The sequence below is a fragment of the Tursiops truncatus genome, chromosome 11 (assembly GCF_011762595.2).
Source record: "Tursiops truncatus isolate mTurTru1 chromosome 11, mTurTru1.mat.Y, whole genome shotgun sequence".
NCBI classification, from domain to species: domain Eukaryota; kingdom Metazoa; phylum Chordata; class Mammalia; order Artiodactyla; family Delphinidae; genus Tursiops; species Tursiops truncatus.
The window spans coordinates 63,741,924-63,802,871 of NC_047044.1; the positions used below are offsets into that span (position 1 = coordinate 63,741,924).

At 37.8% G+C, this 60,948-nt stretch overlaps 3 protein-coding genes across 3 annotated transcripts; all 3 read left to right on the forward strand.

The window, feature by feature from the left end:
- Window positions 1–11,887: 11,887 nt before the first annotated feature.
- On the forward strand, window positions 11,888–13,267 carry LOC101334667 (olfactory receptor 8S1-like). The gene has a single exon (XM_004324872.3). It carries the CDS (start codon window positions 11,916–11,918, stop codon window positions 12,924–12,926), a length of 1,011 nt encoding a protein of 336 aa, XP_004324920.3. The 5' UTR covers window positions 11,888–11,915; the 3' UTR covers window positions 12,927–13,267.
- Window positions 13,268–23,659: 10,392 nt separating this feature from the next.
- LOC117314322 (olfactory receptor 8S1-like) lies at window positions 23,660–24,544 on the forward strand (the record flags this gene model as incomplete). The annotated part of the gene is given in 1 exon segment (XM_033867303.1): window positions 23,660–24,544. A coding segment is annotated over 1 exon segment (885 nt), but the record flags the coding sequence as incomplete, so codon positions are not given.
- A 1,068-nt stretch (window positions 24,545–25,612) lies between these two features.
- LOC101339414 (olfactory receptor 8S1-like) lies at window positions 25,613–40,146 on the forward strand. Its single transcript, XM_019934075.3, is given in 3 exon segments — window positions 25,613–25,674; window positions 39,200–39,274; window positions 39,276–40,146. Coding segments are annotated over 3 exon segments (1,008 nt in total).
- The last annotated feature ends 20,802 nt before the right edge of the window (window positions 40,147–60,948 follow it).

The window sequence follows — 60,948 nt, forward strand, 5'->3', positions numbered from 1 at the left end:
ATTATAGACTGTTTTAAAGTCCAATTTGTCTGATATAAGTATTGCTACCCCAGTTTTCTTGTTGTTTCCATTTGCATGAAATATCTTTTTCCATCCCCTCACTTTCAGTCTGTGTCTTTAGCTATAAAGTGAGTCTCTTGTAAGAAGTATATAGATGGATCTTTTTTTTTTTATCCAATTAGCCACCCTGTGTCTTTCAGTTGGAGTATTTTAGCCACCCTGTGTCTTTCAATTGGAGTATTTAGTCCATTCACGTTTAAAGTGATTATTAATTGATATGTACTTCTTACAATTTGTTACTTGTTTTCTGTTTGTTTTTGTAGTTCTCCTCTGTTCCTATTTTCTTCTTTTAATTTTTTCTCTTATGCTTTGATGATTTTCTTTAGTATATTCTTATACTCCTTTCTCTCTGTTTTTTGTGTAACTGTTGTAGGTTTTTGATTTGTGGTTACCATGGGGTTCATATATGTTGACCTATAACTATATGTGCTTGTTTTAAACTGATTGTCATTTAAGTTCAAACACATTCTAACAGCTCTACATGTTTTACTCTCCCTATCACATTTTGTGTTTTTGATGTCATATTTTATATCTTCATATCTACCCCTCAACTATGTATTGTAGCTATAGCTGATTTTACAATTTTTGTCTTTGAACCCTTGTACTAGCTTATTTAAGTGGTTGATCCACAGCCTTTACTATATAGTTGCCTTTACCTGTGGAATTTTTCCCTTCCTATAATTTCTTATTTCTTATTGTAACCTTTTATTTTTCACTTAAAGAAGACCCTTTAACACTTCTTGTAAGGGTCCATTTAGAATCGATGAACTCTTTTAGTTTTTTCATGTCTAAGAAGCTCTGTATCTGTCCTTCAGTTTTCAATGTTAACCTTGTGGCGGAGTATGCTAGGTTCCAGGTTTTTACCTTTCAACACTTTAAATATATCATGCCACTCCCTTCTGTTCTTCAAAGTTTCTGGAAAAAATCAGCTGATAGCCTTATGAGGGTTCCCTTGTACGTGATTCTTTCTTTTTCTCCTCCTGCCTTTAGAATTCTCTCTTTATCTTTTAACTTTTGCCATTTTAATTATGATATGTCTTGGTGTGGGTCTGTTTGGGTTCATCTTGTTTGAGACCCTCTGTAATTCCCGTACCTGGATATTTGTTTCCTTCTTCAGGTTCAGTAAGTGTTCAGTCGTAATTTCATCAAATACATTTTCTACCTTTTTATCTCTTCTCCTTTGGGACCCCTATAACTTGAATGTTAGTATACTTGATGTTGTCCCAGAGGTCCCTTCAACTATTCTCATTTAAACAAATTTTTCTTTTTGCTCTTCTGATCCAGTGATTTTCATTATTCCGTCTTTCAGATTGCTATGTGTTCTTCTGCATCACCTAATCTGCTAATTCCCGCTAGTGTATTTTTTATTTCAGGTATTGAGTTCTTCAGCTCTAACTGGGTCTTTTTTTTTAATATTTTCCAGTTCTTTATTAAAATTCTCACTGTGTTCACCTGTTCTTTTACCCAGTTCAGTTAGCATTCTTTTTACTATTGCTCTGAACTGTTTATCAGGTAAATTATCTGTTTCATTAGGTTTTTTTCTGGAGTTTTTTCTTGTTCATTTGAAACATATTCCTCTTTTTTCTCATTTTGTCTAACTTTCTCTGTCTCTATGAAGTTAGGTGAAACGGTTACTTATCCTGGTCTTGAGGGTGTGTCCTTGTGTTAGACCGTCCTTATACAGTCTGCATGTGCCCGGTAGCTTTGGTGGGAGTGCTGGATCTGAAATCAGCACATTTCATATCTTCCCGTGGGTGGCTGACAGCCACCTGCTTAGTGGAAGGTAGGGCTCGAGTTGGAGGGACCAGAGCCAGGTGCAATATAGGGCTTCTCCTGTGCTCAGTGACTGTCACCGCCCTATCAGGGGTAAAGGCAGGGCCCAAGGGGCTGGAGCAGACACTCTGAGGTACTTGGGTTTCTCCTGGGTGTAATGGCAGTCTCTACCTATGTTTGGGGCATGGCCAGTGCCTGAGAGCTTGGGACTGAGTTACTTCTGTGCTGGTTTCACTACCTACCCCCTTGCCCCAGTGTGCACACATTAGTTAGAGGCTGGATAGGAGCTGGAGGGGGTGATGCCACAACACTGAGCTGGGCCTGCCCTCTCCCAAGTATGCACAGGGACATGTGTTCCTGTGATGGTGGTCTCCAACATGGAGCTAGCTTCACTCCTTCCATATTGTGTGCAAGGATGCACGAGCTGGTGATGGTTGCCTCTGTCCTGGTCAGACGCAGGGCCATGGTCTGGGCTGGCTCTGTTCCCTCCCAGTGTGCACAGTCTTGTTGGCAATAGCAGGCTCCCCTTGAGTGGGGAGTAGTGCTGGAGCAAGAGTGGCTGGAGTAGTAGCCCAGTGTGGGCTGGGGTGCATGCTGGGTGGTCTTGGCAAGCTGGCCAGAGCCCCAGGCAGTTTTCAATTTGCTGCCTCCATGCTGTGACCAGAAATAAACACTCTTAAAGAGTGTGTGCACTCTTTAAGAGCGGAGTCTTGGTTTCTTACAGCCCTCTGGTAAACCCCATTGGTTTTCAAACCAGCTAAGGGGGCTTGTCTTCCTGGTCAGACCCCAGGGCTGGGGTGTCTGATATGGGCTCAAACTCCTCTCTTCCCAGGGAGGATCTCCTAGCCTGTGATATCCCCCTTCTCTTTTTGTCCCCCATGGTGGTTGTGGTTCCTGATCAGATCACTTCTCTTTTCTTCTTACTAGACTCCATGTGGAAATTTCTTTACAGCCCTTGTTTTAGAAGAGCTGTTTTGCTAGTTCCCAAGTTGATTTTAGTGAGAGTTGCTCTATATGGAGTTGTAGTTTTGGTTTGTTCATGAGGGGAGGTGAGCCCAGTCCTTATATGCCACCATCTTGATCCCCTCCCAACTCCACATTTTCATGTTACTCAAGTCTTTTCTTCAACCTCTGCCCCTATACCTGGGAGTCCTGAAAGAAAAACCTGGTTAATTCTATGTTTGTGTGCCTGTCCCAAATTTCTATTCTTCTCATGTCTCTCTGAGATCTGTAACAACTCTCTTTTTATCCCAGGCCATGGCTTCTGTGACATTTATTGTCAAACCTGTGACTTGAAAAATAAACTTCCAATAATCAGAACTTGTCATTTTGGAATTTTACCACAAGGAGGCAGTGGTGTCCTAGCCATTAGGTCTGAACCAGCTGGCATATTTACTGTTATGCCGCCCCAGATTTATAACCTTGAGTTTTGCGTATTTCATTTATATATATAAAAAAGTAAATCTCTGTCACAATGGTTACTCAAACACTATTCTAAAAATATGATATTTGGAATCAATGTTAAAAAGCAGTAATTTAAATGATTAAAAAGGCAGTATTTTTCTCTTAACTTATTCTAGCATCATATGTTATCTCAATAGTGCCGAAAGGCACTCGATAAAATTCAGCACTTGTTCATTATAAAGGTCTTTGCAAACTGGGAATAGTAGGGATCTTTCTTAATGTGATAGAGTAATTACAAAGCCTACAGTAAACTTTTGCTTGAACAATACATTTTAGAAATTTGTCTTCAATTAAGATAAGACAAAAAAAAAAAAAAGGTAAGACAAGGATGGCCACTATCACTTATACAATTTAATATTGTATTGAAATTCCCAATATAAGGAAATGAAAGAAATTAAAATTTAAGAATTGGAAAGAAAAAAAAGGTTAGTTATTTGAAGATGATGTGCTTTTCTACATAGAAAATACTATAGAATCTACAGATAAACCCAAACATATCCAGATTCATCACATGTGCTCTAATCTTCTGAAAAATAAATAGAATGTGGTATACCTATACATTAGAACACTATCTAGCAATTAAATGAATGAACTATCTCTACATATCAACCTGGATAAATTTCTAAAACATGCTGACAAAATAAAAACTAATTTCAAAATGTTTCATGTAGTGGGAGACATTTATGTAGAGTTTAAAAAACGGACACGTGTAATAAAAAAATATAAAAGCATGCATGAAGAAGTGTATTAGTTTCCTATTGCTGTTGTGAAAAATTACCAAAAATTTAGCAAGTTAAAGCAATGCCTATTTATTATCTCAAGGTTCTGTAGCTCAGAAGTCCAAGTACAGCATGCTCAACTGGGTCCTCTGCTTAGAGTCTCAGCAGGTGGAAATCAAGGTGTCAGCAGGGCTACATTCTGGAGCCCTGGAGATTCCAGTGATGAATCCACTCCCAGGCTCAGACTGATGGCTGAATTCAGTTTCTTGACATTGTAGGACTAATAAGGTCGCTGTTTCTTTGCTGGCTCTCAGCTGGGGGCTCGGCTCTTCTTCTAGAGGCTGGTTGCATTACTTCTCATGCTTTCTGTGTATTCCTCCCCAAGAGATGATGAGCCAGGTCTTCTCATGCTTCCACTCCTCTTTGACTTCCATTTCTACCTCAGCTTTCTCATGCCAGTGAGAGAAAGTTCTCTGCTTTTAAGGGCTCGTATTATTAGATTGGGCTCACCTGGATAATCCAAGATAATCTCCTTATTTTAAAGTCTGTACAAAGTCCCTTTTGCCATGTAAGGTAACACATTTACAGGTTCCAGAGATTAGAGAATGAACATCTTTGGGGGGCCGTCCTGTCTACCACAGGAGGCTACTTTCTGACTTTAGGATGGTGGTTATCTATGGGTAGGGAGGAAGGGATTGGGAAATGGTATACAAAGAAGACTTCAGATCTATAGTGTCCTATTTTTGAAAAATAATCTGAAGTAAATATGGTAAAAGTTAAGATTTGTTAAGTATGCATGGTGTGTACTGGATGTTATGTATGTTTCTCTAGTCATTATGTATATTTGAAAGGTTACCTAATAAAAACACTTTTTAAAATAAATGAAAACAAAAAACATTAAAATATTGAAAATGGTGTTTTATGCATCTCGGTGTTTTAGAACAAATTCATTCTTGTGTCGGAGATCATAAATAAACCATAGAGAAGCTTTAGAAGAGTGGTTGGTGCAGAAATGGTTGCCAGGTAATACCGTTATTACTTCAGTACATTTGGGTGTGAGAAAATGCAAGAATTAAGTCAGATGCTGTAAGGGTATGTGGGACTAGGAAAGTAGTTTTAGAAAATAATATGTGCTATGAAAACATACACAAATAGAGAAGATAGTTTGAATGTGCTAACTGCTAAATGTAAAAGACAAATGGAGAGGAAAAATTGAATACCAACTAGAAAAATAGCAAGTTTGAGGGAGCTTGGTCCCAGAGGAAGCAGAATGGAAAAATATCTAAAGCATAGGTGGAGGCATTTGTCTTGGATTGAGAAGGACATCTCCTCTACTGTATTAGCTCAGTACATATTTTTCATAGCAAAATGCCATAGTCTGAGTGGTGGAGATTGAGAGAGAGCAAGCTCTCCTGTGTCTTTTCTTGTAAGGACACTAATCCCATGATGAGGGTCCCACCCTAATGACCTCATCTAAACCTAAGTATCTCCTGAAGGCCACATCTCCAAATATCATCACATTGGGGCTTAGGACTGCACCATGTGAATTTTGTGGGACACCATTCAGACCATAGCATCTATCAAATTGAAGGAGGGAGTAAAAATAGTTCTATACAGAAGTATGTAGTCATAGATAGGAAGATAGGTAAACATGTTCTTACATACTGGATACCAAAAAATGCATTCAATGAAGTATCCAAGCTCTTAATCTATAACAAAAAAGGAAAGACAAATAGAAAGGTAAGGGTATCAGTGAGAATTCTAGCATATTACAGTAAAGCCGTTCAGAATTAGGAAGGAAAGAAACATGCCATTTGGGAGGGGACACCATGACTTGCCTATTTTATTATTTTGCTTTTTTACTTACTAACGTCTCTCATTTTATTTAGATACCCAATAGTAGGGGGTACTTTGTTATTGTCTAAACCATTCATGAAATTCCACTCTCCTTTCCCAGATAATCAGCTTCCCAGTCTTCCTTGCAGCTAAGGGTATTCATGTGACACAGTATTAGCCAATGAGTCTGAGGGGCACCCTCTAGAGGAATAATCTTTGCACTCCTCTCTGACTTGAGGACAGGGGAGGGAGAAGGGTAAGCTGGGACGAAGTGAGAGAGTGGCATGGACATATGTGCACTACCCAACATAAAACAGATAGTTAGTGGGAAGCAGCCACATAGCACAGGGAGATCAGCTTGGTGCTTTGTGGCCACCTAGAAGGGTGGGATAGGGAGGGTGGGAGGGAGACGCAAGAGGGAGGAGATATGGGGATATATGTATATGTATAGCTGATTCACTTTGTTATAAAGCAGAAACTAACACACTATTGTACAGGAATTATACTCCAATAAAGATGTTAAAAAAAAAAACTTACACCGTTAAAAAAAAAAAAAGAATGTGATGCTAGGAGCTACAGAACCTGTAGTGAGACTATGAGAGAAAGGGAAAAATATCATAGTCACATTGAAGCAATAACTTTACTTATCATGGAAATGCTGAATAAAACCCCAAATCTCATTACCGCCCCCCCATTCCCAGATTTCTCAAGTAAAAATAAACATTCTTATGGAATGGACTATGGCTATTTAAGTTTTCTCTTATTTTCATCCAAATGCATCCTAACTGATATGCAATGCTAGGATAGAGGAAGAAACCAATCTTGGGAAAAAAATAAACTAAGAAGCTTCAAATTCTTTGCATATACTTCTTTTGATAGAAATATGTAATAAGAACATCCATTGCTTTTAAAAAGGTAGGGGAGCAAAGAAAGAATGATAAAAATTGAGACTAGAGAAAAAGCAGACAGAAGAGTAAAGTATTATAAAATATGTAAATTAGCAATAGCAAATAATAATAATAGAATAGGAATGGACTAAAATGATCAGGGACTTCCACTTCGGGTAACTACTAACTAGATCACTTGGACCAACACACGTTTAAAAAATTTTTAAAAAGCTGAACAGCATGTTTTTAAGATCTGCTCTAAAGATATTTGAAAGCTAAGGAGGCAGTGAGTAATTATGGAGCTGTCATCCCAAAGAAGAAGAAAACCCAGAGAAGCAAGCTTTGCATTCAGGGGTCTCTTTTTCCTGTAAGGGCATCTTGAAGAGGTGGTTGAAAATGTGAAAAGTTATTTTGACAGTTTCCTAAAGTTAGTGGGGAAAATGGAATTCAGGGACCACAAGGGTGGGTTGGAACCTTAAAGGGCGATACCCTGAAGTAAAGGTGGATTGGAAGCAGAGAAGCTTTGTGTGGGTTGGAGCCCAGCTTTATTTCAGTCCCCAAATTACATGAGGGTCATCCAGTATTGCTGATGCCCATGGTTGTCTGACAGAAGCAAGTAAAAATTTTCTCTGGAGGAAGAGAATATAATTCAGAGCCTTAAGTTATCTCCATAATTTTTCATAATAATATCCTATTCTCAATAGAAAAAATTTAACAAGAATATGGGGACACAGAAACTAGAGACAGTGGAAGCAGATCCAGATGCTTAACTTTAAAATAAATATTTATAGAGATTAAAGAAAAGATTGAGAATTTTGGCATAATATTTCTGGAAACTATAAATAATCTTAGTGAAAATCTTGAGAAAGAAAAACTCAATGGCTGAATAAGATCTTAATGGATAAGTTTAAAGGAACTTAGTGTTGAGGAGTATACTAATAACTTATAGGATAGGCAAGAAGAAAATATATACAGTAAGGCACAGAAAGAATAAAGAAAAGAGTATGAGATACAAAATGCATAGATACAGAAGGATAGCATACATTTACATGGAGTTCTAAAGAAGAGGAAGAATTAGGCAATACCTAAGAAAATAGGGCAATATGTAAGACAACGAACGAAAATATTCCAAACTGAAAAATTATATCAACTATAAATGCTAGGAATTCTATAAATATACCCCAAGTATGATAAATTAAAAGAAAGTCACACTTTGTCCCATCATAATAAAATTACTGAAAATCAAAACAGAAAATATTAAGAGTGGCAAGAGGGAAAGGAAAGACAAATTAGCTCCAAAGAAGTACAATTAGACCAACAACTGACTTCTCAAGAGAAACATTAGACTAACAAGAAGACAGAAGACAATGAGGTAATATCTTAAAAGTACTGGATTAAAAAAAAAAAACAGCCCTCCCCCATTAGGATTCTGTGCCCAGTAAAACATTCTTTAAGAATGAAGGTGAAATAAATACATCACCTAGAAGACTTGCACTAAAGGGAAAATTAAAAGGAGTTCTTCAAGGAGAAGGAAAATGCCCACAGATGGAAGTTCTGTTTCCTTCTGGCTTATCTTCTGAGTCACCTCTTCAGCTTTGTCTAATTTGTGTTAAACTTATCCATTGAAATCTATTTTCAGGTATTGAACTTTCAATTCTAGGTATAGAAAAAAATTGAGCAAAAAAAAAAAGTCAAACATGTAGGTAAATTTAAATGACCATTGATCATATAGTAGTGATAATGTCATGTATAATAATTATGTCTTTAATGTGTATCATGATAAAACACTTGACAACATTAGCAAAACTATCTAAAGGTAAGCTATGAGTCACTTAGCTTCAATGGTAATTCCCAGAGGGATCATCCAGTAACTGTTTTTAGCTAATAAGTCCAAAGTATACTTCAGGCTGAGCTTTCCAGCAATCAGGAAGGACCTAGATGCCACCTGAGCTTTCAGGTTACACCTTGCCTTCCCATTGGCCACCTTAACACACAGGGCCTTCTGGTAGACCTGAGCCTCCTTTGTTAGGATGCTGCTCGTAGCAGTGTATCAACGGTAATAGAGATATGTAAAGAAATGATTGTGCAGTTATGCTAGGGGAAGTATGAAAGAGGTTGCTTTATTCCTTGTTAGGAATTTGAAGTTCTCAGTTTTCCTTTTCTTTGTCATTTTATGGAGTCATAAAGGATAAGACCAAAATGCTACCAAAGTTCAGAAGAGTTTTCTGAAGTCTTTATTTGCAGGGGCTTTTAAGGACTGAGCTTATACATTTGTCTTTATGCACAAAATGTCTAATAGAAAAATCAATGTCAGTTTACACGATGGAACAATTGTGGTGCATTTTCTATCTTGTGAATTTCTCCTGCACTCAGAGGCATGCCCACCAGCTTAGAAAACCAGGATGTATTCTGCACCAGGAACAGAGAAACTTGGTAATGTTTTCCTTCTGTTTTCTGATGTTGTTTTCCTGTTCTTTTGCTCCCCGTTTCCCCTCAGTTCCCGCCACTTCTTACCCTTCCCTCATCAGGCCCCTCCTTTCTCCTGCAGTTCTATCATCTTACCTTTGTTCCCCTGGGCTGAGGTAGTGCCCCCCTCAAGTCTCTCTGACATGGTATTCATTTCTGTTACCTAGACTGTTGGTCTGTTCCTCAAAATTACTTCTTGTCCTCCTTTGGGAAAATTAAACACTTGGGTTAGAGGTGAAGGAAAGAGAATCTAATGATTCTTCAGCACCTCTCTTCAGTTAGTAAATTAAGTCCTCACAACATTCCAAGCTAATTATTTTTAGCTTTCATTTCACATATGGGACAATTAAGACAGGAGTTTCCCTATGTCTTACTATACTCCTTGTTTCTAATGGTGAAAGCCCACATTATACCAGAAACCTGGAAGCTTGGGGAAGCTAATACCTGAGAACTGTCTATAAGAGGGGGGAGGAGATCAGGAAAATGATAGACTTTGGGCAACTCATGACTCAAAAATAACCCTCTCCAAGCCCTCCAAACATATAGGGTCCAGAAACTAATTGTACCTTTAATTATAGGTATTCCCTATAATTATATAATCATAGGTATGTGGAAGTTGAGGGCACGAGACACTGCATTGGGGCAAACCTCTCCTGTTGGCAGAATTTTTCTCCTGTGCCCTTCCCACAACTGGTTTCATGCAAGCTCAGGATGTCTAAATCCGTTACTGGTTCCTAATCAGATCTGTTCTCTACTAGTAGTAAAGCTCTAGACTATTCTCTTTCTGAGTTTTCTCCATTCACTTACTCATTCACTCATTTGTGCATTTATTTTAATTGTTAAGTAACATTTTGGAGCAACTCCTTGGGCCAGTCACAATGCTAGGTACTTTTGTATGTCCCATTCTAAAATGGACTCCTCTCAGGCCGTCTTTCTTTGGAAGTGATCTAGTCGGCTAACTCCACCTAATTATGATAACAACTGAAAACTTATAGTGGTAGCATTCTCAGAGCTGTTTCCATTCTCAATTTGGAATCTGAAGCATCGACTCTGAATGAATGAAGTATCAAGGACAGTGAAATTGCAGCACTAGGCAAAAAAAAATAAGTGATTTTATTTATTTCTTTGACTGCTTCAAGTAACTCTAACACAGTACACCTCTACCTGTGAGGAAGTATGGTTCCTGATAGTGTACAGTTTCTAGGTTTGTCCTTCATGAAAATGCCCTGTGCAAGATTTTCACTCTTTGGCTTTTATTTATAGGAGAATAAGTTTCCCCAAAGTTTAAGGAATTTCTAGTGCTAGTTAGTAGGGCTCCATTTAGAGATGAGTAAAATGGAGGGGACCTTTCTTTTTGTTGCCCTCCAAAATTACAATGGGTGCTTCTCTGTATTTCATGACTTGATTTTCCCGTGTCTTCTGCCAATGATGTGATATTCTCAGGATGAATCCAGGTTGCTGTAGCTAGAGCTACAGTGGTGAGTAAAAGAAAAAAAAGTAATAATAATAGAAAATTATTATAATCCCCACATGAGAGGAAGAATTGAGGCTTTTAGAAATAATATACACAACTTACCCTTTTATTTTCCTCCTTTAGAAATCAAGGAAGAGGTCTATATCCAACAGGAATTTTCAAACTCCATCTTAACTCTGAATTCTCACACCGAGGTTCAAATTTAGTCATCTTCTGGATCACTGGATTTGAAAAAGGTTTTGTTTAATTCTGTGCTAGATATTGCTCAACTAGGTGAGAAATACAGGTAATGTGAACTTGATTTCTAAGACAGCTCTAATTCTGGGTGTCGTTTGGATATACATGGGAGCGAAATCCTATTGGGTGGTGGGTCTCGCAGTGTGAGCACAAAAGATAGAGCAGGTCAGGAAGGGTCGAGATGGTGGAGTCAGTAGTGTTGAAGCGTTATCCTGAATCTTCGGATGTAATTTGGATTGTCAGTTTAGAGTAGAGAAAAAGAAGGCCAAACTTTAGAAAGTTAGTGGGTAGTCTATACTTAAATGGCATGAAGGCACAGACAAGAGCTGAATCTGAATAGATCACCCAAGCTGGGCATGGAGATGATGAGCAGAGTATGTTCTCATATGGGTCAGCGGTTTCTTGTGATCAATTATATAACATCTAGGATATCTCTTCTACTTTCTCTCTAATTAATTCCCTTTCTCCTCACTCTGCAAATCTCCAGCCACTACCCCTCTTCACTTTCCGTTAATGACCCTATTTAAATATTTAGTGAAAAAATAGAAGCCATTAGCTGCGAAATGCTTCCTTCCTAACATCAGATCTATGGACTTCATGCATGTTTGATGAAGTAAACCCTCTCCTGCCTTTGGCCATGCTCTGCTTCTGCTCTGAGACCCAACTGCTCTCAGAGACACCATTTCTGCAATTTTCTCTTAAATTTCCTCCTGCAATTTCTCCCTCTCTACTAGTTTATTATCAACAGTTTGTAAATATCCTCCAGTCACTTTAATAATAAAACAACAAAAAATAAACTCTAAGACATCAAAGAAAGAACAGTAAAGGTGGAGAGGGAGTTGATCTAGTGTTGGGATCCCACAGAAAAGATTATTGCAGGTTTCGGTAAATCTAGAGACTTAGGGAAGTTTATCATTTCAGAACGTACATTTTTTTAAACAACTTTATTGGAGTATAATTGCTGAACGTACATTTTTGAGTAGGCCTGAAACTTCGTGAATGGAGCGGGTTAAAACACTTGGGTATTTGTTAGGCATCAGAAGAGACTTCACCTGGTTTTTTTCTTGCATTCCAAAGAAAGTACTGAAGGCAATGAGAAACCACAGTGTTGTCTCTGAGTTCATCGTCCTCGGGCTGTCTGCTGACCCCCAGATCCAGGCTCTGCTCTTTGTGCTGTTCTTTGTTATTTATATCCTGACCCTTATGGGGAACCTGATGCTGCTGCTGGTGATAAGGGTGGATTCCCAGCTCCACAACCCCATGTACTTTTTCCTGGGACAATTGTCCTTCCTGGATCTCTGCCACTCTTCTGTCACTGTGCCCAAGCTGTTGGAGAACCTCCTGTCTGAGCAGAAAACCATCTCATTCCAGGGCTGCATGGCTCAGGTCTTCTTTGTGTTTGCCACTGGAGGCACTGAATCCTGCCTACTTGCTGTCATGGCCTATGACCGCTATGTTGCCATCAGTTCTCCTCTGCTGTATGGCCAGATGATGAACAGAAAGCTGTGTATGGGGCTGGTGTGGGGCTCATTGGGCTTGGGTTTTACGGATGCTCTCATCAATATCCTTGTAGCTCTCAATTTAGACTTCTGTGAGGCTCAAAATATTCACCACTTCAGCTGTGAGCTGCCCTCTCTCTACCCTTTGTCTTGTTCCGATGTGTCTGCAAGCTTTACTGCCTTGCTCTGCTCCAGCCTCCTGCATTTCTTTGGAAATTTCCTCTTGATATTTTTCTCCTATATTTGCATTTTCTTCACCATCCTGAGCATCAGCTCAACTGCAGGCAGAAGCAAGGCCTTCTCCACCTGTTCCTTCCACCTCACGGCAGTGAGCTTCTTTTATGGCTCAGGTTTACTCCGCTATCTCATGCCAAATTCAGGATCCACTCAAGAGTTCATCTGCTCCTTGCAGTATAGTGTGATCACCCCCATGCTGAATCCTCTCTTCTACAGCCTGAAGAACAAGGAGGTGAAGGCAGCTGTGAGAAAAATGTTGAGACAATGTTCCTAGTGTTTCAAATCATAGATTAAAAAATCAGAATGATGAGGAAATTGGGTAGAATTGCCATAAATAGTGCCTGCATATTAAGGAGAATTCTCTGATATAAGGATCTGCACGATGCCATACCTCTTTTCTTGAAAATACTTAAGAAAAGTTGAAGTTAGTTTCTGGAATGATACCAGTTCAGTCCTAATCAGAGGAAGGTGGATAGATAAACATTTTGTCTAGCAATTTTTCTTGCAAACATATTTAATTTATTACACACAATATGGTAGACATTGTCTGCTTAGGCTATCTTTACCATTCTTCCAGTAACTAAACTCCGTGTGTTCAATGTGGTCCCAGAGAGACTGTCAATCACAGTGTCCCCAAATCCTCCCCCCTCCCCTTCTCATTATTCACTCATTCTTCCTGGCACAGTGGCTGATACAGGAGTGAGCACATGGTCAATGCTGGACCATTCACTCTCTTAGGATATTTGAAATTGTTTATTTGACCTACACGTGTCCAATAGAGACTACAAATAAAACATTTGTTTATCATGCTTCAAACCATTTACATAGTGACCCACCATCTCCAGCTGTGAGGGGCCCCCATGACAAGAGAAGATTCCCTGGCTTGTACACACTGCTGGACAAATAGCTCTGCCACTGAGCTCTAGTGGTGCTGCAGAAAAGGCAGAATGTGAGCAAATCAACAACAGAGCAAGTACTGTACAGGGCCTTTGATAAACACCAGGAAGAAACCAAAGGGCTTTTCAACAAAGGCCCTTTAGATCATGAAACACAATTAGAGCACTAGTGAGAAGGAGACTTAGGTGAGGTATATGGATTAAAATGATCATGGTCAAAAGTTAATTATTATTTCTTTCTGAACTTACCTTTTAGTTTTTACTTACTTACCAACTGTCAACTGTCCTCCTCCCCTTCACTTTGCACTCCGCAGGAACAGAGAATATAAACTCAAAGAGAGCAACGACATTTTCTGGCATCTTCACTACTTTTTCAAGAATGTTAAAATAGTTTCAAACATGCTTGTTGCACAATGAATGTATTTTGAATGTATGAATCATGAGCAAGACGCAGAGAATATATGTAGGATGAATTCTCACCAGAGGGCCACCAAAGCAGTTTGAAATAATTCTGTGAGTAGAATAGCCTATTATGTGAGTGCCAGTCTTTTCCTTCCTGGTGAGCCTAGTTCTGGTCCATGGATTCACAAAGAGTGTGGCCATGGCTGGGCAAGGTGGTGGTTACGCAAAGGTTCAACAACATTTTCATTCACCAAGGCCGATCTGCTGTTGCCACTGGTGAAAATTATTTTGCTAAAGGTCACACACAAATTTTGTTAGATATATTATCAGATACCTTCCACTGTTTGTTTCTGTTGTGAATTAACAATCCAATTCCATTTACTACTTGGTTATTTCTAGGAATGCTGTGGTATTTTGTATACAGATCTTGTATCTTGTTGAACTTGTATCTTGTCGAACTATCTTCCTAGTTCTAATGGCTTGTTTATATATACTGTTGGATTTTTTAAATTACATTTTAATTATTTTATCTTACATAAAGGAAAACAATTTTTTTTCTTTTTCTATGCAGTTTTTGTATATCTCATTTTTACGCACGATGCATAATTAGTGCAGTGGCCAGGGCCTCTACTACAAGCATCTTTCTATTGGGATCAGTAAGAATGCTTCTGATATTTCAGCATTAAGGATGATTGTTCCGTTTCTGATCAATACCTTTAACTTATTATAAGAGTTCTCTTCTAACAATATTTCCCTAAGAATTGGTGTGAAATTTTGTCAAGTGCTTTTACTATTTCTATTGAGGATCCGGACTTTTTCTCTTTTGTTTACTAATGTGTAGTGTCCATCACATAATACGCATGCAATAAATACATGTCGAATAAAAAATAAATTTATTGAAATAGTCATATGGCTTTTATTGTTTAGATTTTTAATAATAAATTATATAAACAGGTGTTCTGGTGTTGAAGAATTGTTACATTCCTGAAATCACCCTACTTAGGTAGAGGGGTAAAAACTGAATTAACTTTTGCCAATATTCAACTTAGGAATTTCCTGTTGATGTTCATAAGTGAGATAGTATAATTTTTTTCTTGCTTTTGTCTGGCATATTCTTTTTTTTTTTAACATCTTTATTAGAGTATAATTGCTTTACAATGGTGTGTCAGTTTCTGCTTTATAACAAAGTGAATCAGTTATACATATACATATGTCCCCATATCTCTTCCCTCTTGCGTCTCCCTCCCTCCCACCCTCCCTCTCCCACCCCTCTAGGTGGTCACAAAGCACTGAGCTGATCTCCTTGTGCTATGTGGCTGCTTCCCACTAGCTATCTATTTTACCTTTGGTAGTGTGTATATGTCCATGCCACTCTCTCACTTTGGCCCAGCTTACCCTTCCCCCTCCCCGTATCCTCAAGTCCATTCTCTGGTAGGTCTGCATCTTTATTCCCATCTTGGCATATTCTTTTTAACAGCTTTATTGAGATGTTTCACACATCACAAAGTTCATCTATTCAAAGTGTACAATTCAGTGGTTTCTAGCATATTCACGGAGTTGTGCAACCATTACTATGGTAACCCAATTTCAAAACATTTTCATCACCCTCAAAGAAAGAAATCCCATGCCCATGGCAGTCACTCTCCATTCCTAACCCCTAACCCTGGCCCTAGGCAATCACTAATCTACGGTTTGCCTATATAGATTTGCGTATTCTGGACATCTGATCTTGGCATCAATAGTATGTTTTCTTTCATCTTTTTTAAAAATTTTTTTATAGTTTATTTATTTATTTTTGCTGTGTTGGGTCTTCGTTTCTGTGCGAGGGCTTTCTCTAGTTGTGGCAAGCGGGGCCCACTCTTCATCGCGGTGTGTGGACCTCTCACTATTGCGGCCTCTCTTGTTGCCGAGCACAGGCTCCAGATGCACAGCCTCAGTAGTTGTGGCTCACGGGCCTAGTTGCTCTGCGGCATGTGAGATCCTCCCAGACCAGGGTTCGAATCCATGTCCCCTGAATTGGCAGGTGGATTCTTAACCACTGTGCCACCAGGGAAGCCCTTTTTTTTTTTTTTTTTTTTGCAGTACGCAGGCCTCTCACTGTTGTGGCCTCTCCCGTTGTGGAGCACAGGCTCTGGACGCGCAGGCTCAGTGGCCATGGCTCACGGGCCCAGCCGCTCCGCGGCATGTGGCATCTTCCCGGACCGGGGCACGAACCCGTGTCCCCTGCATCGGCAGGCGGACTCTCAACCACTGCGCCACCAGGGAAGCCCTGGTCCTGGGATTTTTTTAGGTGAGACTTTTGAGTACTGATATAATCTTTTTGCTTGTTACAGGTCTGTTCAGTTTTTCTCTTTCTTTTTGAGTAAGTTTTGGTATTTTGTGTGCTTTCAGGCAATTCTCTATTTTATGCAAACTAGTTTGTTGGTAAACAGTTTTTCATAGTGTTGTCTTACAATTTTTTTAATTTCCGTAATATGTTAGAAATGTCTCCACTTTAATATCTGATTTTGTTGAGTTTTTTTCTCTTGCTCATTGCAGCTCAAGGTTTGTCAATTTTGTGTCATTTATTGCTCTTCCTGGAGAGCTGGAACTGGAAACTCCGTAAGGTAATCTCAGTTTCTGTGTGACGTATACAGCTCGTTCTCATGTGGAGAACTGTTCAAAATCTTGTCAATTGATTGCACAATGGAAATCATTATGATTTGTATATAAATCCTAGGTAATTTTTTTTTAAGATGTTGGGGGTAGGAGTTTATTAATTAATTAATTTATTTTTGCTGTGTTGGGTCTTCATTTCTGTGCAAGGGCTTTCTCTAGTTGTGGCAAGCGGGGCCCACTCTTCATCGCGGTGCGCGGGCCTCTCACTATCGAGGCCTCTCTTGTTTCAGAGCACAGGCTCCAGACGCGCAGGCTCAGTAGTTGTGGCACACGGGCCTAGTTGCTCCGTGGCATGTGGGATCCTCCCAGACCAGGGCTCGAACCCGTGTCCCCTGCATTAGCAGGCAGACTCTCAACCACTGCGCCACCAGGGAAGCCCAATCCTAGGTAATTTTTACTGCAGTCTAACTTATGTAATAATACTATGGATTTCCAGGTTTGTTTAGTAAAGCTTTGCAAAATAAAACCTAACAAAGCACTTCCCTTATCCCAACACAGAGCATATGAGGTATCTAACTGAGCAAGGAGCAGCACATAAACCAAAATCAGGACACATTTTAAAAAAATAGGTGATGGTTGTCTTTGGCACCTCTCACTTTATACTTTCCCCCTAATGCCAAGTGCCCCTCATAAAGTAAGGGACTTCAAGCTAATACAGACCATTTAAAAACCTGTGTCTTGGTTACATAGATTGGCTTGTCTTCCAAAAGCAGTGTCATTCATTCAATCATGTTTTTCACTATTACATTCTGAGCAACACATGGATTATATATTATGCTTGGTACCCTTTGTCTAATTCTGAAATGAACTCTTCTCAGGGAAGTTTTCTTTAGGCAGGAGCCAACTAATTTTCTCCACGTAATGGCTGTTAATATCTAGAAACAAAAGTATTATGTTATGTTCCCAAAGCTGTTTATTTTAAAATTTGAAATAGATTTTGAAGAAATAAATCAATAATGGTGATATTTCTGCCACAGTAGAAATGGAAATTTTAAAATAATTTTAAAAGCACTTTATTGAGGTGTGACTGACAAAGAAAAAGCTATACATATTTAATTTATATGACTTGATGAATTTGAAGATGAGTGGACATCTGTGAAACCATCAAAGCAATCAATGCATAAACATATCCAGCACCACCAAAACTTTCCTCCACCCTCTTTATTATTATTGCGATTGTTTGTTTGTGATAATAACACTTAAGGGCTAACCTCTTAACCAGTTTTTAAGCATACAATACAGCATTATTAACTGTAGTCCCTGTGCTGTACAGGAGATCTCAAGAACTTACTAATGTTGTATAATTAACTTCATACTCTTTGACTAATACCTCCCTCTTACCCCTTCCTCCCAGACTCTGACAACCCCATTCTACTCTCTGCTTTTATGAGTTTGGCTATTTTAGATTCCTCATATAAGTGGTATCATGTAGTATTTTTCCTTCTTTGCCTGGCTGATTTCACTAAGTATATAGTCCTCCAGGTTTGTCCATGTTGTTGCAAATGGCAGGATTTCCTTTTTTTAAGGCTGAATAATATTTTATGTATTTACGGCATTTTCTTTATCCATTAATCTGTTGATTGACACTTAGATTGTTACCATGTCTTGGCTACTGTGAATAATGTTGCAATGCGGAAGTACAGATATCTGTACAGATACCTCTTCAAGATCTAGATTTCAGTTCCTTTGGAAATATACCCAAATGATTGCTGGATTATGTGGTAGCTGTATTTTTAATATTTTGAGGAACTTCCATACTACTTTCCTAAGTGACTACCAATTTACATTCCTACCAACAGCATGCCAGGTTTCCCCTTTTCTCCACATCTTCACCAACAAGTACTTATTTTTTTTTTTGATAATAGCCATCCTAACTGGTATGAGGTGATATCTCTTTGTGATTTAGATTTGTATTTCACTGATGAGTAGTGATGTTGAACACCTTTTCATGTACCTATTGGCCATTTGTATGTCTTCTTTAGAAAAATGTCAATTCAGATCCTTTGTTCATTTTTTAATCAGATGATGATGATGATAATGATTTGCTAATGAGTTGTAAGAGTTCCCTATATATGTTGGATATCAACCCTTTAACAGATCTATGGTTTGCAAATATTTTCTCCCATTCCTTAGGTTGCCTTTTCATTTTGTTGATTGTTTCCTTTGCTTTGCAGAGCGTTTTGGTTTGATATAGTCTCACTTAGTTTATTTTTGTTGTTATTTCCTGTGCCTTTGATGTCATATTCAAGAAAACATTGACAAGACCAATAATAAGAAGCTTTCCCCAGTGTTTTCTCCTTCTAGTATTATAGTTTCAGGTCTTACATTTAAACTTTTAACGCATTTTGAGTTAATTTTTGTGTACGGTGTAAGGTAAGGATCCAATTTCATTGTTTTTCATGTGGATATATAGTTTTACCAATACCACTTATTGAAGAGACTGTCCTTTCTTCATTGCATACTCTTGGCACTCTTGTTGGAGATTGACTTTGCATGCATGAGTTTATTTCTGGGCTCTCCATTCTGTCCTATTTGTGTGTACGTTTGTTTTTTCTGCCAGTACCTAACTGTTTTTATTATTCTAACTTTGTAATAAATTTTGAAACGGGGGAGTGTGATGCATCCAGCTTTCTTCTTGCTCAAAATTGCTTCAGCTATTTAGGGTATTTCTGTGGTTTCATATGGATTTTAGAATTGTTTGTTCTGTTTCTGTGAAAAATGCCATTGGTATTTTGAAAGGGATTGTGTTGACTCTGTAGATCACTTTGGTTAGCATGGACATTTAAAAAATATTATTTCTTCCAATCCGTGAAGACAGAATATCTTTCCATTTATGTGTGTCTTCTTAAGTTTCCTTCATCAAAGTCAGAGTTTTTACTATAAAGATCTTTAATCTACTTGGTTAAATTTATTCCTAGGTATTTTATTCCTTTTGGTGCTATTGTAAATGGAATTGTTTTCTTAATTGCTTTTTCAGCTAGTTAGTTGTTAGTGTATAGAAATATAATGTTTTTCTATATTGATTTCATATCCTACAACTTTACTGAATTCATTTATTAATTCTAACAGTTTTTTGTTGTACTTAGGGTTTTCTATATATAACATTGTATTATACAACAATAGAGACAATTTAAATCCTTCCTTTCCAATTTAGATGTCTTTTTTTTTAAACATCTTTATCGGCATATAATTGCTTTACAATGGTGTGTTAGTTTCTGCTTTATAACAAAGTGAATCAGTTATACATATACATATGTTCCCATATCTCTTCCCTCTTGAATCTCCCTCCCTCCCACCCTCCCTATCCCACCCCTCCAGGCGGTCACAAAGCATCGAGCCGATATCCCTGTGCCATGCGGCTGCTTCCCACTAGCTATCTACCTTACGTTTGTTAGTGTATATATGTCCATGCCTCTCTCTCGCCCTGTCACAGCTCACCCTTCCCCCTCCCCATATCCTCAAGTCCATTCTCCAGTAGGTCTGTGTCTTTATTCCTTTCTTACCCCTAGGTTCTTCATGACATTTTTTCCCTTAAATTCCATATATATATGTGTTAGCATACGGTATTTGTCTTTCTCTTTCTGACTTACTTCACTCTGTATGACAGACTCTAGGTCCATCCATCTCACTACAAATATCTCAATTTCATTTCTTTTTATGGCTGAGTAATATTCCATTGTATATATGTGCCACATCTTCTTTATCCATTCATCCAATGATGGACACTTAGGTTGTTTCCATCTCTGGGCTATTGTAAATAGAGCTGCAATGAACATTTTGGTACATGACTCTTTTTGAATTTTGGTTTTCTCAGGGTATATGCCCAGTAGTGGGATTGCTGGGTCGTATGGTAGTTCTATTTGTAGTTTTTTAAGGAACCTCCATACTGTTCTCCATAGTGGCTGAACCAATTTACATTCCCACCAGCAGTGCAAGAGTGTTCCCTTTTCTCCACACCCTCTCCAGCATTTATTGTTTCTAGATTTTTTGATGATGGCCATTCTGACCGGTGTAAGATGATATCTCATTGTAGTTTTGATTTGCATTTCTCTAATGATTAATGATGTTGAGCATTCTTTCATGTGTTTGTTGGCAGTCTGTATATCTTCTTTGGAGAAATGTCTATTTAGGTCTTCTGCCCATTTGTGGATTGGGTTGTTTGTTTTTTTGTTATTGAGCTGCATGAGCTGCTTGTAAATTTTGGAAATTAATCCTTTGTCAGTTGCTTCATTTGCAAATATTTTCTCCCATTCTGAGGGTTGTCTTTTGGTCTTGTTTATGGTTTCCTTTGCTGTGCAAAAGCTTTTATGTTTCATTAGGTCCCATTTGTTTATTTTTGTTTTTATTTGCATTTTTCTAGGAGGTGGGTCAAAAAGGATCTTGCTGTGATTTATGTCATAGAGTGTTCTGCCTATGTTTTCCTCTAAGAGTTTGATAGTTTCTGGCCTTACATTTAGGTCTTTAATCCATTTTGAGCTTATTTTTGTGTATGGTGTTAGGGAGTGATCTAATCTCATACTTTTACATGTACCTGTCCAGTTTTCCCAGCACCACTTATTGAAGAGGCTGTCCTTTCTCCACTGTACATTCCCGCCACCTTTATCAAAGATAAGGTGTCCATATGTGTGTGGGTTTATCTCTGGGCTTTCTATCCTGTTCCATTGATCTATCTTTCTGTTTTTGTGCCAGTACCATACTGTCTGGATGGATGCCTTTCTATTTCTTTTTCTTGCCTAACTGCTCTGGCTAGGACTTCTAATACTATATTGAGTAAGATTGGCAAGAGTGGGCATCCTTGTCTTGTTCTGATCTTAGAGGGATAGTTTTCAGTTTTTCACCACTGAGTGCGATGTTAGCTGTGGGTTTGTCATATATGGTCTTTATTATGTTGAGGTATGTTCCCTCAACACTTTGCCGAGAATTTTTATCATAAATGATGTTGAATTTTGTCAAATGCTTTTTCTGCAGCCATTGAAATTATCATGTGTTTTTCATCCTTCATTCTGTTAATGTGGTGTATCAGATTAATTGATTTGTGTGTGTTGAGCCATCCATGCATCCCAGGAATAAATCCACTTGACCATGGTGAATAATCCTTTTAGTGTACTGTTGAATTCAATTTGCTAATATTTTGTTGAGGATATTTACGTCTATGTTCATCAGGGATCTTGGCCTATAATTTTCTTTTCTTGTGGTGCCTCTGTTTGGCTTTGGAATCAGGGTAATGCTGGACTCATAAAATGAACTTGAAAGTGTTCCTTCTTCTATTATTTGGAAGTGTTTAAGAAGGATTGGTATTAATTCTTCTTTAAATATTTGGTAGCATTTGCCAGTGTGTGTTGGCTCTGAAATCATACAAAAACAAGCCTCATCCCTGGCTACAGTGAACCCTTACTTGAGTTCCCTTCCAAGTTGCTTTGTTCTGGGGTGATCTCAGGATGAGCCCTGGGAGCCCCCATGAACAATGTTGCTATACACAAGAGTGAAAGAGGAAGAATTTAAGAAAGTATCTCCTTTATCCTGATGCCAAATTACTGTAAATAAATGTCCAGATATTGTCCACAGTTTATCACTTTACATTATTAGTATTGAATCCATCATAAATATTAACTTTCAATATGATTTTCTATTTCTTCCTTACAGTGGTATTCTCACTGTTGACTTCACAAGCTAAACAGTTTTATCACTTACTGGATCTGAAAGTGCTACAAACCAGTGTACCACTGAGAATTCAAGTAATTGGGTTTTATTCCTCACCTGGGCTTGGAAACTCAGCTATTTAGTCAATGACTGGACAAAAGGATAGGTTTCTGAGTCTTCAATGATGAATTAAATGAACTAGTGTTGAATTAGAACATCAAAGGCCAGGATGGGCCTCTAGATTGAGGCCAGAGTATTGAATAGTTATATTGAGACTCAGGTGAAGTCTAGAATATCAAGATAGTGTGGGAATATATACAGAAGTCTTAAAGTGTGAGGATAGAGTTTAGATGACCACGTGGGACCTTAAAACCTGCCAGAATGGCTAAGACATCACATGCGGTGACTACATATATTATTGGATATATTGGTTTTAGAGTGAGCATGGTGTATCTACCCAGAGCATTGTTCTATTACTGGGAACAGCTTCTTATGACTCATTGTAATCATAGCATTGCCTACAAAAGCCCACCTAAAATATCACTGGGCATGATAGTCTAGGCTACCAGTTTTTAAAAAATTTATTATAATTGTATTAATGTATTTTAAAATTAAATGATAACATGATGCCACTAAATAAAACGAGAGAAATTTAAAACAAGAAAACTCCAAAGCAATTTAATTCCACATTCAGTCTCTAAATTCCTTCATGTCATATTGTCCTCCTACCCCCTAATGGTTTCTTACACTTCACCTTGGCCTCTATTCCCATGACTGAACACTTAATTTTATCATTATCATGCTTTTATAATTTCTTGTGTGCACGTGGGCATGCTCACAGACATACACATACATAACCAATGAATTCGTTTACACTTTATTGAAAACAAATGAACTCAATCAAGATGTAAATTTGCTTAACTTCCTTTCCAAATGTAAATTTCCTTAACTTCTTGCTTCCAAATGTAAATTTCCTTAACTTCTTGCACTCTTGACCTTCCCTCCTTGACATAGAATAGACAAAGTGCCTCTGCTCCTACCTAAGTCCTTTTCATCTAGATTTAATGCTCTATTTCTCAAGTAATTCACTCCTGATTTTTTTTCTCCATATTTCTCTAATATCAGCAAACTTTCCTTTTCAAATGTATCACTCTGAACCACATAAAAATACTCTAGCTCAAAAACAGATTATAATAAAAAATAGTAATATAGTTGATTTAAAACATCAATGGTACGATGATGACCAGGAAGTGAGCTTTTAAATATCTGAATGTGGATTGTGAGACAGTAATGAAAAAACATTTATGCAGAGTAAGATCTAGGTGCTGGGGTAACTGAGAGGCATTAAGGGACTTTTGATGGATCTTCTTTGTTTGTTTTCCAGAGAGAACACTTCTCTATATGGCAATGAAAAATTGACCCCCATACTCAGGCTGTACTCTTCGTGCTGTTCCTTCTGATTTACCTCCTCACTCTGATGGGAAATGTCTTAATGCTGCTGATGATTAGGGCTGATTTTCACCTCCACATACCCATGTACTTCTTTTTGAGATGACTCTCCTTTCTGGACCTTTGCCACTCATCTGTCACAGTCCCCAAGATGCTGGAAAATGTACTTTCTGAAAGTAAAACCATCTTTGTAGACAGCTGCCTGGCTCAGGCCTTCTTTGTGTTTGCCACCAAGGGCACTGAGGCATGTCTGCTGGCTGTGATGGCCTATGACCACTATGTAGCCATCAGCTCCCCTCTGCTCTGTGGCCAGGTGACGAACAACCAGCTCTGTACTGGGCTGATGTGGGGCTCCTGGGGCCTGGCCTTTGTTGATGCTCTCATCAACATCCTCCTGGCTGTCAATTTAGACTATTGTGAGGACCAAACTATTCCCCACTTCAGCTGCAAGCTGTCTTCTCTCTTCCATCTTTCTTGCTTTGATACCTCCACCAGTTTCACACTCCTGCTCTGCTCTTCTGTCTTGAATCTCTTTGGAACCTTCATTATGATTGTTTCTGCCTATGACCACATTGTCTGCACTATCCTAAGCATCAGCTCCACCTCAGGCAGAAGCAAGGCCTTCTCTACCTGCTCTTCTCACCTCACTACTATTATTTTGTTCTATGGCTCAGGTTTCCTCAGCTATTTCTTGCCAACCTCAGGCTCCACTCTGGAGATGATCTTCTCCTTGCAGTACAGTGTGATTACTCCCATGCTGAATTCCCTCTTCTATAGCCTACAGAACAAAGAGGTGAAGGAAGTTATGGGAAGAATGTTTAGAAAATATTTTCATTCTCTCTTGTAGTGTACACAAAATGATAATGAAAGAGGAGCTGAACTATTGCGCTACCTGATCAAACAATGGACTTTAAGGAGAGTTTCTTGGTTGTCCGTGCTGCCAGATGTTACAGGGAACATAGTGGCATTTATTTCCTTGGAAATACTTCTGAAAAGGACAGGAAACTCTTATCTTAGGATGATTCAGGTTCAGTCTTATTTGGAAAAGGAGAAATGAATCAGATAACCCTCTTTTTCAAGGGATCATTTTGTTAAAATGTTGATTTATTATTCATATTATGTGGACATCTGTTGCTATGGTTGCTTATTACTTCTTCATGCTTCTTCATATAATTACACTTCAAGTCCACAGGAAGACTGATTTTCTCAAATTTACATGTCCATAAAGTGAGGTGATCCTATAACCCACGATAGACTAACCATTCTACCCTTTCTCCCGGCAGTGAATTGAGGCAAGGTGTGAAACGAAGACCCAGGTGAGGTTATTTAGAATCCTTCTCTAGGAAATTCAGATATTGAGCAGGAAGAAACAACAACAACGGCAACAAAAAACCCATCATTCAGAATAAAGTCAATCTGACCATAGTGCCTAAAGAGACCATGAAACCCTGTTCCCCTGGCAATTGTCCTTTCTGAGGTCGTATTTTTAATAGATATGGTAATAATAGCTAATTTGTTACATTTCTTAACTCATGTCACAAAGTGCGTTAAGTTCCTGGGATAGACAGGATGGCCTCCTGAAGATGATCTCCTAATCCCTGGAACTTGTGAATATGTTATGTGACGAAAGGGGCTGGGCAGATGAATAAGGTTATAGACCTTAAAAGGGGTCGAGTAGTATAGATTATCCAGGTGGGCTCGATCTAATCACATGAATCCTTAAAAGCAGGGAAACTTCTCCAGCTGTAGGCAGTTATGATGAGGCGGAAAGGGAAGGTCAGAGATAATATAAGCATGAGAAAGACTCAACCCACCATTGCTGGTGTGGGTCCATGAGCCAGAGGTTGTGAGTGGCCTTTAGAAGCTGAAAACAACCCCCAGCCAAGAGCCAGCAAAGAAATAGGAACTTTAGTCCATGGAATTCATGGAACTGAATTCTGCCAACAACCTGAATGGTGTCTCTCCTAGATCCTCCAGGTAAGACCTACTGACTTGACTTTGGCCTTGTGTGACCCAGGGCAAAAAATCAGTTGAGTGCACCCATATTTCTGACCTAAAGAACTATCAGAAAATGTATTTGTGTCATTTGAAGCCACTAAGTTTGTGGTAATTTGTTATGGCAGCAACAGAAAACTAATATAGTACCTTTTATTTATCCTACTTAGTTATCTCAACAGATACATGAGATAGGTTTATTGTGAGCTTTCCTTTACGGATGAGGAAATGAGACTCAGGATGTTTGTATGCTGTTCAGCGATTCATAGCAAGGAAATGGTGGAGCTGGAATTTTAACCCATGCAGTTTGAATCAAGTCCACACTCTCAATCACTGTAGTGCTGCTTCCATTAAGTCTATGAGGCTCGCAAATACTTTCTATAATTATATTTGCTATTGGATTCAGCTGCTTACAAAGAATGGTAATTAATACCACTAATACCAAAGGTGAGGTTCAAGCAACAGAACTTTGGTGAAATGCAAAGTATTTAGATATTTAGTTAAGATTTGGGAAAAGACAGTAATCACTATGCTGCCCTTCCTCTTCTATTTTGTGAACTATCCTTTTTTCCAAAAATGTGTTTTCTCTCTTTAATCAGGTTATTTGCGGTCAGTTTCTGTTTTTTTCAAAGAAAAATGATTGGTTTTGAAATTGGAACTGGGAGATTGATTTGTAGGCAACAAATATCAGGGAAGTGAGGATATGTAGAATTCGTGATTGTGCTAAGACACGCACAACGCAGCGAGCCGTCTGTCCGTCGTTACTGCTCATCATATGTAATTGCCACTCTTAAGATCCATTGCCTGAGACCATGGACGCTGTGCTAATAAGCCTTTCAGTAAGGGAAAGTTGCTAAAATTAAGCAAGTACAAGAGAAAGAGGAATGCCAACACCACAGTGTCTTCTGTTGTCAAGACAATTATTTCTTGATTTTTTAATTTTTATACAATTTTTAAAGGTTACTTACCATTTACAGTTATTACAAAATATTGGTTATATTCCCTGTGTTGTACAGTATATCCTTGAGCCTATCATACACCTAATAGTTGCATCTCCCACTCCCCCGCCTTTATGTTACCCCTCCCCCCCACTGGTAACCACTAGTTTGTTATCTGTGAGTCTGCTTTTTTGTTGTTATATTTTTTAGATTCCACATATAAATGATATCGTACAGTATTTGTCTTTCTCTGTCTCAGTTATTTCACTTAGCATAATGCCCTCCAAGTCCATCCATGTTGCCACAAATGGCAAAATTTTCTTTTTTATGGCTTAGTATTCCATATTGTGTGTGTGTGTGTGTGTGTGTGTGTAACACATCTTTATCCATTCATCTATTGATGGACACAAGTTATTTTCATGTCTTGGCAATTGTAAATAATGCTGCTATGAACATTAGGGTGCATGTATCTTTTCAAATTAGTGTTTTTGTTTTTTTTTGGGCTGTATACTCAGGAGTGGAATTGCTGGGTCATATGGTAGTTCTATTTTTAGTTTTTTTGAGAAACCCCCATACTGGTTTCCACAGTAATTGGTTGTGCCAATTTACATTTCCACAGACAGTGTTACAAGGCTTCCCTTTTCTACACATCCTCGCCAGCGTTTGTTATCTGTAGACTTTTTGATGATAGCCATTCTGACAGGTGTGAGGTGATACCTCCTTGTGGTTTTGATTTGCACTTCCCTGATGATTAGTGATGTCGAGCATCTTTTCATGTACCTGTTGGCCAGCTGCATGTCTTCTTTGAAAAAATGTCTATTTAGTTCTTCTGCACATTTTTAAATAGGGTTGTTGGGGAAAAAGTGTTTGCAAATGGTATGACTGACAAGGGATTAATATTCAACATATATAAACAGCTCATACAACACAACATCTAAAAAACATCTCCTGATTTTTGACCTTAAGGTTCAGAATGAAGTTCAGGGACTCTCTTTCCCTGTGCTGAAAGAATACCTTTCCTTTTATAGATGTAGAGCAGAGACTATTCAAAAATAACCCAGAGGCTGACTCAGTGACTTCACTACAGCAGCAGGTTGCTTATCAGAGAAATGGATGTTGACCAGGGAATTACATCATCTCAGCATCATGGAATATCAGAATAGTGACATCATGGACTTGGAGGACCTGGAGAACCAAGAACCTCCAACCTCTCTAAAACCACCATGTTTCCCTTGCCTCAGCATACTGTGACTCCCTAATGGAATAAAGCTAGTTACTCCTCATAGCCTAAATTCTTCCCTGTCGCTTTGTTGAGGTCCAGGAGCCAAAACCAACATGGCCTGAAAGATGAAATCAGAATGAGAAAAGGAAAGAATTACATGTTGGAAAGAATATAGTACTAGATGAATTTTTATCTCCAATAATCTAGAGAATATTTCTGGGGATAAATTTTATTTTTTCTTAACAAATAAGAGTAAATTTAATTTCTATGTAGTGTTGTTTTTTGAACCATTTTTATTTATTTATTTTTATTCAGACATCATTTTACATAAACACCTGAATGGGATCACATCATACAATATGTTTCCTGTTTTTTTTGGCTTGCCATCCTTTCCACATTTTCTCCTACTTATTCTCCACTCAAGGTAACCCATGTTAATCACAGAGTATATATCTTTCTTAGCTTTCTCTGGGTTTATATAGTCACATTCAAACTTCCATACACATATACATATATGTATACATATAGAAGTTTTCCATCTCTGTTTAAAGACTGTATAAATACACACTTTTTATTCTGGTTGCTTTTCATTCTTTAATAATTTATAAAACGTACTACACTTCAAATGCCATAGCTCTAATTCATTTTTCTGTGTGTCAGCATAAAATTCTACTAGTGAATGTGCCACAGTTTCTAAACCATTCCCCTATGTTTAGGCTCACTCTGCTTCCATTTTTTAACCACTGCAAAAATGCTACAGTAAACATTTTTGAGTACATAACATGAAATTTATTTATTTTATTTCAATTTGCATTCCTCTGCCACTAGGCAATATTAACATCTTTTCACATATTAGTTGGTCCTTTGCATTTGATCTTTTGTGAAGATTATATCCACAGCTCATTTTTTTTCAGCTTGTTTGCTGTTTATTTTTATTTATTTATATTTTTTGCCGTACGTGGGCCTCTCACTGCTGTGGCCTCTCCCATTGCGGAGCACAGGCTCTGGACGCGCAGGCCCAGAGGCCATGGCTCACGGGCTCAGCCGCTCCGCGGCATGTGGGATCTTCCCGGACTGGGGCACGAACCCATGTCCCCTGCATCGGCAGACGGACTCTCAACCACTGCGCCACCAGGGAAGCCCTGTTTGCTGTTTTTAATCAAAGTTTTAGAGCATTTCACATTTCATGTATATTTACATTTGTATTCTATGCAGCAGGTGGTTTTTTTCTGTTCTGCTACTTGTTCTTGTTGTGGTTTATGGTATCTTTTGCCATGCAGAAGCTTAGTTTTTATATATTCATACATAATTTATATTCTTCAAACAATAAATCTCTTTACCCTCTGAGATAAAGGTCTACTTCACTTTGAATTTAAAAATAGTTCCCTAGATATACTTTCTTAGACTTAGTTTTAAAAATTTGTTACATTTACATCTATAATCATTTGGAATTCATGTTTGTACTTACTTGGTGTGAAATAGATGTCTAACTATATTAGGTTATGATGGATAACAACGATGACAGCAACATTTAATAAATAAGCTATTCTTTTCTAATGGAACTAAAATAGCACTTGAGTCACACATTAAAATCTGAGATAAATTTATAGTTTTTAATTTTTTAATCAATGTTCTATTCGTCTTTTAGTTAAAATATTATATTGATATTTGGCAAGATAAGTCTCCTTCAACAACATCCCCCCACAACCACTATTATTCTTTCTCATTATTTTATATGAGCTCCATTATTTTATATTTATATGAGCTCCATTATTCTTATCAGTTTCAAAAGAGTCCTATTTTGAGATTACGATTTAAATGACCTTAAATTTAAAAACCAGTTTGGGCATAGTAGACATGTTAATGATGTTGAGTCATGCCAGTAAGAATACTTTCACAACAAGAATATTTCTTTCAATTTGTTAGACATCGTTTATATCCCTAAATAAAATTTCATAGATTATCAGGCCATTCTTATTAAATGTACCCATACATCTTTAACGTTTCTGTCACTATTGTAAATGAGATGTTTTCCCTTTTTTGTTTTTTACTGTTCTTACTGTTAGTACAGTGATAAGCCGGCACATTTTATATATTTACTACTGTATCCAATGTGGTAGATACTGTGGAATGCATTTGTTTGCACCCTTTCAATCCTATTCTAGTGTGTAGAAACTAGAAGGTAAAAATTGTATTTGCAAACTCCACTGGATCAGGTGTCAAGAAGGTTTTTTTGAGGTTTCAGTCAGACACATTCATTGAGATGATAATTTGAACCTGAATCCTGGGAGGAGTGAAGCAAGATGTGGGGCATTCATTTTGCTGACCTAGATCATGGCAGAGGTGGCATGGCTCTACAGCCGATAACTGTGAAGTCTCACTGATTTAGCAGCTTCTACAATAGTAGAGACAGCTTTTGGCTAGGTTGAAAGTAGTATGACTCTACACTCGACTGCAGCAGCAGAACTTTCCTGATTCCCTGGCTGTCTGCATCAGTGGCAGCAGCTTTTTCTGTTACGGCAAAGGAGTGATTCTAGGTGCTGGGTACTTTATTAACTAGGAGATCATCCTGGTGCTGCCTCCTCCAGCCAGCCCTTCTTGATGATTTTTTTAAGTGCTGATTCCTGTATCAAATTTCTTTCTGTGATTGCAGCTGAACCCAATGGATGCAATAAGCCAGAGTACCAAAATCTTATTAACTCTTTGGTTTTTCTTTTACTATAATTGCTTAAGTTTCCTAGACATGCAACTATACAACCAGGAGAAAAAAAAAAGAAATACCTTATAGTCTTCTTTTTCAATATTCATATAGTAATTTCATTTCTATTTTTTTTGTGAAAACTTCTAAAATAATATTTAATAATGGTATCAATGGGAATCCCTGGCCTATTCTTGAACTTAACTGATATTGTTTTAGTGTTTCATATTTAAAATAATATTTCCTGTAATTGTTGATATCTTTATTTTATTTTAGTTTCTTTCTATTCCTGTTTATTATCAATAGATGTTGAATTTTACAAATTACTTTTCAGCGCCTATTACTATTGGCGTACAGTTTTACTCCTTTGATGTACTGATGTTGTCAAAGAAAAATTGCAAAAAAGCAAAGAAAGGTATGTTGAAAGCTATTGCAATAGCGGAAGAGAGGCCAGAACTGAGTCTGAACTCAACTCCACTGAAACAAAAGGCAGTAGGGTTTTAAGAATTGGGGTGACTGGGAGATCGTAGGCCATCTGTATTTGCTAATTGGCTTTACCCAAAAGAAAAGTAAACTTTCTTGTGTCTTCATGACAGGAGGTCGATTTACGACTTAGACCAAGGTGCCCTAGTAGTCAGGCTCCTGCCCTCCCACAGAAATGGAGAGGTAGCTGCTTATCTTTCTTGATGATTACATTTCAAAGAGATGGTTCCCAGACATTCCTGGGTTGTAAAATTGGCAAGAGGCCTTTTAAAATATTCACATCACAAAAGGGCAGAGAAATGATTTATAATGACAAGTTTTCAAAAGTAAAAACTCTAAGAAAAAGGAGGCCAGGGGCCTAGAGGCAGGAAAAAGCTCATCTAAAGATTAGTCAAGCTGAAGGAAATATTAAGGCCATCTTGGTCAATGCCATGTTTTTGGTAGCAAGCTTCCTGATATTGAACCATCCTTACATTTTGACGTTAACCATTGTTCGGTTTCATTGAATTTTAGTTTGATACATTGCTATGTTCCATTTGCTAATAGTTTACTCAGAATTTTTGTATCATTCATAATAGATATTATTCTATAGTTTTCTTTTCTGGTTATCTTTTTGCATTTTATATTAATAGAATTCCCTGTTTGTGGTAGAAATTGCTTGTTGTCACCAAATATCTGTTATCCTTTTTTGTCTCATCACAGAATTATTACAGTTCTTTATCCAGGCACATGTATATACAGAATAATTCTTTAGCCAGTCTTTCTTAGAGGTATATGTGACAATGTGATTAAAATCAGACCAATGAGGTATACAGTGAAAGTTTCACGGAATCATTCTTGAAAGAGTGCTGTCTCTTGCCGTTCTGCACGTCTTTCTTATACCTTCTCCTTGTTGCTAGACTACATGTATAATGCAGAAGCTAGCATACCCCTGTTGTCCACTACATGACTTTGGGAATGGAGGTCACTCATACATGTACAAATATAAATTGCTGAGATGCTGAAGATTTGGGGCAATAGAGCTATCATACCCACCCTGAATTGCCACCTTCAGACTTTCACATAACAAAAATAAAATTCTGTATTGTTTAAGCTATTATCATTTTGGTCTCATACTTGTAAATAAATTTTATCCTAAGGCGTATAGAATTTGACTTCAGGAAGTGGAGTGCTCCATGTAACCAAACCTATAATATGTGTCATAGGTTTGGCACAAGCAGTTAAGCAACAGGCAGCAAAGATTTAGAGACGGCTGACTAGAAAGTGCAACACACTGGTTAAGCTAGAGTAAATTATGTGACCAAAGTTTTATCTGTGGCAGCTTGAAAGACAGAGCCCACCTGCTGACCGATGACATAACATTAGAGGAAATGATAGTAAAAATATAAGATATTGGTGGGTGTTGACCGCCTTCTGCCAATTTTGGCAAAGTACTATGAGAAATAAATTCTGGCTAGGACTCCTGCCTGCAAACAGAAATGGAAGGAAATACAGTTTACCAAGTTAATTTCTGCCTATAGTTAATCTATATTAACTGAGAGTTCTGTAATTTAGTGTCTTGCAGGAGTGAAGTATTGGTTACTTCTCTATCTGAAACTGATACAGTGGTAAGCATTGGTTTTGGTGCAATGGCCATAATAGGAGATAAGACTAAATTCCTTCCACACAAAAGGATGAAAACATGTATCAATTTACATTCCCACCAACAGTGCAAGAGGGTTCCCTTTTCTCCACACCATCTCCAGCATTTGTTGTTTGTAGATTTTTTGGTGATGCCCATTCTAACTGGTGTGAGGTGATACCTCATTGTAGTTTTGATTTGCATTTCTCTAATGATTAGCGATGTTGAGCAGCTTTTCATGTGCTTCTTGGCCATCTGTATGTCTTCTTTGAAAAAATGTCTATTTAGGTCTTCTGCCCATTTTTTCATTGGGTTGTTTGTTTTTTTGATATTGAGCTGCATGAGCTATAGCTGATTCACTTCATTATACAGCAGAAACTAACACAACATTGTAAGGCAACTATACGCCAATGGGGAAAAAAAAGACAAAAACCTACTGGCAAAACAAGGTTTGAGTGTTACTTTCTCACTTAAGCCTGTTGAAACAGATAGGCTCAAGGTAGCCCAACTCATAAGAGTGCGGGGAGGTGATGCAGATCATGCTTGCTAAGTAAAATTAAGATAATAGGGTCCTCAGACTTAAAAATCAAGTCTATTCAAGATTTAGAGCTATGATTACCTACACAGGGACTAGAAGCTTGCCTTACAAAAACCAGTGTTAGATCAATCCCTAAAGAAAATTCTAGGTGTTGAAGCACCAGGTGTCAATAAAAAGCAAGCAGTGAAAGCTCTGCAGCTGCTAAGCAGGACATTCTCTCCAGTGCTCATCTCAGATGTGGCTGTGCAGGATAATGGACAAGGAATATTCCTGAGAGCAGAGCCAGATACTAGAGAAGGTGATGGATTCAGGAGATCCTGCTAAAGAGGAGAACCAGGGCTGTAATGCATGCTACAAGCTTACTTCACTAAGGCAGGAGTCTTCACAGTTTCTGAGCAGATTTGAAAACTGACTGCTACTATTTGTTGCAGAAATCCATACAGTTTTCCTGTGGAATATGTACATTCTGTATTTAGCCGATTTGATTTATTGTTGTGTTATTTACCTTGTCCTGTCCCACACTTTGTCTTAAGACTTGAGCCCTTTCTTAAGCATCTTCATAAGTGGAGTTGTGTACTTCATGTTGCATTACGGCAAGAGAAATATGATATTGGTTATTCTACTTATTTTGATGACAGAATTGATCCGTGGGTTCAGGTGATGATAATCACATCTCTTAATTGTAAAGTTCCCCAATTAGATATTTACTTATATATTTATAAACCATTTATGACCATTGCCTGTAGCAGTTATTTCATTAGAAGTTTCAAAATGGTAATTTTCTAATTTTATTATTTCTTCTGCATTTATTGGCTGGAATTCATCTGAATAAAAGTAAGTTTTCATATCCATTAGGGTTTCTTTGATTACTCTGAAATATGATTCATACCAGAAGTCATGACAGCTGCTTTATTTCATTTTTTTAACATCTTTATTGGAGTATAATTGCTTTACAATGGTGTGTTAGTTTCTGCTTTATAACAAAGTGAATCAGTTATACATACACATATGTTCCCATATCTCTTCCCCCTTGCGTCTCCCTCCCTTCCACCCTCCCTATCCCACCCCTCCAGGCGGTCACAAAGCACTGAGCTGATCTCCCTGTGCTATGCGGCTGCTTCCCACTAGCTATCTATTTTACGTTTGGTAGTGTATATATGTCCATGCCACTCTCTCACTTTGTCACAGCTTACCCTTCCCCCTCCCCATATCCTCAAGTCCATTCTCTAGTAGGTCTGTGTCTTTATTCCCATCTTACACCTAGGCTCTTCATGACCTTTTTTCTTTTCTTAGATTCCATATATATGTGTTAGCATACGGTATTTATTTTTCTCTTTCTGACTTACTTCACTCTGTATGACAGACTCTAGGTCCATCCACCTCACTACAAATATCTCAATTTCGTTTCTTTTTATGGCTGAGTAATATTCCATTGTATATATGTGCCACATCTTTTTTATCCATTCATCTGATGATGGACACTTAGGTTGTCCTAAGTGTCCTAAGTGACACTTATTTCATTTTTTTTAATTGTAACTTTCAGTGCAGCCTCCATTGATGTCCAATGAGTTTTCTCTTTCTGTTCTTTTATCAATTGATTAATTGAATGATTGATTTTACATTGTCATTAAATCATGTCTTTTTACATATTCATGTGTTTTAATCAATTTCAGTCATTAATTTTCATTAGAATACTCCATTTTTGGCCTGTGGGCTGGTTGCTGTGACCTTCTGATGACGATAATAGGCTTTGATGCCTTTCTTACTTTCTGGCACACACACAAAAAAAATCCCAGATTTATTATGTGCACTTCCTGTCCTAAACCTGTAATCAGCCACTTTTCTAAAGAATCCTAGTTCCTTTAATAGTATTTGGAAACTAAACTCAGGGTACCATAGGTGATCACTACTACTGTATCATAACTTCTAGGCTTTTTCAACGGACAGAGCCTTTTAAAGCAGAAAACAATGTAACAAGTTCATAAATATTTCAAACTCATATTTAAGATTACAAAGACTCTATTTGATTTTATATCGTCTCACGTTGTTCTTGTGCTGAAATATATATTCCTAACAATATTAGCATAATATTTGTTTTATCTTTCAAATGTACATCTAATAGTTTCAAAAACAATACCAATATTATTACTAATAATAATACTACTGAATGAAATAATCTCTCACTGAGTCAGCCCAGTCAAAATTCTACAATCTAAGGTCACCTGAAATAATTCTTTTCCATTGTGGTTATGTCACTACTTTGATATACAGCTAAGCTCATTTGTTTAGTTTTTAATTTTAGGATTTTTAAATTTAATCTTTTTTATTTTATAAAATTCAGAAGTTTTACTCAGAAGTCAATACTATAAAACAAAGTACATTCAAACTGGTGTCACTTTCATCCTTGTTTCCCCCACGCTGTTAGTTTTCTCCATCCTCCTACATGTAATCATTTTTGTTTTTATTTTATACTTCCAGTGTTTCGTTTTTGAAAATTAAACTGTGTGTATTGTATGCACATGAGTGTCTGCTTGCTACTCAGAAGTTAGCATACTATTTAGACCACCCTGCATTTTGCTTTCTTTACTTAACAATATATCCTGGATATCGCTCCATAGCAATACATAGAGATCTTTCCTATTCCTTTCTACAGCTTAAAAGTACTCCATCGTGTGAGTGTCCAGTCTCCACTTATGGGTATCTGTGGTGTTTCCAACTTTTTGCTATTATAAATGGTGTCCCAATGAATACTTTTACACAGATGTACACATGAACCTTTCTTCCAGCCTTACTAAAGTGACATGGGGCCATTTACCCAGGTAACCGCATACAGTAAATTATGAAAACCTCTTGACATCTACTTAAGATTAGCCCTTGAGATAACAGTAATTCCTTGGCATCAAAAAACGTCATTGCTGTTCCTGTACTTCATAGAGCCAGCACCATTCTGATTCCTACGGATATTTTCTGGGTGTAGTTAGACCAGATATCTTTAACAACTGGATACTTCTCCCCTACTGGCTCCCTGATCTATGAGAAATAAGAATAGGGGAAATCACAGGAAAGCTATTGAAGCTTATGTCCAGCTTGTACACTTTACCATCATCATCTATTCCTTGCATAATACAATAATTTTTAAAAGTTACCTCACTTGATTAATATTAATACTGATTAACATTAAATCCAGTTGAATTTCTCATACACATGAGAAGCTAACCTGGAGGTTAGCTGTGAGTCTAGTTTCAGATCCCAAGTGAATTCTCTGAGGGTCCACATGGCCTGTATGTCCCTAAAGGAAAATTCTGGCTTTCTTCGCAGGTTCAAAATTCCCTTCTCCTACCCTTCCTCTTTTCGGTTCCCAGCAGACTAGCAGGAAGGCTCATCTAGGAGTTCAAGTTGATTGTTTCAGTTCACAAGTTGCAAAGCTCACAAATGAGAAAATCCCTTATGTCTTTTTAAAAGTTCAAGCTTCTTAGCAAATGAGTCTAGACTTTAGCTTCAAGCTGTAACTTCTAGGGATATAGATTATTGAACCAGTCCTCTGGGTTCCTTAGTTCAGCCTAAACCAACTGCTCTTTTAATTGTCTAGACATCAGAATCCTTTGTTCAGATAACACCATCAGCAACATATTTAGCGTCACTGAGGAAAATGTGTGAACTCATGATCTTGTACTCACTGACTCACATAAGCTTGAGACACTATGAGAGAAATTAGTACAACCTGTCAAGAACTTGAAATTTTCAAGATATTTCTCCTGTCTTTTCTTCAAAGCCATGACAGGGTAAGAGTTCAAATAAGATTCTGAACACTTTCTCTACAAATGACATGCTTTTTGGAGCCTGAGCTAATGTATTTCTTTTTTTCTCCCCTCTCAGCTGCCTAGAAAGAAAACTATGTCTATTCCCAGAGTTGGGAAGTTATGCTACATCTTTTTCTAATGAATATCACTTGATCTCTAATCTCTTCACCTACTGACTCAAAGCTCCAGGATACTGTTTCCACCAAGAGAAGCCAAGAGTATGAAAATGTTCTACTGAATCCTCTGATGCTTTGTCCTCTTCTAACCTACTCCTTGAGGTACTTCTTTCTTCCCTATACTCGCTTCCTCTCTTCTTGCTTCCTAAGAGACTTAGCTTCCCTTTGAAGACTCTCATCTCCTCACTGTTCTCCAGCTAAACACTGCTTCCAGGTCTAGGGACAGCTCTTCTGCAATATGGCTTCATATCATCTCTTCCCTAACATGCTTTGATCTACTCCTCTGAAATACCCTTCTTCTTCTTCCTCTTTCTGGTATGCATTAATAATTACAATATGTCAGAAATCTTGTTTCCAGCTCTTTATGTGTAAGCTAATTCAGTCCTTCCAAATGTAAGATATATATTACTTCCCCCAAGTTTACTCAATTTACATGTGGAAAAATGATGATTTAAAAGAACAAACAATATCACAAAAGTTAAACAGATAGTAAATGACACAATTGGGTTATACAACACATGTCTGTTTCTAAATTGCAAGATGTTGGCAACATGCCACTGCACTGACTGAACTTCAGGCATAAAGCCTGTGTTTTATCTTGGAGCAGCTGAGAGCAGCCCAGATAGGGATATGGTAGGACATTAGGAACACATTTCCCACTCTTCATGCCTTAAACTCTCTCCTCATCAACCACAGTCTTAAATCTGCAATTCAAATAATTAATCACTAAAGAAAATGGAGTAAAATTAAAAAACAAAAAACAGGAAAAAAGTCCTCACCACACTAACTCAGCAACCTAGACTTTGTCCTCTATGGGGCCAGAGACTGAATCTTCTACCTCATCTTAGCCACCTACTCCCACAATAATGCCCATCACTTTGTCATCAGGAGTACTTATACCTACAAAGTCTGAATTTCAAGCATCCCTCTATCTAACGACTATCTCCAAATCTTAAAATTTGCTTAACCTAGTGTTCCTACATAAGCAATTCTTCAAACCCGAACCAATGACTGTATGACTTTTGCCCTAGCCGTACTCCTCTGCTTGGCCCCCCATTTAATTCCTTGCACAGCCTTGTTTCTATGATGCATTCACTTTGTAAGCATGCTTTGCTTCCCTACCTCTTTTTTTTTTCTTTATCACTGCATGTGCCTGGAAAAAAACAAACCCCATTTAAAGCCAAATATCTGTCTGCTCCACACATGTGCTTAAGCATCTAAATACTACTGTGACAACCACACACTTGTCCAGATTGGTTCTAGAATCTCAAATAGGCAAATATATCACCAGTTAATCCTACTGTATTTCCTTAGTAAATAGTTTTCCACTTGGTATACCTGAGTTTCGTATTCTTGGTTCATCAAAATCCCTTACGGCCACTTCGCTAAAACCACACAACATACGAACACACACAGATACATAGATAGATAGATAGATAGGTAGGTAGATAGATAGATAGGCAAACTCTGTTCATGGTCTCATCTCACAGTTCTTCAAAAACTTTGCAGCAATCAGAAAGTCTGTCTATTTCAGCCATAAAATCCTGCAAGCTAGCTGCCTCAGTCCCCACTCTCTATAACTTCCCTCCTATTTACAAAAGATAAAGAGCCTCTCCTCCTATCTATGGACAAAACTCCACCTGTGCTCTCTGGATCTCATTCCTTTTCCCTTTCTCAAGGACTACACTTCTGCCGTTTACCTCTTACTCTGCTGCATCAATAAATTCTCTATTTCCACTGACTATACAAAATGTTCTCTGTATTAGTACCCATCTTAAAAATAAAAGAAAGAAACCTCTAGAGACATAAGACGAGGGTCTACAGAGTTACATAGGGAGTTGATAGAGGGGTGGTAGAATGCCATCCAGCAATATCAAAGTTGTCATGATGATTAGGAAGTTAGTTTAAGAATATGTGAACATGGTTTTCAGTACAGTTGTGAAATGATGTATATGAACAAGAGGGCTAAGTCAGTGGGGTAACTGGGAGGTGCAGAAGGAGTTTTAATGTCTTTCTCTCTTGGATTCCTAGGGTAAATCTTTTTATCACTATGGGAAACCACAGCATGTTCAGTGAGTTTATCCTCCTTGGGTTTTCTGTTGACCCTCAACCAGATTCTGCTCTTCATGTTGTTTCTGATGATTTACCTCCTGACCCTGTTGGGGAACCTGGTAATGTTGCTGGTTATCAGAGTTGATCCCCACCTCCACACACCCATGTACTTCTTTTTGGGACAGCTCTCCTTTCTGGACCTCTGCCATTCATCTGTCACAGTCCCCAAGATGCTGGAGAATCTACTTTCTGAAAGTAAAACCGTCTTTGTAGAGAGCTGCCTGGCTCAGGCCTTCTTTGTGTTTGCCACCAGGGGCACTGAGGCATGTCTGCTGGCTGTGATGGCCTATGACCGCTATGTAGCCATAAGCTCCCCTCTGCTCTATGGCCAGGTGATGAACAACCAGCTCTGTATTGGGCTGGTGTGGGGCTCCTGGGGCCTGGCCTTTGTTGATGCTCTCATCAACATCCTTCTGGCTGTCAATTTAGACTACTGTGAGGACCAAACTCTTCCCCACTTCAGCTGTGAGCTGTCTTCTCTCTTCCATCTTGCTTGCTCTGATACCTCCACCAATTTCACACTCTTGCTCTGCTCTTCTGTCTTCCGTTTCTTTGGAACCTTCATTTTAATCTTCTTCTCTTATATCTGCATTGTCTCCACCATCCTGAGCATCAGCTCCACCTCAGGCAGAAGCAAGGCCTTCTCTACCTGCTCTTCCCACCTCACTGCAGTGATCCTGTTCTATGGCTCAGGTTTCCTCAGTTATCTCTTTGCCAACCTCAGGTTCCCCCTGGAGATGATCTTCCCTTTACAATACAGTGTGATCACTCCCATGCTGAATCCCCTCATGTATAGCCTTCAGAACAAGGAGGTGAAGGCAGCTATGGGAAGAATGTTAAGAAGATATGTTAACTTTTTCACATAGAGGACCAGAGGAACAGGACCATGGAGAAGCTAAACTACTCTGTAACAAAATACATAACTGGAAATAAAGATTTTTTTAGCGTTCTTAGAAACATCTTTATTAGAAGTGTTCTTAAATCCTTCAGTATGTGAGGACTGTATTGAAGGATGACTTCCATCCACTGATATAATACTGGTCTGATCACAGCTTGCAAGTAGTGTTCTTAGAAACAAGGGATTATTTCTTGATTGACCATCATGCCAGATGTTAAAAGATATGTATGTGTCAGAATCTTAATAATGCTTAAGAAGGCAGCAAGCTCTATTCATGGGATGATTAGTGGTCAGCCCTCTTCAGAGGATGAGAAGTAGGTCAGGTAATTTTACAACATATTGTTTATATATTTGTGTTGTAGAGAACACCTGTTACTTTTGCCGGCCCAGCATGATTTTGTCCTTCCTACTTTAACTGCATACCACTCTTGCTTAGGGAAATTAACACTTCCCCTTCTGTGTAGACCAGTGGGATTCCCCATGGTGCCTCGTGTCCCCACACTCACCACAAGGAGATCATGTGACCCACGAAACGCCAATCATTCTACACCTGCCTCCTAACAAGAGACTGCCCAGGCTCTCCTGCTACTGAGATCTCCAGTGATTCCATGCCCAGTGGGCTTCCTCCCAGGAAGTTTTTCAATAAGCAAAATAACAATAGCAAACTTTTAATAAAGACCCTTATCTTAAGTGTTTTACACACATAATCCTCTTTATCTCAACAAACTTGTATGAACTAAGTACTATTACTCCTGTTTTACAAATAAATAACAGAACCAGAAAAGTTGCCTACAGGTGAAGGGAACTGGAATTTCAAACCAGTAGGTCTGAATCCAGAGTCCATTTTCACAAACCCTTTCTTGCATCTGGTACTTTGCAGAACATCCTTTTCTTTATTAGTGAGAACCAAATTCAAATTATGTTGGTTGGAAACAAAAGTCAAACTGGTACTCAAATTGGCACTAAAAATTGAATTATGTCCTTCACTTGACCCCCCAGTGGGATTATTTTTGATTAATTAATATACAAGGAGGTACAAAAGATAGCAAATCTTCTATTTATATTCTCTGATGGGAACATATACACCACGCTATTCAATGGCAGATACTTACCACCTGTGATTACCTAAAATCATGCACCCACCAAGAATGAAACTATAGTGATTAAGCTGCTGCTGTCATTCGATAGGGTGGGGATAAAAATATTAAGAACGAAGGATAATTTCAAGCAAGACAAGTTCAAATCTGGAAATTTTGACCTTACTGCTTGCGGCTTAGAGATGACCTAAAGCCAAAGTCAGAGGTTGATTCTCTGGCTTGCTGAATTACAACCCTGTGAGAATGAACTATCATATTGGGCTGCACATAGAACCGATCAAGAGTTGAGCACATACCTGGGAGGATTTGAGGACAGCATACCAAACCTCCAAACCACTCAAAACTACCTCCACAGTGCTCTCCTCACCCAAGCTCTTCCTTTCCTGATGGAAAAAACACATGATTCTTCTCATGCTCATCCCTTCCTGTTACTCTATTAGTTTCCAGCACTCAAAATTAACATGACTTGGGCTGAAATGGAGAATCAGAAAAGATAATTAGGAGATTTGAATTTTAAATAACAATAATAACCCACTAATTTCTATTTCAAAAATACGGAGATAATTTGTGAAAAATTATTTTAAGTATGTTCAGCTAAGGAGTGTGGACTTGACATTTTAAAATTAATTTGTATATCTTTATATACATAAAGACACATACATAATTTTATGAGATCATTTCATGTATAGTGCTTCATGGTGGTCCAGTCTTACTTATTTTTTTTACTTACCTCCCTTTTCCCTAATTTCTGTTCTCCCTCCAACTACATCACCTCCTTTTCCATGAACCCATGTTAACTAAAAGTATTTTCTTTCATAATTTTCTCCATGCTCATATAATCATATATAAGTGCTCACATATACATATACAGATATATTCATTTTTACATACACATTCATTTTTACATATACATGGCTGCTCTGTTTTTTAAACTCCCTTTAAACATGTAGGTTTTATCTTGTTTTTCTCATTCAGCAATACCAGGGGCATATTAATGTAGGTCAAATGGTTTGATTCTAATTTAGTCTTTCAAATCATAGCCTAATATTCCATGGTAAGGATATGCCATAATCGATACAACTGTCTTTTAGTTGGGCATTACCTTTGCTTCCAGATTTTTGTCATAATGAGTAATAGTTCAATAAACATATTTGTATATAAATCCTTAAACTTTGGATGCTTTTATTTATATGGGAGTGATTCTCAGGAATGAGATTCTAAAATCAATGTGGATATGTATTTTAATTTGAATATATGTTGCTAGATTGCCTTCTGGAATGTTCACACATCCTAAGTAGTGAATAGGTTTCCCCTACATACTCTCCAGTTGTTACAGATCATTTAAAACATATGAAATAGAACGTGTATATATATATATATATATATATAACTGAGTCACTTTGCTATACAGTAGTAATTAACAGAATGTTTTAAATCAACTATACTTCAATTAAAAAAAACGAAAAAACATTAAACAAAACACTTTCTGCCTTCTGGTGGGTACAAAGTGGTGTCTTTGTTTAGCATATTCTACATTTCCCCTTACTACCAGTGAGTGTTACTGATTTTTCTTGTGTTTGTTAACCATTTGGATTTACTCTCCTGTAAGTTGTGTTTTAATTTCATTTGTCTCAAGATATTTTCTGATTTCCTCTTTGGTTTTTTCTTTGACCCATTTTTTTTTAAATCTCCACTTGTTTGTGTTTTTTACATTTTTCTTCCTGTAATTGATTTCTAGTTTCATACCCTTTTGGTTGGAAAAGATGCTTGCATACTTTCTACTCTCTTAACTTGTTGAGACTTGTTTTTTTTGCCTATCATGTGATCTATGCTTCAGGGTGTTCCATGTGCACTTGGAAAGAATGTGTATTCTGGTGTTTTGGATGGAATGTCCTGTAGATACCTATTAAGTCCAACTGGACTAATGTGTCATTTAAGATCATTGTTTCCATATTGATTTTCTGTCTGGGTGATATGTCCATTGATGTAAGTGGGGTTTTAAAGTCCCCTACTGTTAATGTATTGTTGTCAATTTATCCCCGTCTGTTAATATTTGCTTTATATTTTAGGTGCTCCTATATTAGGTACATATATGTTTACAAACGTTACAGAATCTTCCTGTATTGATCCCTATATCATTATATAATTCCCTTATTTGTATCTTATTATAGACTTTAAGTCTAATTTTTTTTCTGATGTGAGTATTGCTACCCCAGCTTTCTTTTCATTTCCATTTACACTGAGTATCTTTTCTATCCCCTCACTCCCAGTCCATGTGTGTGTTTAGCTCTGAACTGAGTCTCTGTAGGCAGCATGTAGATGGGTCTCGTTTTGTTTTTTTTTATGATTGAAGCATTAGACCTTTGACATTTAAAGTGATTATTGATAGGTATATAGTTATTGCCAATTTGTTACTTTTTTTCTGGTGGTTTTTGTAGTTCTTCTCTTTTCAACTTTTAGTCTCTTTGTGGCTTGATGGTTTTCTTTTTTTATTTTAATTTTATTGGAGTATAGTTGATTTACAATGTTTTGTTAGTTTCAGGTGTACAGCAAAGTGATTCAGTTATACATATACATATATTCATTCCTTTTTAGTTTCTTTTCTCATATAGGTTATCACACAGAATATTGAGTGGAGTTCCCTGTGCTATACAGTAGGTCCTTGTTGGTTACCTTCTTATATATGTTAGTGTTTGTGTGTTCATCCCAGGCTCCTAATTTATCCCTCCCCCCACACACTTACCCTTTGGTAATCATAAGTTTGTTTTTCATATCTGTAAATCTGTTCCTCTTTTGTAAATAAGTTCATTTGTATCATTTTTTTTTTTTTGTGGTATGCGGGCCTCTCACTGCTGTGGCCTCTCCCGTTGAGGAGCACAGGCTCTGGATGCGCAGGCTCAGTGGCCATGGCTCACGGGCCCAGCCGCTCTGCGGCATGTGGGATCTTCCTAGACCGGGGCACAAACCCCCGTCCCCTGCATTGGCAGGCGGACTCTCAACCACTGTGCCACCAGGGAAGCCCCATTTGTATCATTTTTAATGTAGATTTCACATATGAGTGATATCATATGATATTTGTCTTTGTCTGATTTACTTCACTTAGTATGATAATCTTTAGGTCCATCCATGTTGCTGCAAATGGCATTACTGCATTCTTTTTTATGGTTGAGTAATATTCTATTGTATGTATGTATCACATCTTCTTGATCCATTCCTCTGTCAATGGATATTTAGGTTACTTCCATGTCTTGGTCATTGTAAATAGTGCTGCAATGAAAACTGGGGTATGTGTGTCTTTTCAGATTATGGTTTTCTCTGGATATGTGCAGGAGTGGGATTGCTGAATCATATGGTAGTTCTATTTTTGGTTTTTTAAGGAAGTTCCATACTGTTCTCCATAGTGGTTGTACCAATTTACATTCTCACCAACACTGTAGGAGGATTCCCTTTTCTCCATACCCTCTCCAGCATGTGTTGTTTGTAGACGTCTTGCTGACGGCCATTCTGACCAATGTGAGGTGATACCTCGTTGTAGTTTCGATTTGCACTTCTTGATAAGTAGTGGTGTTGAGCATCTTTCCATGTGCTTTTTGGCCATCTTTATGTCTTCTTTGGAGAAATGTCTATTTATATCTTCTGCCCATTTTTTGATTGGGTTCTCTGTGTTTTTGACATAGAGGTACATGTACTGTTTTTATATTTTGGAGATTAACCTCTTGTCAGTCTCTTTGTTTGCGAATATTTTCTCCCATACCATGTGTTGTCTTTCTGTTTTGCCAATGGTTTCCTTTGCTGTGCAGAAGCTTTTAAGTTTAATTAGGTCCCATTTGTTTATTTTTGTTTTTATTTTCATTACAGTAGGAGGTGAATCAAAAAAGACATTGCAGCGATTTATGTCACAGCAATTTATGCCAAAGAGTGTTCTGCCTATGTTTTCCTCTAAGAGGTTTATAGTGTCTGGCCTTACATTTAGGTCTTTGATCTATTTTGAGTTTATTTTTGTTTATGGTGTTAGAGAATGATCCAATTTCATTCTTTTACATGTAACTGTCCAGTTTTCCCATCACCACTTATTGAAGAGATTGTCTCTTCTCCATTGTTTTTTCTTGTCTCCTTTGTCATAGATTAATTGACCATAGGTTTGTGGGTTTATTTCTGGGCTTTCTATCCTGTTCCATTGGTCTGTACGTCTGTTTTTGTGCCAGTACAATACTGTGTTGTTTTTTTTTTTTTGCGGTACGCGGGCCTCTCACTGTTGTGGCCTCTCCCGTTGCGGAGCACAGGCTCCAGACGTGCAGGCTCAGCGGCCATGGCTCACGGGCCCAGCTGCTCTGCGGCATGTGGGATCTTCCTAGACCAGGGCACGAACCCATATCCCCTGCATCGGCAGGCGGACTCCCAACCACTGCGCCACCAGGGAAGCCCACAATACCGTTTAATTACTGTAGCTTTGTCGTATAGTCTGAAGTCAGGGAGTCTGATTCCTCCAGCTCCGTTTTTCTTTCTCAAGATTGCTTTGGCTATTTGTGGTATTTGTGTTTCCATATAAATTTAAAATTTTTTTGTTCTAGTTATGTGAAAAATGCCTTTGGTAATTTGGAAGGAATTACATTGAATCTGTAGATTGCCTTGGGTAGTATAGTCATTTTGACAATATTGATTCTTCTAATCCAAAAACATGGTATATCTTTATCCGTTTGTGTCATCTTTGCTTTCTTTCGACAGCGTCTTATCGTTTTCAGAGTACAGGTCTTTTGTCTCCTTGGGTGGTTTATTCCTAGGTATTTTCTTCTTTTTGATGTGACGGTAAATAAGATTGTTTCCTTAATTTCTCTTTCTAATCTTTTGTTGTTAGTGTATAGGAATGCAAGAGATTTCTGTGTATTAATTTTGTATCCTGCAACTTTGCTGAATTCATTGATGAGCTCTAGTAGTTATCCGGTAACATCTTTAGGATTTTCTATGTATAGTATCATGTCATTTGCAAACAGTGACAGTTTTACTTCTTTTCCACTTTGGATTCCTTTTATTTCTTTTTCTTCTCTGATTTCTGTGGCTAGGGCTTCCAAAAATATGTTGAATAAGAGTGGCAAAAATGGATATCCTTGCCTTGTTCCTGATCTTAGAGGGAATGCTTTCAGCTTTTCACTGTTGAGAATGATGATAGCTGTGGATTTGTCATATATGGCTTTTATTATGTTGAGGTAGATTCCCTCTATGCTTACTTTCTGGAGAGTTTTTATCATAAATGGGTGTTGATTTTTGTCAAAAGCTTTTTCTGCATCTGTTGAGATGATCATATGGTTTTTATTCCTCAGTTTGTTAATGTGGTGTATCACACTGATTGATTTGTGGATATTGAAGAATCCTTACATCCCTGGGATAAATCCCACTTGACCATGATGTATGATCCTTTTAATGTATTGTTAGATTCTGTTTGCTAGTATTTTGTGGAAGAATTGTGCGTCTATGTTCATCAGTAATATTGGTCAGTAATCTTTTTTTGTGGTATCTTTGTCTGGTTTTGGCATCAGGATGATGCTGGCATCATAAAACGAGTTCAGAAGTGTTCCTTCCTCTGCAGTGTTTCGGAAGAGTTTCAGAAGGGTAGGTCTTAACTCTTCTCTAAATGTTTGATAGAATTCACCTATGAAGCCATCTGGTCCTGGACTTTTGTTTGTTGGAAGTTTTTTAATCACTGTCTCAATTTCAGTACTTGTGATTTGTCTGTTCGTATTTTCTATTTCTTCCTTGTTCAGTTTTGGAAGTTTGTACCTTTTGAAGAATTTGTCCATTTCTTCCAGGTTGTCCATTTTATTGGCATATAGTTGCATTTAGTAGTCTGTTATGATCCTTTTACTTCTGTGGTGTCCATTGTAATATCTTCTTCTTCCTTTATAATTTTATTGATTTGAATCCTCTCCCTTTTTTTCTTGATGTTTCTGGCTCAAGGTTTATCAATTTTGTTTATCTTTTCAGAGAACCAGCTTTTAGTTTCATTGATCTTTGCTATTGTTTTCTTCATCTCTATTTCATTTATCTCTGCTCTGATCTTTATGATTTCTTTCCTTCTACTTACTTTGGGTTTTTTTTGTTTCTCTTTCTCTAGTTGTGTTAGGTGTAAGGTTAGGTTGTTTATTTGTGATTTTTCTTATTTCCTGAGGTAAGATTGTATTGCTATAAACTTCCCTCTTAGAACTGCTTTTGATGGATCCCTTAGATTTTTGGATTGGTGTGTTTTCATCTTCATTTGCCTCTAGATATTTTTTGATTTCCTCTTTGATTTCTTCAGTGATCCACTGGTTGTTTAGTAGCATATTGTTTACCCTCTATGAATTTGTGTTTTTTACAGTTTTTTTTCTTGTAATTGATTTCTATTATCATAGTGTTGTGGTTGGAAAATATGCTTGGTATTATTTCAATTTTCTTAAATTTTCCAAGGCTTGATTTGTGGCCCAAGATATGATCTATCCTGGAGAATGTTCCATATACACTTGAGAATGATTATTTTTGTTAGTGTTGTGTTTGTGTTTTTTTCTCTCTAGTTTTTATATATCTGTTGTAGGTTTTTGATTTGTGGTTACCATGGAGTTCATACATGTTGACCTATAATTATATCTACTTGATTTAAGCTGACAGTCATTTAAGTTCAAATACATTCAAAAAGCTCTAGATTTTTTACTCCCCTCACCATGTTTTGTGTTTTTTATGTCCTATTTTAAATCTTCATGTCTATATCTACATGTTTATTTTAGCTGTAGTTCATTTTATATTTTTTGTATTTGAACCTCCATACTAGCTTATTTAAGTGGTTGATCCACAGCCTTACTATATATTTGCCCTTACCAGTGGGATTTTCCTCTGCCTATAATTTCTTATTTCTTATTGTAGGCTTTTCTTTTTCACTTAAGACTATTTAACACTTCTTGTAAGGTCAGTTTCATATTGATGAACTCTTTTAGTTTTTTCATGTCTAAGAAGCTCTTTATCTCTCCTTCAATTTTGAATGTTAACCTTGTGGGTAGAGTATCCTAGGTTGTAGGTTTTTTCCTTTCAGCACTTTAAATATACCATGCCAGGACTTCCCTGGTGGCGCACTGGTTAAGAATCTGCCTGCCAATGCAGGGGACGCAGGTTTGAGCCCTGGTCTGGGAAGATCCCACATGCCATGGAGCAACTAAGCCTGTGCGCCACAACTACTGAGACTGCATGCCACAACTACTGAGGCCCGCACACCTAGGGTCTTGCTCCACAACAAGAGAAGCCACCGCAATGAGAAGCCCGTGCACCACAATGAAGAGTAGCCCCCACTTGCCTCAACTAGAGAAAGCCTGTGTGCAGCAATGAAGACCCAACGCAGCCATAAATCAATCAATCAATCAATCATGCCACTTGCTTCTGGCCTGCAAAGTTTCTCCTGAAAAATCAACTGATAGCATTATGGGGGTTCCTTTATATGTGACTTTTTTCTCTCCTGCTGCCTTTAAAATTCTCTTTATCTGTAACTTTTGCCATTTTAATCATGATATTATTTGGCATAGGTTCTTCGGGTTCATCTTATTTGGGATTCTGTGTGTTTCCTGTACCTGGATATCTGTTTCCTTCTTCAGGTTCAAAGAGTTTTCATCCATATGTTGATCAAATATATTTTCTACCACTTTCTCTCTTCTCCTTCTGGGACCCCTATAATGCAGACGTTTAGCGTGCTTGATATTGTCCTGGAGGTCCCTTCAACTATTCTCTCTCTTTTTTTTTTTGCTATTCTGATTGGGTAATTTCCATTAGCATATGTTTTGAGTTTCATCTATGCAATAGCATGTATCAGTACTTCTAGTCCTCATATCATTACTGTTTGTAGGTATACCTTAACTCACCTTTTAATTTTCAATCTGTTTGTGTCTTTTAATCTAACATGTTTCTCTTTTAGACAGCATATAGCTAGACCTAATTTTTATTTTTTTATTTTACTTTTTTTGCGGTACGAGGGACTCTCACTGTTGTGGCCTCTCCCGTTGTGGAGCACAGGCTCCAGACGCGGAGGCTCAGCGGCCATGGCTCACGGGCTCAGCCACCCCACGGCATGTGGGATCTTCCTGGACCGGGGCACGAACCCGTGTCCTCTGCATCAGCAGGTGGACTCTCAACCACTGCACCACCAGGGAAGCCCTAGACCTAATTTTTAAAATCCAGTCTGGCCATATCAGACTTTGGCTTGCACTGTTTAATCAATTTACTCTTAATATAATTATCAATATGGTTAGACTTAAATCTGCCATTTTGTCATTTGTTGCTATATCACATGTCTTTTTTGTTCCTCTTTTCATCCTTTTCTACCTTCTTTTGTATTAGGTAGATAATTTTCTAGTGCTCTACTTTGTTTCTTTTGTTGATTTTTCTGACATGTTGTTTGAACTATTTTCTTAGTTCTACCTTAGTTCTAGCAAGGAGTTTCTCAAAAGGGGATAATTCTTCCCCTAAGGGGACACTTGATAATGTCTTAAGATGAAATAAAGGGTTTTTCAAACAAAGGAAAGCTGAAAAACTTCATTGTCAGTAGAATTTACTACAAGGATGTTAAAGTAAGTTCTTCAAGCAGGAGACAAATGATACCAGATGGAAATTTAGATATACACAAAAGTTCCCAAAATGGAAAATATGTAAGTAAGTATAAAAGGCATTTATCTCATTTATTAATCTTCTTAAACCATAGTTGGCTGCTTAAAGCAAATATAGTAATAGTGTATTGGGGGGCATATAATATGTGTAGAATTAAAATGTATGACAAAAATAGCACATGAGACAGAAAGGGGGAAATGGAAGTATAGTGTACTATATATGAAGTTGTATAATATTATTTATAGATAGCCTCTGATGAGTTAAAGACACAGATAGTATCATAATGCTAAAAACTCAGTTTTCCCACTAAGATGAGGTACAAGGCAAGAATGTCCCCTCTCACCACTGCTTTTCCACATCATACTGGAAGTTATAGCTAATACAATAAGACAAGAAAAAGAAATAAAAGATATACAGATTAGGGAGGAAGAAATAAAACTGTCTTTACTCACAGATGACATGATCATCTGTGTGGAAAATCCAAAAAGTTGACCATAATACTCCTGGAACTAATGGGAATTTACATCAAATTTGCAGGATACAAGGTTATTGCTTTTCTAAAAACCAGCTATGAACAGTTGGAATTTGATTGTTCATATCAACAGTTGTAAAAATACAATACCATTTACATTGACACCAAAAAATGAAATGTTTCAGTATAAATCTAACAAAATGTGTACAAGATCTTTATAATAAAAATGACAAATCTCTGATGAACACACTCAAAGAAGAAGTAAATAAATGAAGTGATATTCCATGTTCAAGGATAGGAAGACTCAATATTGCCAAAATGTCAGTACTTTCCAACTTGATAAATAGATTCAGTGCAATCCCAATCAAAATTCCAGAAAGTTACTTTGTAGATATTGACAAACTGATTCTAAAGTTGACATGGAAAGGCAAAAGACCCAGAATAACAGAAACAATACTGAAGGAGAAAAACAAAGTTAGAGAACCAAAACTGACACTACCTGACTTCAAGACTTATTATAAAGCTACAGCAATCAAGACATTGGTGAAAGAACAGACAAATCAATCAATGGAATAGAATAAAGAGCCCAGAAATAGACCTACATATATATAGTAGCTGATGTTTGCAAAGGAGCAAAGGTAATAGAATGGAGCAAAGATAGCCTTGTCAACAAATGGCACTGAAACAACTGGACATCCACGTGCAAAAAAAAAAAAAAAAAAAAGAATCTGAACACAGAACTTACACCCTTCACAAAAATTAACTCAAAATAGATCACAGAACAAAATGTAAAGCGCAAAATATATAAATCCTGGAAGTTAACATAGGAGAAAATCTAGAAGACCTTAGATATTGCTATGACTTTTTAGATACAACATCAAAGGCAGGATTAATGAGAGAAATAATTGATAAACCAGACTTTACTGAAATTAAAAACTTCTTCTCTGTGAACAATGTCAAGAGAATGAGAAGATAGATCACAGATTGGGAGAAAATATTTGCAAAATGCACATCAGAAAGAGTACTGTTATCCAAAATATACAAAGAAATCCCTATAACTCAACAATAAAAAAAAAATTAACAAATGGGCCAAATACTTTGACACCTTGCAAAGAAGATATACAGATAGAAAATAAGCACATGATGAGGTGTTCTTCATCGTATGTCATCAGGGAAATGCAAATTAAAACAAAAATAAGAAACCACTGGACACCCTTTAGAGTTGGCAAAACCTAAAATAGTGACAATACCAAATACTGGTAGGGATGTGGGGCAACAGGAATTCTCATTCACTACTGGTGGGAATGTAAAATGGGATTGTCACTTTGGAAGACAGTTCGATATTTCTTACAAAACTAAAAATACTCTTACCATAATCTAGCAATCATGCTCCTTGGTATTTACTCAAAGGAGCTAAATACTTATGTCCATACAAAAACCTGCTCATGGATGTTTATAGCAGCTTTATTAACAATTCCCCAAATATGGAAGTAATCAAGATATCCTTCAGTAGGGAAATGAATAAATTGTGGTACATCCAAACAATGGAATATTACTCAGTGGTAAAAAAAATAGCAAGTCATGAGAAGACATGAAGAAACCTTAAATGCATATTACTAAGTGAACAAAACCAACCTGGAAAAGCTACATACTTTGATTACAAATGTATGACATTCTGGAAAAGGCAAAACTGTGGAGACAGTATAAAGGTCAGTGATTGCCAGGGGCTAGGGTAGGGGAGGGATGAATAGGTAGAATACAGAGGATTTTTAGGGCAGTGAAACTACTTTGTATAATACAGATGGATACATGTCATTATACATTTGTCCAAATCCATAGACTGTACAACACCAAGAGTAAACCTTAAGGTATACTGTGTACTTTGGTTGTTCATGATGTGTCATTGTAGGTTCATCAGTTGTAACATCTGTATAACTTTGGTGGGTGATATTGATAGTGGAGGAGGCTATGCCTGAGTGGGGGTGGGGATAAATGGAAAATCTCTGTATCTTCCTCTCAATTTTGCTGTGAACCTGAAAATATGCTAAAATATAAAGTCACAAAAATTATTAAAATAAAGAATAAATAAGTTAAAAAATAGTCTACGTTCAAGTGTTGGAAGTCTCAATATTGTGAAGATATTAATAGTCCCCAAAGTAATAAACTGAATCTCCACCCTAAGAATGTTTTATTAATAAACAAAAGAAGAAAACAAGGATACTTTATTGTGAAATAATTATGCTATCTTCTCAATTTTGATATAAAATAGTTAAAACCTTAAAATTGTAACTAAAAAGCAATAACAACAACAACGTGCTTGGAACATGCTGTCTTTTGAAATATTTTCCCCTAAAATCAAAAAGAAAAATTCAATTTATTTAAAAAAAATATGCTCATGTCTTATCATCAAAACATGAGGGAAATATAATTTAAAAGATAAAGGAATATGATATAATTAATCAGGAGTAAGAGATAAAGCAGGGGTTTTTGGTGCTTCACTCACAACTCCTCAGATTTTACCTTCTGAACATTGAGGTACAGGTTGTCCTGACAGAGCCCACATTTGATCTAACATGTGGTGTCAGAAACAAATGCTAGAACAAAATAGAAATTAAAATATTTTGAATACTGAGAGGCAAAGAAAGTACCTTACTTCAGTAACTATCCCAGGGACTGGGACTACCACTATTGCAAATGTTTACTCTTTCTAAGACAGCAATATTTTAAATATCACTTTCTGAGAGATGCATCCATGTGTATATATGGCTTTGGCCCAACAAATATGGCAAAACATAGGGCCAAAATTACTTCTTGACAGATTATTTTTCTCATTTGTGTCTTAGTAAACAAGTCATGTCTTTCAGGCAACAAGCAAAGAGTGACTGGTATCCTGGTTACCATAAAAGCAAAATTTGCTCCATCTGCTTACCTTCCCCCAGGCCTCTGTATGTCTCTGTTATGGTCTTTGACAATGGTAATGTAGTTCTAATCGAACAATGAATTGAGTTTATTCAGTTTGCTTGAAATAACTTACCTGGTGCTAGCACAATTGTTTCTTCTAATAATATTTTAGGTGTTTGGCTGATGCTCTGATAATCTTACGGGTTTTATTAATTCTTTACAGTATTCAACAGTGGAGCCTATGAGAGATTAAATCAGCTTCTAAAGTTCAGAAATTCCACTGGATTTCATCTCAGGATACAGCTGCTAGACTTTACCTGAAACCACAGTCTTGTACAAATCCTACCCTATTCTGGATATAATGGATTCCCCTCACTTCCTTACTGATTTCTCCTAAGAGTTTTCTCCTTTAAATTATATACATATGAACACCCCTCTCAGTTTCTGTTTCTCAGGATCCCAACCTAAGACACCATCTAACCCTCAGTCAATCTTTCCAACCCCACCAGAGGGCAAGTTGTTACCCAATTGGTGAGTTAGGGAGAAGAAGCACTGCTCAACTCCACCTTTCTCCTCTTTCCCATTTGTCCATAGAGAAGGTACACGCTAGTTTATTCCTTTGGCCATGTGATAAAATTAGTGGAGCAAGTTCACCCTGTTGAGACATGTATGTTAACCTGTGCTATCTATGGTGGGATGCATAAATAAGCCTAATTCAGGGGGAGTGGTAGCTATACTTACAACTCAGTAGAGCATGTATGTGTGTGTGTGTTCCTTATGGTCAGTCAATGGGATGTCAAGCTCACTGAGTTATTCCTGAGTTTGCAAATGTTTTTCTCTGTGATTAGGCCATCCATATTTACTAATTGTTGTTTATGTAAATTAGTCTCCTGTCCTTCTACATAGACTGAGAGCTAGGAGTACTATCTTCTTCAGTGTTTACATTTCAAAGAGATAGTTCTCAGGACCTCGAGAAAGACAGGCAAGAAGCTGAGAGAAGATTTACATTCATTTTAAAGAGGCAGAGAAAGAATTTACAATTTCAAGTTTTTAAAGCAAATGTTCTCAGAAAAGGGAGATCAGGGCCAGCAAATGCTCTAAGAAAAGGGAGGTCAGGGACCTATATTCAGGAAAAACCTATTTAAGGTTTAGTCAAGCTGACTAAGGTTTAGTCAAAAACCTATTTAAGGTTTAGTCATTAAGATTATATTTGTCAACACACACATACTTGCATATAAGGAAACTTCTAAGATAATGAGGTCAAAAATTTGCTTCTGGCTGAACTCCAAGGAATTCAAGGAATCAACTCAGCTGTATCCTGGGCTTGCATGATCAGGTACCCACCCAAATTGTATTTCTATGTACTTTTCTTAGGATTCAGAGCAGCCCAAGTTTATAAGAATCTAAAAAAGGATTTTGAAATCTTAGACAGGGAGACTCCTGGCACATACACTAATATACTTTTTTTTTCCCCCCTAATACTGTCATGTAGATAGACAAGAGCTTTTCTTCAGAGAAAAGAGTTGTTGCTCTTTTCCACCTGCATGGTTTATTGAGACATTCTGTTAACAGGTCAGAGCACCTAGAGGGCTCTCTCCACTGGGGAAGAGGAGAGCTAGGTCTGCCTTGGTATCTCCTGAGCCACTTATCTCTACTCTTTATCTCTTCCTCTCTGTGTCTCCTTTGCTCTGTACTTTGAGCTTTCCTGCAACTCTGCTCTTACAGTGAGATCATCCTTCCCCCATCCATCTCCGTCTCTCCCTCTTTGATCTGGTTTTTCTCTATTTACTAACATGCTCTGATCTGCCCTCAAAATTAACTCTTGTCCTCTCCTTGAGAATATTGAGGGATTAAAACTAAGGCAACGAATAACAAATAAGTCTGTCATAACCAATGTATGCTGAGCACCACACATAAGTTATATAAATAACTTCTTAAAACCATATAAGAGAGGTATTACTATATGCCATTTTATGGATCAGAAAATTGAGATAAGGAAGCCTTAAAGACTTTCCAAAGATCATACAACTAGTAAGAAACAGAACTAGGACTTGATGACTTGACCCCAGGTATGTCTCAGGCCATAGGAAGAGACACAGGAGAGGTTCAGGAAAACAAAATCTATTGTACTCAGAGGTACTAGAAACAGTAGGCATGGCACACCACACAGGGCCATGTGGGGAAGCACCAGCACTGGTGAGGAGGCAGAAGGGGAGAGAGAGAGAGAGCGTGGCCTAGAGCCTTTACTGGGGTTTTCACTAGAAGGCAAGGCAGGGCAGGAACAGTTTGGAACTGGCTAGGTTGAATAATTTTGGGAGGCTCCGTGCTATAGGGGTGGTCCCTGGTTGCCTGGTACCTGGCCCTGGGATGGTTAAGGCAGACGAATATTGTTTCCTGGCTTGTAAGGGCTACATAGAGGAGATATGGCTGTGAATTGGTTAGTGTGTATATTAAAGGCATTCTCCATGCTAATTCCTTTGCTATCTCTCTAAGAATTAGCTATCCCTGGTGAGAGGCAGACTCTCCACAGCCAGAAAGTTTAATGTCAAAATATCACATTATACAAAAAATTAAAAATATAAACAATACACTGAGCCAGCTACTTACTGGCAGTTCTCAAAGCATATTTTACAAGCCAATTAAACATCTTTGTCACTGAATCTGAATGAATTCTGCCAACGTGTCTACTGATTGGCTCATTGGATTATGTTCACAGGTTAATTGGGACATGGTAGCTAACAAGGGCTTGATTGCTGGGTGAAGAAACAATTGGAGAAAAGTCTCAGTCTCCCTTAAGTAATTAATTGCATCAGCCATAAGACAGGAAGGCCAGAATGAACCAGCTGACTGAGCCAACAAGTTTGAATAGTGATCTTGAGGCTGAGTTTGTGTCTCAGTGTCAGGTTAGAGCAAGTGAACCTGGGCAAGTTCTAGGTTAGCATAAGTTAGCTAAATCTGGTATGAGAACACAGAATGTAGCAAGGTCTGAATATAACACTCTTAAATAGAACTTAATTATGGATCTGTAGAGGGGAATAAGTAATCATGACCAATTGAGACAGGTGCCTTTCCACAGTAGAACATCTGGGGTATCTCTGGACTAACTTCCTTGTGCTGTAATTTCTAAATTTTAAAACTTTAACATATTTTTAAATGTTTTAACATCATGTGACTTTTCTAGGAGAAGAAAAAATAACCAAAAAAATTCTCATCTTAATTAAAATAGTACCAAGTCTCTGGTTTCCTTGTGTCCCTCCATCCAAGGATGTTTTCCTTCACACATTCAGCCAGCACCTTCAAAAACCTCAATTTCAAACACTCTCCTACCACAGTCACCTCTCTGTCTGATTCATTTAATTTAGTGTTCCTACACCAACCATTTTTCATATGCATTGAGAACACTAATCCTTTATGTCGACCACATTTTCATTTCATACCACTCATATCCTTACTTCTCTCATTACACAGGCAAGATTCATTCATTTAATCACCAAGGAAATTTCTTAACTCCATAACCCATCTCTCCTTTTATTACATCACATGTCTGACATAAATGCAATGACTGACTTACTCTCCACATATACCAAACACGAGAAAAATCACATAAGAGTGACCACTGGACTCAAATTTATAACCAAAAATCTGGACTATACTTCACCACTGCAACTAATCCAAAGTACTTATTTCAAACACCAGTCTCCCCCTGCATACCCCCACTGATGACTTTACCTTTCACCTAATTGACAATATAGAGGCTATAAATAGGAAACTCCCTACCCTTCCAGATACAAAAACTTGCCTGTATCTTTCTCCACACTCTTTGCTTTCCTTCCTCTAACAGTGGGTCAAGCATCCCTATTCCCAAGGTAAACTCCTCCACTTATTCTCTGGCTCCTACTGACATTCCCCTTTCAATAAATTCAGCCCTTCCACCTACATTAGCAACTTCTCTCTGCATCTGCAAATGCTGTAATCTATCATCTATCTAAACATTTTATTAAAGACTGAGCAGCATCAGCTTGATCTAGAGTTGAGGGTGTAGAATGTAAGAAAATCAAAGATACTATTGAGTCTAGAGAGTTAGTGAAGGTGGTTCAAAACTTGAACTTGGATCCCAGAGTCAAGAAATAATGTGTATAAAGGATTTAAGGCCCAGAGGAAATAGGCAAAAAATGAGGTTCAAAATGCTAATTTTATTCCAAGGGAAAGTTTCTTCTTTTTGAGAAACACAGCACCATCACCAAGTTCACCATCCTCAGGCTATCTGCTGACCCCCACATCCAGGCTCTGCGTTTTGTGCTATTCCTTGGGGTTTACTTCCTAACCCTGATGAAGAATCTGGTGATGCTGCTGGTGATCAGTGCTGATTCCCGTTTCCAGGTACCTATGTACTTCTTCCTAGGACAACTCTCCTTCCTTGATATCTGCTACTTCTCAGTCTCAGTGCCCAAGTTGCTGGAAAATCTCTTGTCTAAAAAGAAAGCAATCTCAGTAGCGGGTTGCATGGCCCACATCTCCTTCGTTTCTGCCTCTGAGGGCGTTGAATCCTTCCTGTTCCTAGCAATGGCCCATGACCACTATGTTGACATTTGTCATTCTCTGGTATTCAGTCAGGTGATGAGAAACCACCTGTGTGTGGGACTGCTGTTGGCCCAGTGGGGCCTGGGCTTTCTGGATGATCACATCAATATCTTTGGAGCTGGCTCTTTAGAGTTCTGTGAGACCCACACTGTCTCCTATTTCAGTTGTGAGCTGCCCTCCCTCTTCCCTCTAGCCTGCTCCACCAATCTCACTGTACTGGCCTGGTCTTATGTCACACACAGCCTTGGAACTGTCCTCCTCGTTTTCTTCTCCTGTGCTCGCACTGTGTCTACCATTCTGAGCATCAACTCCACCACAAGCAAACACAAGGATTTCTCCGCCTGTTCCTCCTACCTCACTGTAGTATCTTGTCTAAGTCTTAGATTTTTCACTTGAGCAATTGGGTAAAAATGGTGGCATCACTTACTAAAATCAGCATGATTGGGGGAAATGCACAATAGAAGGGTGAAAATTAAGGATTTGATTTTTTGTTAGTTTGGCTAGTTGCATTTTGGCTAAACTGCTTAAGATGCTTATTAGACATTAAAGTGGAATGTCAAGTTGTACGTATTATTTTGACATTCTGGGGAGAGGTCAGGGCTAATATTTGGCATATATGTGGTATTTAGAGATATAAGAGTAACATAGAACATCTAAGGAAAATGAAGTGAAGAGGAGATCCTGGGAATGAGATCTGGAGCAGTCCAGCATTTCTAGTTCAAGTTGAGAATGACCCAGCAAGAGAAACAGGAGCAGCAGCCATTAAATAAGAAGGAAAATCAGGAAATTTTTGTGTCACAAAATCCAAGGAAAGAGAATGCTACAAGGAGGATAGAGAGGTCAGCTGTGTTGGATGCCACTGAAAATTCAAATAAGAAGAAAGCGAAAAATTACCATTGGGTTTTGCAACGTTGGTTTTAAAGGGGTTGACAGTATTGACAAGAGAAGTTTCAGCTAGCTGGAACAAGATGAGGAGAGAATGGCAAGTGAAAAAGTACAAAGAGCCCAAAAGGACATTTTTGATACCCCTTTCTTCCTACTACACAAGAGCACAGCTCCTCTTGTCTTCACTTCAAGACATTCTCTTCCCTTATAAAGCTTCTTTCTTGGGCTTCCCTGGTGGCGTAGTGGTTGAGAGTCTGCCTGCCGATGCAGGGGAACACGGGTTTGTACCCCGGTCTGGGAAGATCCCACATGCCGCGGAGTGGCTGGGCCCGTAGCCATGGCCGCTGAGCCTGCGCCTCTGGAGCCTGTGCTCCGCAACGGGAGAGGCCACAACAGTGAGAGACCCGCGTACCGCAAAAAAAAAAAAAAGTTTCTTTCCTTTTCTACCAGGAACCTTTCAATAGCCTTCAACCTTCCCGGTGGCCTCAAGAGCGTATCCTCCAGCCACATTTCCTAGACCACAAATTTAGGATTAAAGAGCTAGTAGACAGGGGACAGAAATAAGAATAAAGCAGAATAAGAGAAAAATCAAACTACTTGAGCCAGTTCCATTCTCCAGCTGAGCATTTAAGACTCCTTCTTGAAGAAATGGCTTCTCAGACCAAGTTCAATCTTGTTAGAGAATATACAGGGTAGAAATAGAATGGGAAGAGGAAGAGGTGCATATATTTTGTTGGAATTGAGCTTAATTAATTGCCGAATTTGAAGCAAAAGGGTAGAACTTGGATTGCATATTACCCCCCATAAAGATATTTTTCATTGAAAATATAAAAAACATATCAAAAAAATGTAAAATCAAGACAACTGACCATTCTGTTACTACCCAAACAACTCAGCTGTTTATTTTTCCATTGTTAATTCCACATAAGCCCCTATTGTGTGCATATTTTTATATAATTTAATGAATTTATACTAATCATGTATTCTGATTTTTTATTAGATATCATGAATATATTCTTTCTGTCTCTCCTCTATAATTATCACTTTAATCATTAGATAATATTCTGTCATTTGTTTCTACAAAAATAAAGTAGCTATTCTCCAGTTATTAGATCTTTTAGGTTGATCCTTGTGTCACTGTCTTGAAAATAACCCTGGAATATATATTTTCATACACAGTTTTTTCTCTTCTTTGAATCATCTGTTTAAGAAAAAATTTCCAAAAGAGAGAACTTAGATTTCATGTTGCCAAAATTATTGTACCAAATATAATGCTACCAATAATGTAAAAGGTCATATAAGACTCACCAAATCTTGCCAGCACTGGTTATTACAATTTAAAATAGTTTATTTCCATATAAATAGATGTAGAACAGTATCATCATCTGGCTTTAATCTGCAAATAGAGTGGAGGATTCCCATATATATTTCGAGTATATGCATAGGATTTTAGGCTACTCATGCATTCACCACTTTAATTTTGTCCGAGGAATTGCAGCAGCTCCAAAGCATGGCAGAGAGAACCTGCATACAGACAGGATACAGAAAGCTTCTAGAGTCGTTCAGTGCCAGATGATGAATCCCAAAGGGTAAATACTGTAGAAGGATATGGAAAGAGGGAAATTTTTAAGTATTGAGAAGACAATTAAAATAACAAAATGTGTTAGGTAGAAACTGGGGAGACTACCCTGTACCCAGCAGCATGTTTAGACTAAACGAAGAAGAATCAATTGCCTTGTTAAAGATCATGAACTACGTAAGTTAGTTCTCATCAGAAATAGAGTTCATACATTAGCAAATTACTTTTGTTTTCCAATCAGTTTTACTCCATTATGGACATGTTGTTATCCCTACTTTTTCCAACGATGTAACCAATCCTCTCTGAAGTGAACTGACAAATCCAAGGTTCCCAAACTAAACCACCTGGTGTTGGAATTAGGACCAGAAACTCGACTTTAAGGCCTATTTCTATATAGTTTGTCATGTAGACCTTGGGAGATAACTCAAATGAGAAAACAGAGATTCAGATTCAGATTTTCCTCCTTGCCCAAAGTCTGACTGCCTGCACAGTAGCTGAGGCTCACGTCAAGGTCCTCTGACTCTGTACAGCCCCATTACCATCCATTCAGGAAAGCCACAGAGACCTCAAACTAGCCCCTTCCTTCAAAGAGGACACAGGCCAGAGTGTATGTAACATCTCACTGCCAGTGCAACTTAT

What these genes read in the sequence shown, in the direction of transcription:
- LOC101334667 (XM_004324872.3), top strand. Translation starts at nt 11,916, where the DNA reads ATGGAGCGGGTTAAAACACTTGGGTATTTGTTAGGCATCAGAAGAGAC.